This window comes from Oncorhynchus clarkii, chromosome 14 (genome assembly GCF_045791955.1).
Source record: "Oncorhynchus clarkii lewisi isolate Uvic-CL-2024 chromosome 14, UVic_Ocla_1.0, whole genome shotgun sequence".
Taxonomy (NCBI): Eukaryota; Metazoa; Chordata; class Actinopteri; order Salmoniformes; family Salmonidae; genus Oncorhynchus; species Oncorhynchus clarkii.
The window spans coordinates 34,056,258-34,128,346 of NC_092160.1; the positions used below are offsets into that span (position 1 = coordinate 34,056,258).

Consider the following 72,089-nt stretch of genomic DNA (forward strand, 5'->3'; position numbering starts at 1 on the left):
CCAGTCTATCCAAAAGGTATACCATATCTTCATTAAGACAGACGAATGACAGGCGTGGTCGAAAAAGCTGGGTTCAACAAAGTCTCAAGCCAACATCATTCTGGTAGGATATATTTAGTTGTATTGTGTTCATTAATACCTAGATTACATCCTGTTATCCTGTTCTGTTAAAAAGGTTTTGACACAATTATTTTCTTTGAGTTGGTTTCACTCCAGAAGATAGGTGTGTGTTAAGCAGTTTATTGTTGGTCTAGATAGATGATTGACACCTTGGCATACTACCATCTCTGCTAAAGGTTCAAAAAACACACTATTGACGCACAACGTGGCATCTTAGGGCAGAGTTAGACACACCAAGGTATTGCTGTTAGTATACACAAGGAAGTTTTTCAACCAGAGCCTGTCGAATGAAGTATGTACATCTGCTCACAATGTCAAAATCTGTTATCCTCCAGTGGTTCCCAAACTGTGGGTCACGACCCGCTAGTGGGTTGCAGCAGGGTCCAAGTGGGGAAAGGGACGACATTGTCTGGTCATTGCAAAATAAAAAACTGTATATATATATATATATATATATATATATATATATATATATATATTTTTTTTTTAAATACATTTACAGGATGGAAAAAAGTTTAAGTGTAAACCTAAACGACTAAAACCAAATAGAAAGTAGGTAGAAAACACAATATAGATAGATAACCTTAGAGATCAAAATAAAAGCTAGACAATCAGGCCCCCATTGATGTTTTTATAACGTTTGAGCATAAAGAACACAGCATTAGCCATGTCAAAATGTGTAGAATTGTATGAAATCGTCTGTAAAACTACCAACATTTTCTTTTGAGCTCCATGGCAGGATGTGTAGGTTAGCTTTCAAACTGCAACAAATTTCCATCCACTGCCAAGATAATATTCTCTATTCTTTGGTCTGAGTGTTTTTTTTCCACCGTTCAACTAAAAAGACACTTCAATTGGTAGGTCACGTAGCAAAACAGTCTGCGTTACGCATAACATTTGTATCTGGTTTGATTAGTGGCGAGTGGCAACCATCGTCTATATTTGTCTCAGTCAGATATGTGTATTCTGGAGGTACACGTGATCGCTATTACGTGCATTTAGGGATACTAGCTAGGTTTCCATCCAATTGGCGAATGAGTTTCATACGAATGTTCAAAATCTGCATAAAAAGAATATGTGCATTTTCCCACCAGAGATCTGTTTCCATCAAACTGACTTTTCAGATAGAAATCAGTGATGAGGTAATGCATACAAAAATATAAAAAAATAAAAATAAATTACGAACCTTTATTAAACTAGGCAAGTCAGTTAAGAACACTGATTTACAATGACGGCCTACCAGAAGATACCAATGACGGCCTACCAGAAGATACTAATGACGGCCTACCAGAAGATACCAATGACGGCCTACCAGAAGATACTAATGACGGCCTACCAGAAGATACTAATGACGGCCTACCAGAAGATACTAATGACGGCCTACCAGAAGATCCTAATGACGGCCTACCAGAAGATCCTAATGACGGCCTACCAGAAGATACTAATGACGGCCTACCAGAAGATACCAATGACGGCCTACCAGAAGATACCAATGACGGCCTACCAGAAGATACCAATGACGGCCTACCAGAAGATACCAATGACGGCCTACCAGAAGATACCAATGACGGCCTACCAGAAGATACCAATGACGGCCTACCAGAAGATACTAATGACGGCCTACCAGAAGATACCAATGACGGCCTACCAGAAGGCAAAAGGCTTCCGGCGGGGAAGGGAGCTGGGATTTAAAAATAAAATAAAAATATAGGACTAAACACACATCAAGACAAGAGAGACACCACAACACAACATAAAGAGAGACCTAAAGACAACAACATAGCATGACAGCAACACACGAAAACACAGCATGGTAGCAAAACCCAAACATGGCAGCAGTACAACATGGTAGCAACACACGAAAACACAGCATGGTAGCAAAACCCAACATGGTAGCAGCCACAAAACATTATTGGGCACAGACAACAGCACAAAGGGCAAGAAGGTAAGTATGACTTCACTCTGATAAAAACTGTGGATGGAAATGTGGTTATCGTCACTGAAATATGTTGATTGGGCACAACAACAGTAAAAAAAATATGTTTCTCAAATGACACCCTATTCCCTATTGAGTGCACTACATTTGACAAGGGACCATACTGTAGGGCTCCGGTCAAACGTAGTGCACTCAATAGGGAATAGGGTGCCATTTGGGATGCAGTCATTTGTCTAAAAGTAACAACCACAGGTAAATAGACTTCTTAGGAAACGATTTGCGGCCACATCGTGTCGCAACTGGCATATGTTACAGTAAATGTAATGCAGCCTGCCTTCCCCCTTCCAATACCTTTCACTACAATCATCAACTCACCACTGTAAAATACCTGTCATTAAAGCGTAAAGGTATGAAGAAAATACCTACCTACCGCCAACCTCGTTTCTGTTGCTGTCTCTGCACGTATTGGGTCATTTACACACATCTGTAGAAACACACCGCCTCTAATGGACTAGCTGGAGGTACCGTCTGTCTGTGTCTGAGTCCCAAATGGTACCCTATTGCCTTTATAGTGCACTACTTTTGACCCCTACCCTATGGGCCCTGATCAAAAGTAGTGCACTACACAGGGAAAAGGGTGCCGTTTCAGTAACAGCCATGTGTCTGTGGATTTATAGGAAGGTGTCTGACTGTTAAATATATAATTATTTTCACATTTCCTTCCTGCCTGGCACTACCTCTCTCTCCACACAGCTAGGCCTGGAGCAGGGGGCCGGGGGTGGAGAGCAGTCGAGCAGCCGCTGGTGGTGTGTGTGTTTGAGGGTGGAGAGCAGAGCGACTGGCTGGGAGAGAGGCCTTATCTGATCCAGACCACTTTGGGAAGGAAAGAGACACCTGTGGAATTCTGGAACGATATATTACCACCTAAGTAGCCATAAACCCAGAGTTAGTGTTATACCTGACTAGGCAATCTGTAACGGCTTCAGGCATCATCCCCTCATCATCCACTCATCATCCCCTCAGCTTCTCAGAGTGGAAAAGGTGGTTTTACGCGGCAGACGAGAAGGAGGCTGCTTATCTTAAATGGCATTTAGACAAACAGACAAAAGCATATTTGAAAAATAAATACTGGACAGAGAGACAGGAACATTATTATTAGAAAAATAATGGTAACACATTCTTCTGCATTATAACTAGAATGAATAACTCTTATTATAAACAGACTTGATCTAGAATCACTCAAACAGACTTGATCTAGAATCACTCAAACAGACTTGATCTAGAATCACTCAAACAGACTTGTTCTAGAATCACTCAAACAGACTTGTTCTAGAATCACTCAAACAGACTTGATCTAGAATCACTCAAACAGACTTGATCTAGAATCACTCAAACAGACTTGATCTAGAATCACTCAAACAGACTTGATCTAGAATCACTCAAACAGACTTGTTCTAGAATCACTCAAACAGACTTGTTCTAGAATCACTCAAACAGACTTGTTCTAGAATCACTCAAACAGACTTGATCTAGAATCACTCAAACAGACTTGGGCTAGAAGCACTCAAACAGACTTGGGCTAGAATCACTCAAACAGACTTGATCTAGAAGCACTCAAACAGACTTGTTCTAGAATCACTCAAACAGACTTGATCTAGAATTACTCAAACAGACTTGTTCTAGAATCACTCAAACAGACTTGATCTAGAATCACTCAAACAGACTTGATCTAGAATCACTCAAACAGACTTGATCTAGAATCACTCAAACATACTTGGTCTAGAAGCACTCACAGACTTGGGCTAGAAGCACTCAAACATACACTTTATCTAGAAAAACTCCAACAAACTTGATCTAGAAACAAATGAAATCAAATTTGTCACATACACATGGTTAACATATGTTAATGCGAGTGTAGCGAAATGCTTGTGCTTCTAGTTCTGACAGTGCAGTAATATCTACAAAGTAATCTAACAATTCCCCATCAACTACCTAATACACACAAATCTAAAGGGGTAAATGAGAATATGTACATATAAGTATATGGATGAGTGATGGCCGAGCAGCGTAGGCAAGGTGCAATATTAAATACAGTATATACATGTAATATGAGTAACATAAGATGTGCAAACATTATTTAAAGTGGCATTGTTTAAAGTGACTAGTGATCCATTTATTAAACTGTCCAGTGATTGGGTCTCAGTGTAGTCAGCAGCCTCTCTGAGTTAGTGATTGGGTCTCAGTGTAGTCAGCAGCCTCTCTGAGTTAGTGATTGTTGTTTAGCAGTCTGATGGCCTTGAGATGGAAGCTGTTTTTCAGTCTCTCAGTCCCAGCTTTGATGCACCTGTACTGTACTGACCTGGCCTTCTGGATGATAGCGGTGTGAACAGGCAGTGTCTCGGGTGGTTGTTGTCCCTGATGATCTTTTTAACCTTCCTGTGATATTGGGTACTGTAGGTGTCATGGAGGGCGGGTTGCTGGCCCCCGGTGATGCGTTGTGCAGATCACACCACCCTCTGGAGAGCCTTGTGGTTGATGGCAGTGCAGTTGCCGTACCAGACTGTGACACAGCCCGACACGATGCTCTTGATTGTGCATCTGTAAAAGTTTGTCAGGGTTTTGGGTGACAAGCCAAATGTCTTCAGTCTCCTGAGGTTGAAGAGGCACTGTTGCACCTTCTTCACCACACTGTCTGTGTGGGTGGACCATTTCAGTTTTCATTTCATTTCAGGCCCGTCAGAAAGTCCAGGACCCAATTGCAAAGGGCGGATCAAACAGACATGATCTAGAATCACTCAAACAGACTTGATCTAGAATCACTCAAACAAACTTGATCTAGAATCACTCAAACAAACTTGATCTAGAATCACTCAAACAGACTTGATCTAGAATCACTCAAACAGACTTGATCTAGAATCACTCAAACAGACTTGATCTAGAATCACTCAAACATACTTGGGCTAGAATCACTCAAACAGACTTGGGCTAGAATCACTCAAACAGACTTGATCTAGAATCACTCAAACAGACTTGGGCTAGAAGCACTCAAACAGACTTGGGCTAGAATCACTCAAACAGACTTGATCTAGAATCACTCAAACAGACTTGATCTAGAAGCACTCAAACAGACTTGATCTAGAATCACTCAAACAGACTTGATCTAGAATCACTCAAACAGACTTGATCTAGAATCACTCAAACAGACTTGATCTAGAATCACTCAAACAGACTTGATCTAGAAGCACTCAAACAGACTTGATCTAGAATCACTCAAACAGACTTGGGCTAGAAGCACTCAAACAGACTTGGGCTAGAATCACTCAAACAGACTTGATCTAGAATCACTCAAACCGACTTGATCTAGAAGCACTCAAACAGACTTGATCTAGAATCACTCAAACAGACTTGTTCTAGAATCACTCAAACAGACTTGATCTAGAATCACTCAAACATACTTGATCTAGAATCACTCAAACAGACTTGATCTAGAATCACTCAAACAGACTTGATCTAGAATCATTCAAACAGACTTGATCTAGCTGATATGGATACTATTGTAGCCTATATTTATTTTTTAAATACTTTTAGTTGTTCATTTTGCTTAACAAGCGTTTTGAGATTTTGTCTGTAATGAAAGCGTTATATAAGTTTAATAAATCATTTATTATATTTATTAAAACATTATCATAATGCATTATAACACTTGCCATGAGCGTTGTTTTATGATAATCTCATTACGATTCTGACTAAATACCAGATATTTGGAGTAAATCAAACCTGCTGTGTTCTACTATTCATTCTCTATGGGCCTGTCTCTTACTACCAGTCTCTTACTACCAGTCTCTATGAGTCTGTCTCTTACTACCAGTCTCTATGAGTCGGTCTCTTACTACCAGTCTCTATGGGCCTGTCTCCTACTACCAGTCTCTATGGGTCTGTCTCTTACTACCCGTCTCTTACTACCAGTCTCTATGGGCCTGTCTCTTACTACCAGTCTCTATGGGCCTGTCTCCTACTACCAGTCTCTATGAGTCTGTCTCTTACTACCAGTCTCTATGAGTCGGTCTCTTACTACCAGTCTCTATGGGCCTATCTCCTACTACCAGTCTCTATGGGTCTGTCTCTTACTACCAGTCTCTTACTACCAGTCTCTATGGGTCTGTCTCTTACTACCAGTCTCTATGGGCCTGTCTCCTACTACCAGTCTCTATGAGTCTGTCTCTTACTACCAGTCTCTATGAGTCGGTCTCTTACTACCAGTCTCTATGGGCCTGTCTCTTACTAACAGTCTCTAAGGGTCTGTCTCTTGCTACCAGTCTCTATGGGCCTGTCTCCTACTACCAGTCTCTATGAGTCTGTCTCTTACTACCAGTCTCTATGAGTCGGTCTCTTACTACCAGTCTCTATGGGCCTATCTCCTACTACCAGTCTCTATGGGTCTGTCTCTTACTACCAGTCTCTTACTACCAGTCTCTATGGGTCTGTCTCTTACTACCAGTCTCTATGGGCCTGTCTCCTACTACCAGTCTCTATGAGTCTGTCTCCTACTACCAGTCTCTATGAGTCTGTCTCTTACTACCAGTCTCTATGAGTCGGTCTCTTACTACCAGTCTCTATGGGTCTGTCTCTTACTACCAGTCTCTATGGGTCTGTCTCCTACTACCAGTCTCTATGAGTCTGTCTCTTACTACCAGTCTCTATGGGCCTGTCTCTTACTAACAGTCTCTAAGGGTCTGTCTCCTACTGCCAGTCTCTATGGGCCTGTCTCTTACTACCAGTCTCTTACTACCAGTCTCTATGGGTCTGTCTCTTACTACCAGTCTCATACTACCAGTCTCTATGGGTCTGTCTCTTACTACCAGTCTCTTACTACCAGTCTCTATGGGTCTGTCTCTTACTACCAGTCTCTATGGGTCTGTCTCTTACTACCAGTCTCTATGGGTCTGTCTCTTACTACCAGTCTCTTACTACCAGTCTCTATGAGTCTGTCTCTTACTACCAGTCTCTTACTACCAGTCTCTATGAGTCTGTCTCTTACTACCAGTCTCTATGAGTCGGTCTCTTACTACCAGTCTCTATGGGCCTGTCTCTTACTAACAGTCTCTAAGGGTCTGTCTCCTACTACCAGTCTCTATGGGTCTGTCTCTTACTACCAGTCTCTATGGGTCTGTCTCTTACTACCAGTCTCTATGGGCCTGTCTCCTACTACTAGTCTCTATGGGTCTGTCTCTTACTACCAGTCTCTTACTACCAGTCTCTATGGGTCTGTCTATTACTACCAGTCTCTTACTACCAGTCTCTATGGGTCTGTCTCTTACTACCAGTCTCTTACTACCAGTCTCTATGGGTCTATCTCTTACTACCAGTCTCCATGGGTCTGTCTCTTACTACCAGTCTCTTACTACCAGTCTCTATGGGTCTGTCTCCTACTACCAGTCTCTATGAGTCTGTCTCCTACTACCAGTCTCTATGGGTCTGTCTCCTACTACCAGTCTCTATGTGTCTGTCTCTTACTACCAGTCTCTATGGGCCTGTCTGCTACTACCAGTCTCTATGGGCCTGTCTGCTACTACCAGTCTCTATGGGCCTGTCTCCTACTACCAGTCTCTATGGGCCTGTCTGCTACTACCAGTCTATATGGGCCTGTCTCCTACTACCATTCTCTATGGGCCTGTCTGCTACTACCAGTCTCTATGGGCCTGTCTCCTACTTCCTGTCTCCTGGGCTCTCTCGTCAGAGACTGAATCTGATCAGAACACACCTTATCACAGCTCTTCTCTGTCTCTCTGGCATGCTCTCTAGGCCAGATCATCGTTCTTCAACCTGGTCTTTTAGAGTGATCTGCCAGACACACACCTAGCCCAGCGTGTCAAGAGCCGTGCCCTTTCATCTACTGGGTTTACCTGCTGGCCCAGGTTGAAAGGCTGTTTATTTGACACCTAATGTGTTGACAGGTGTCAGGGCCGTCAGGACCTAGAAAACCGCCTCTCCCTTTGTCTTCCCCCAGCCAGAGGGAAGGAGTGAAGGAGGGAAGGATGCATCTCCTCCTCCTCCTCCTCCTGACGGCCCTAGGGTGTTCCTGTGGTGGCGTATGTTTCCAGTTCTCTCTCAGGGGGTTATGAGGCTTTAACCAGCCCAAACGGGTCCCCCGGGGAACAACATTAAGCCTTAAACACCTCAGTGCTCCTGCTCTGTTTGTTTTGCAGCTGGTCTTTATGTTGATGACTTGTTTGTTTGTCTGTTCTGTCCTCTCGCTTGTTCAACACTGTTGTATTTGAAGGAAGGAAATGTCTTTTGTTCGATGAATTAGAAAAACCTAAACCCTTAAAAAACATGCCAGGCTTAGTTATCTTTTCATCTTTTGTCATTGCGTTTATTAAAAGTTGTATATCTTGTAATTGGCATTACAAAATGTAATTGCAATTTCTCATAATGTCAAATGTTTAGCATAACGTCATATTATATTGCATCACTAAATGCAATTGTCATGATCTAATAACCTGTAATGTAATGCTCTATGTCAATCCTGTACAGGTGTTCATATCAATTGTCACAGAAAACAAACACCCTACATTTCTCCTTGACGGAATGATGGTTTACTTCCAAACTGATTCTAATGCCTGGGAGATGAAACGCGTCTGACTGACAGAGTGAGTGAACTCAAATGAATGATGAGTCTCTCTGTGATGTTGTGCACATGGAATGATGAGGTAAAAGACGTGTCTCTGTGATGTTGTGCACGGACAGAATGTGGTCAAGCCTGGTCTGTCACTGTTCTGAGGAAAGTGCCACTTATATACACTGATTTACCCACAAGGCCGCAGGCAGGCTGGTCCCTTCAGATGACAGCTTTTCATTTTCAAAATTACTTTCAGTATCAGTACCTACATCTGTGAAAGTGGGGAGGAAACCTCCTGTCTACGTGTGAGTGAGTGATGGGACATATGTTGTGAGATGGTTTAGACACTGCTTGGGAATCAATGTGGAAGGTCACACCATGCACCACACCATTGTCCTCTCAACTATCTCCAATCATAGTGTCTCACTGGGAGCACTGTCCTCTCAACTATCTGACTGCAGTTACTATGGTGTTACTAAGAGGCAGAGGAGGGTTCTCTTCACTCACTATGGTGTAAGAGGCAGATGAGGGTTCTCTTCAGTCACTATGGTGTTAGAGGCAGAGGAGGGTTCTCTTCAGTCACTATGGTGTAAGAGGCAGAGGAGGGTTCTCTTCAGTCACTATGGTGTAAGAGGCAGAGAAGGGTTCTCTTCAGTCACTATGGTGTAAGAGGCAGAGGAGGATTCTCTTCAGTCACTATGGTGTAAGAGGCAGAGAAGGGTTCTCTTCAGTCACTATGGTGTAAGAGGCAGAGGGGGGCTCTCTTCAGTCACTATGGTTTAAGAGGCAGAGGAGGGTTCTCTTCAGTCACTATGGTGTAAGAGGCAGAGGGTTCTCTTCAGTCACTATGGTGTAAGAGGCAGAGGAGGGTTCTCTTCGGTCACTATGGTGTTCGAGGCAGAGGAGGGTTCTCTTCAGTCACTATGGTGTAAGAGGCAGAGGGGGGTTCTCTTCAGTCACTATGGTGTAAGAGGCAGAGGAGGGTTCTCTTCAGTCACTATGGTGTAAGAGGCAGAGGAGGGTTCTCTTCAGTCACTATGGTGTAAGAGGCAGAGGAGGGTTCTCTTCAGTCACTATGGTGTTCGAGGCAGAGGAGGGTTCTCTTCAGTCACTATGGTGTTAGAGACAGAGGAGGGTTCTCTTCAGTCACTATGGTGTAAGAGGCAGAGGAGGGTTCTCTTCAGTCACTATGGTGTAAGAGGCAGAGGAGGGTTCTCTTCAGTCACTATGGTGTAAGAGGCAGATGAGGGTTCTCTTCAGTCACTATGGTGTTAGAGGCAGAGGAGGGTTCTCTTCAGTCACTATGGTGTAAGAGGCAGAGGAGGGTTCTCTTCAGTCACTATGGTGTAAGAGGCAGAGAAGGGTTCTCTTCAGTCACTATGGTGTAAGAGGCAGAGGAGGATTCTCTTCAGTCACTATGGTGTAAGAGGCAGAGAAGGGTTCTCTTCAGTCACTATGGTGTAAGAGGCAGAGGGGGGCTCTCTTCAGTCACTATGGTTTAAGAGGCAGAGGAGGGTTCTCTTCAGTCACTATGGTGTAAGAGGCAGAGGGTTCTCTTCAGTCACTATGGTGTAAGAGGCAGAGGAGGGTTCTCTTCGGTCACTATGGTGTTCGAGGCAGAGGAGGGTTCTCTTCAGTCACTATGGTGTTCGAGGCAGAGGAGGGTTCTCTTCAGTCACTATGGTGTAAGAGGCAGAGGGGGGTTCTCTTCAGTCACTATGGTGTAAGAGGCAGAGGAGGGTTCTCTTCAGTCACTATGGTGTAAGAGGCAGAGGAGGGTTCTCTTCAGTCACTATGGTGTAAGAGGCAGAGGAGGGTTCTCTTCAGTCACTATGGTGTAAGAGGCAGAGGAGGGTTCTCTTCAGTCACTATGGTCATCTCAGACACTCCTGCTGAGTAGATTAGATTTGATTAGAATCACTTTATTATCCCTTTGGGGAGATTCTGCTTGTAGTGTTGTGAAACAAAATAGGACAATACAGGACATAAACAATCAAACAGGACAAGACCACACAGTGCATGGTTGTGTATGGTCTTCTTCATCCTATTTTAGAAGTATATGGTGCTCTATAAGAGCTCATAGTCCATAAAAACCATGAGGAGGAAGACCTCTGCTGGAATAGTCATGATGGGCTCACGGACTTCCAGTTTCCGTAATAATTAGCCCCTATCATTGGCCAAGTTGTGGCCTATCGTCGTTGGGGATGTCATGTAGAACGCTATAGAATCACCACATCCTTCACCATGAACCAGAAGGATTCTAGACAGAGAAATATGTTTCCAGAATAGATCTAGAAATGTCAGAAGTTGCCATTTAACTATAATATGTCATTATAGTGACATAAGTAATACGTCATGTTAGGTTACATATGATTTCTATGGTCAAGTAACGGATACTTCACCTCTTATTCAATGTTGTTTTTAGTTTAACGTCTACCTGTAGGAATAGGTACCGCACGGTTATCATTGACTATGCAGATCGTTTTGGTGGCAAAACGTCTATATTTTGAGTATGGGGTCCATTCATTGATCCCACAGACGGTATATCTTTGTTCCAGACCCCAACCAACTGAAATTAGCCAAATGGCTCTTAGTGAGGCCTACTCAACACTTGTTGTTGTCGAGGACAAATTTCTCCAGGAGGTGTAGTACCATTAGCTAAACTCTGTTTCTCCGACATGTTTTCACCTGTATGAGAGCTATGCCAAAAATGTCATAACTCACTGTTTCCCAGGGTTTAAACTAAAGACATGGCGTTATACCAGGGATGAGGCAGTCGGCAGATGAGGGAGACTGATAGGTTTACCTGTACAACAAACAGAAACAAATAGCTCACATTCAGGATCTAATCTACACTGTTAATCTGTGTGCGTAATGAATATGTCATTAATTGTGTCATGGCCTATCCAGTGACTGGCAGAACAGTAGAAGTGTTGGCAGGTTATTCTGGCAGACAAATGAGAGAGTAAATATAATTAATTCATCATTGTTGTCTCCAGTTTGAAGGATTTTACAGTAATAAATAATAGGAGGATTGAAGTATTTCTGTCTATGAGATTGATTTTAGCCATGTAATAAAATACATTATCTCGTCAAAAGCTGTTAACTAATGCCATATTAGTATGACCCTAATATTAAGGATAAAATCTGATTTGTATCCCTATAAATACCTATTTCTATGTGTATTTCTGTATAAAACCCGGATAAAACAAATATTACATTTTGAACGTTTATATCAGTTTTTCTATGCAAGTTTTCTTCTTGTGATCAATGAATATAACGTCTTAATAATGTGACATATGCATAAATCCAGACCCCAAATCATCTTCATCAGTGTTACATCATCTACTGGGGCCGGGTCAGTCATTGGACTGACGTACAGACACAGACTTGAGTGACATGCACCTGGGACAGAGCGGGATCGGGTTTCATTGGAGGGCAGGCAGGGCTGCCTCCAAGCCTGTTGATTTATACAGTGTAACGGACTTGTTTAAGCCATTAAATCTGCCTCATTTGATGGGACGGCTGAACAAACAACACCACGGTCTCTTACGCTGATGGAGGTTAACCATGACCACAAGACAAGACTCCCATTGTAATACGCTCTGGAACAACACCACGGTCTCTTACGCTGATGGAAGCTAACCATGACCACAAGACAAGACTCCCGTTGTAATACGCTCTGGAACAACACCGAGACCTCTGTTTTATCTCAGGAACTCTCTTGAACTCATGTTGCAAGGACAAACAGTACATACCGGTATATACAAATGCTGTATGTATATGAACAAATATTAACTGTACACATTGTATACAACACATACGAACATGAATATATTGAACAAAGTATACAAAACTAAAATAAAATAAAAATTGAGATGTCAAATCTAAAATGGCCCGTATGTTCAAAGCCTTGTGGACATTTACGGTATGAGTCATTTGTAAATGTAGAAAGCAGAAGATGGGGTTGGACAAGAGGGTGCGAGGCAGACCATCTGTACATGGAGCCCTGCCTACAAGACCATTTGGCTCTGGGTCAGGTGGTATAGTAGGACCTGCTAGTGCTGAATGGCTGGTTGTGTCTGGACAGGGTTGGTGCTGCTGAATGGCTGGTCGTGTCTGGACAGGGTTGGTGCTGGTGCATGGCTGGTCATGTCTGAACAGGGTTGGTGCTGCTGAATGGCTGGTCATGTCTGGACAGGGTTGGTGCTGGTGCATGGTTGGTCATGTCTGGACAGGGTTGGTGCTGCTGAATGGCTGGTCATGTCTGGACAGGGTTGGTGCTGCTGAATGGCTGGTCATGTCTGGACAGGGTTGGTACTGGTGAATGGCTGGTTGTGTCTGGACAGGGTTGGTACTGGTGAATGGCTGGTCATGTCTGAACAGGGTTGGTGCTGCTGAATGGCTGGTCATGTCTGGACAGGGTTGGTGCTGCTGAATGGCTGGTCATGTCTGGACAGGGTTGGTGCTGGTCATGCCTGGACAGGGTTGGTGCTGGTGCATGGCTGGTCATGTCTGGACAGGGTTGGTACTGGTGAATGGCTGGTTGTGTCTGGACAGGGTTGGTACTGGTGAATGGCTGGTCATGTCTGAACAGGGTTGGTGCTGCTGAATGGCTGGTCGTGTCTGGACAGGGTTGGTGCTGGTCATGCCTGGACAGGGTTGGTGCTGGTCATGTCTGGACAGGGTTGGTGCTGGTCATGCCTGGACAGGGTTGGTGCTGGTCATGTCTGGACAGGGTTGGTGCTGGTCATGCCTGGACAGGGTTGGTGCTGGTCATGCCTGGACAGGGTTGGTGCTGGTGAATGGCTGGTCATGTCTGAACAGGGTTTTCCTCGCCTCACTTCAGTGTTTTTCTCACAGAGGTATATCTGGGTATACAGCGTAACATAAACAACTCAAATGTATATCATTTGCTTTTAATGAATTTGTGCTGTTTTTTTTTTCACGGTCCGTTTTGGCCATTAATTCCTGAAATGAAACACACTGGAGAGAACGGAGAAAATTACTTGCCGAGTTGCATTTTTGTCTGAATTTAAAACAAATAAAGGTAAAATAATTGGTAGGATGTCCCCAAAATCGACTAAAACCCTAGGCGGGTAGAGAACAGGCAGAATACAGTGAGAGAGAGATACCCTAGGCGGGTAGAGAACAGGCAGAATACAGTGAGAGAGAGATACCCTAGGCGGGTAGAGAACAGGCAGAATACAGTGAGAGAGAGATACCCTAGGCGGGTAGAGAACAGGCAAAATACAGTGAGAGAGATGGTGGGGGTGACTACACCTTCTTTTCCCTCAAAGCTGTTTTCCCTAGGGTGCAATTTTCACCTTTTTTGTTCTAAGCAAATGCGATGAACAACACCTCAGTTGCCACAAATAGCAGTTGGCAATAACCTACAGAAATGTGCATGAGGTTTTTAATTCCCCACTTGGTAATTTAAGGGGTTATCGTTTCCTGTAATAAAATAATGGAAATTATAATAAATAAAGGCACCAGAAGCAGTGTATTTCACACGTTATTAAATCAGCCACGAAGACACAGAGCAGAGGTAATGGCAACATTATTTTCAGTCGTCTGTTAATGAATATGGGGATATGCTTTTATTTCTGAGCAATTAGCAAATGATGATGAGGCAGGGACAGGTATGGCACTAAATTCACACAGCTAATAACGCACAGAGGGACCAAGACAATGCAGGTGTGTTCAAACCACAGTCATGACACCAGACACAGCTCCTCGTCTCTCTTTGTACTCCACCTCCCAGGAAATATTAACGGTCTCTGTCGAGATGCCCGTTTCACCAGGAAGCATTGTGGGCGTTTGGCTTGGTGATAACTTTAAAATGTTGTTAACCTCTAAACAATAAACAAAGACAATTTATAGGAAAAATATAATAGTAAAAAATGAAAGTGAGGAGGAAGTAACAAAGAACAGGTCACAGGGTCAGCCTCCTCCACAGGGTCAGCAGCCTCCACAGGGTCAGCCTCCTCCACAGGGTCAGCAGCCTCCACAGGGTCAGCAGCCTCCACAGGGTCAGCAGCCTCCACAGGGTCAGCAGCCTCCACAGGGTCAGCAGCCTCCACAGGGTCAGCAGCCTCCACAGGTTCAGCAGCCTCCACAGGTTCAGCAGCCTCCACAGGTTCAGCAGCCTCCACAGGTTCAGCCTCCGGTCTAGGGTTAGTTGTCATGCTAATCAGGCTGCATGTGTGTGTCTGTGTGCAGGTGGGGTTGACATGCTCCTCGTTGTGACTGGAAGTTGTAACATGATGCTGCAGTCTGTGTCATTGGGGATGTAAACACGGAAAGGCGGTTCCTCCCCAGTTCCTCCAGTCCTGTGAAATGCCCTGGGAACTGGGTGACATCACAGCCAGGGGTTTGACCTGCAGTTAGCGTGGAGCCCCACCAGGTATTGTCCTGGCTTGTCAAACATCCATTGACATAGTGATTCTTTTTTTACATCCGCTGAGCAAACGGTTCCGCTGCCGGCCGCAACAAGACAGAGGTAGGGGTGAGAGGGGTCCCACTTTCACCTCCTCTGCTCCCCATCTGCCCCGAGCAAAGCACCAGGAAGGGATGGGGGAAATCAAGCCCCAGGGTGCAAAAGCCACCAATGAATGTGTCAATCAGCTTCACCTTAGTGGTTGTTGTTAGTCATGTCTAACACCTTTTCAAATCACCTCATTATAACACACAGTGGGAGTGGACTGCAGGGTAAATTAGTGTATAGGTTATGAACTAATTAATAGTTTATTAACAGTTTCTAAACTACTTACAAACATTTTTCTACATTATAAAGTATACCATAACACACAAAAAAAAAAAAAAAAAACATTGTCAGCATCTTTGCTGCACATTCACATCGATTAGACGAATACATAATGTTCATTATTTCATTATGAAGGCCTTTTTCTTTCAGTGAAAACATACCGGAGAAATCAAAAGACGACAGTAGAGAAGATAAAACAGAAAAGGACACAGCCAAAGCGATACTCATTAACTCCTTCCACCCAACTGTCCTGTTCTGCCCCCTAGCGTTTATCACAGTGAATTACACACAGTATGGAAAAACAACCACCTGCTTGCTACTTGTCACTAAAAGCATTTAATATATATATAGATATATATCTATCTGAGAAGAGCCTTTTGGTAGAAATAGGAAGAGAATACACACTAAATAATACAGCTAGAGAATATGACTTCCCTGTTTGTCAGATGGAATATAAAAGTTAAAACCATGAACACTAGCTCCTTACTCTCGTGTGGCGCAGCGGTCGAAGGCACTGCATCTCAGTGTTACAGGTGTCACTACAGACACCCTGGTTCGAAACCAGGCTGTATCACAACCGGCCGTGATTGGGAGTCCCATAGGATAATTGTCCCAGAGTAATCCGGGTTTGGCCGGTGTAGGCCGTCATTGTAAATTAGAACTTGTTCTTAACCGACTTGCCTAGTTAAACAAATTAATTAACACAATTTACATTTCACATAACCTGCCCCCTAGTGGAGACACTGACACAAACACTTGCAGTCCAGTGGTTCAGATGCAACTGTTTATTGTGACTTCCTCTCTCCTTCTAGATCTATCCGCTACCTTCGAAGAGAGGAGCGTTAGCTAAATGATTCAAATAAAAAATGTAAAACCAACTAAATGTAAACGCAAGAATAACAAAAAAAAAATGACATCCACTACCTCTCACATTTAGTACTAGTAAAATACTGATTAAAAGTGCTAGTGCATCAGAAGAAAAAAAAAAACATTTTAAACACAGAATTGCTTCTGTTTCTTTGTTACTTAAAAAAGTCACAAAAATATGCATTGTCCTCATCTGCAAAAAACAAAACAAATCCAACTGCCAACATAGTAATCTAATTTCCATATTCTATAAAACAAGAGTATAAACATCTCCCAATACAAAGGCAACCTAAAGTAACTGTTTAAATTGCATTATATTCTGTAACGTCTATTCCATACCGAGTGATGTAAAACCTTGACACTGCATTTTGATAGACGTCATAGTGTCTCGGCAGGTAGCTAGATATATATATATATACAAATAAAAATAAATGTAGCTACTAAGTTTGTACATCTCTGTCTACAACCGCAAGTCAAACCATCAAAGTGAACACGGTCACATTCACCTAGAATATTCTCAGTTGAACAGTAACACAACTAGGAGAATGTCAGTCGAAAAATAATCTCAGTTGTACAGCAGGAGTCAGTTAAGTCCAACAGCGCATGGCTATACCCACTACCCACTGCCCACCCCCCCACCCCAAAAAAACATTTTTGTATGAGCACCATACTGCTATAGAAAACATGATGTATTGTAAGGCACAGCAGGTACACAACTGGACTAAAACATTATTTGGCATCAGGTTCCATCAAACAGGTGACTATAGCCCTTTGTAAAGGTACCTGGACTTTGGTTGTCAAAGTAGGATTAGGGTTGCAAAAAAGTCCCGAAACATTCCCAACGGCCCCTGCTTTTTCAGAAATCCCACTTGGAAGAATTTCAGGTTGGAGGAATCATTCATTACGTATTCCTTCATGATTCTTAGAATCCTCCAAGCAGGGAATTCTGAAAGAAATACTTTCAGAATTTTGGGAAATTTTCCAGAGTCAGGCTCCATGTTTACAACCCTAGACAGGATTAAGATCGAGGTAACCCTGACTGTCCTGTTCGAATCAGCTGGGGGAGATCTCAGACACTATGGGGAAGGATGGGAAGGTAGGACAGGAGTCTCTGTGCTTCAGTTTAAACATGAGTTGCTCTTTCTCCTGGGTGAGCCTCTGACAGAGACCTGCCTGCCTGTCTAACGCCCCTTGGAGGTCCTGGTGCTCCTTGGAGAGCTGCCTACAGACAGGAGCACAGGGAAGGATATATATATTAGAAGATAACACATTTATCAACATTGATAGTTTAGGACAGAAAGACATTGATAAAACAAATCTGAAGCAAAGTACTTTATAATCAATCTTTTGCTGACCTCAAATGACTATTCTTCACCAAAATCCTACATGCATTGTCATAAGTAGAAGTAGCACCAAAAACTCATCTATATCAACTACACAAGTTTGGATGGTGAAATTTTACTTTTACACTCTCAAGTACTGTAAACTGCCAGAACTTGCTTCCACTATGAAATATCCTTTCCACTTTCTCCACCAGGTGGCGCCACATTCACATCTTATGTAAATGCCGTTTCCTACATTTGAGTTTGCTTGAACAGAACTTGTTAACTTTGTTAATCTATTTACAGCCTTGTTGCCATGTATTCTTCTACAATGTGACTTGCTGGTAACAACATTAACTCCAGGGTAACTGACTGTTCCAAACAGAGAGACAGAGACGGTGTGGATATCATATGGTCTTACTGTAGAAGGCTTTGATGGTTGTCGATACGAACCCTCAGGTCCTCATTGTTCTGTAGAACATTTATGACCTGGTCTTCTAGAGACAGATTCTTCTCCACCTGTCAGGGTAGAAAAAACAAAGAAAAAAGTAAGGACCCAATCAGGATGGTGAAGACAACATGTTGACATTCATAGACTTTGTGAAACTATAACCCAGAGTATTTTTTGGCAACGCAGAGCACAGATTTCTTGTTTCTGTTTGATTTCCTTTCGTAAAGTGTATTGAGACTGAGATTATGCAGTTTAAATAAAGAATGACTTGAATTAGACTATAGCAGAAATCTCAAAGAGTCAGTTGCCTGGACTAGTCTGTCGGCCAGTCCATGTCCCAGTTCCCTACCAGAACCTGCATCTGTAGCAGTTTGTTCCCCTGCGCCTGAATGCGTTCACTCTTCATCTCAATGACAAACAGCAGACTCTCCTGCTCCCGCTCCCAGAATGGCCCAGGACTGCCGTGGGCCTAGAGAAAGAAAGGGAGGGTAAAGAGGGAGCGAGAGAGGGAGGGTAAAGAGGGAGCGAGAGACGGAGGGTAAAGAGGGAGCGAGAGACGGAGGGTAAAGAGGGAGCGAGAGAGGGAGGGTAAAGAGGGAGCGAGAGAGGGAGGGTAAAGAGGGAGCGAGAGACGGAGGGTAAAGAGGGAGCGAGAGAGGGAGGGTAAAGAGGGAGCGAGAGAGGGAGGGTAAAGAGGGAGCGAGAGAGGGAGGGTAAAGAGGGAGCGAGAGAGGGAGGGGAGCGAGAGAGGGAGGGTAAAGAGGGAGCGAGAGACGGAGGGTAAAGAGGGAGCGAGAGAGGGAGGGTAAAGAGGGAGCGAGAGAGGGAGGGTAAAGAGGGAGCGAGAGAGGGAGGGTAAAGAGGGAGCGAGAGAGGGAGGGTAAAGAGGGAGCGAGAGAGGGAGGGTAAAGAGGGAGCGAGAGAGGGAGGGTAAAGAGGGAGCGAGAGAGGGAGGGTAAAGAGGGAGCGAGAGAGGGAGGGTAAAGAGGGAGCGAGAGAGGGAGGGTAAAGAGGGAGCGAGAGAGGGAGGGTAAAGAGGGAGCGAGAGAGGGAGGGTAAAGAGGGAGCGAGAGAGGGAGGGTAAAGAGGGAGCGAGAGAGGGAGGGTAAAGAGGGAGCGAGAGAGGGAGGGTAAAGAGGGAGCGAGAGAGGGAGGGTAAAGAGGGAGCGAGAGAGGGAGGGTAAAGAGGGAGCGAGAGAGGGAGGGTAAAGAGGGAGCGAGAGAGGGAGGGTAAAGAGGGAGCGAGAGAGGGAGGGTAAAGAGGGAGCGAGAGAGGGAGGGTAAAGAGGGAGCGAGAGAGGGAGGGTAAAGAGGGAGCGAGAGAGGGAGGGTAAAGAGGGAGCGAGAGAGGGAGGGTAAAGAGGGAGCGAGAGAGGGAGGGTAAAGAGGGAGCGAGAGAGGGAGGGGGTAAAGAGGGAGCGAGAGAGGGAGGGTAAAGAGGGAGCGAGAGAGGGAGGGTAAAGAGGGAGCGAGAGACGGGAGGGTAAAGAGGGAGCGAGAGACGGAGGGTAAAGAGGGAGCGAGAGAGGGAGGGTAAAGAGGGAGCGAGAGAGGGAGGGTAAAGAGGGAGCGAGAGACGGAGGGTAAAGAGGGAGCGAGAGAGGGAGGGTAAAGAGGGAGCGAGAGAGAGGGGGTAAAGAGGGAGCGAGAGAGGGAGGGTAAAGAGGGAGCGAGAGAGGGAGGGTAAAGAGGGAGCGAGAGAGGGAGGGTAAAGAGGGAGCGAGAGACGGAGGGTAAAGAGGGAGCGAGAGAGGGAGGGTAAAGAGGGAGCGAGAGACGGAGGGTAAAGAGGGAGCGAGAGAGGGAGGGTAAAGAGGGAGCGAGAGACGGAGGGTAAAGAGGGAGCGAGAGAGGGAGGGTAAAGAGGGAGCGAGAGAGGGAGGGTAAAGAGGGAGCGAGAGAGGGAGGGTAAAGAGGGAGCGAGAGAGGGAGGGTAAAGAGGGAGCGAGAGACGGAGGGTAAAGAGGGAGCGAGAGAGGGAGGGTAAAGAGGGAGCGAGAGACGGAGGGTAAAGAGGGAGCGAGAGAGGGAGGGTAAAGAGGGAGCGAGAGAGGGAGGGTAAAGAGGGAGCGAGAGAGGGAGGGTAAAGAGGGAGCGAGAGAGGGAGGGTAAAGAGGGAGCGAGAGAGGGAGGGTAAAGAGGGAGCGAGAGAGGGAGGGTAAAGAGGGAGCGAGAGAGGGAGGGTAAAGAGGGAGCGAGAGAGGGAGGGTAAAGAGGGAGCGAGAGAGGGAGGGTAAAGAGGGAGCGAGAGAGGGAGGGTAAAGAGGGAGCGAGAGAGGGAGGGTAAAGAGGGAGCGAGAGAGGGAGGGTAAAGAGGGAGCGAGAGAGGGAGGGTAAAGAGGGAGCGAGAAAGGGAGGGGAAAAGAGAGAGAAGGAGAGGAAGAGTATAACATTAACAGCATACTAATGAAACCTGGAGACCAGATGTCTAAAGCAACAGTCCAACTAAGTGAACTGGTTACAGGATCATGCACACGCCACGCAGAAACAAACACACTGTGTGCGCACACACACACACCTGAATGTTCCGCTGCAGGTCCTTCTTGAAGGTAGACTGGTCAACTCTCTTCTTTAACTGATTGTACACGTGTAGCTCTGTAGTCAGCTCCTCTACCTCCTCCTTTAAAAGAAAACCCACTGGTCAGTTCTGTACGTCCTAGTACACAGTTAGAAGGTAAGGGGTACTGTATAGACCACAGTACATCAAAACAGGTGATACAAACTGATCAAGTTAAAAAGAGACAACTAAACACACACCTTCAACGTTCTCTCAGCTGCCTGGTGGGTCTCTGTTAGTAGTTTTGTCTCATCACTCTGTATCATCTGCCATTCTGTAGGGGATAATAGGGATTTATTATGTAATTACACGGGCCGGAATAACATCAATGATCACTCATTCTAGAACCAACAGAATAGCATCAGTCAATGACTACTCATTCTAGAACCAACAGAATCGCATCAGTCAATGACTACTCATTCTAGAACCAACAGAATCGCATCAGTCAATGATTACTCATTCTAGAACCAACAGAATAGCATCAGTCAATGATTACTCATTCTAGAACCAACAGAACAGCATCAGTCAATGATTACTCATTCTAGAACCAACAGAATAGCATCAGTCAATGATTACTCATTCTAGAACCAACAGAATAGCATCAGTCAATGATTACTCATTCTAGAACCAACAGAATAACATCAATGACTACTCATTCTAGAACAAATAGAAAACAAAATGCAGTTCCAAAACAAAATAATCAATATGGTAATTAGATGTACAGAAGTTATTTCACATGCTGTAGTCTTGCCTTCCAGCTGTCTCTCGTGCTGCTCTGCGATCCTCTGGCTCTTCTCCACGTAGAGAACAGTCAGGTCAGCAGCTGTCTCTGTTTCCACCTGGAGATGATCAACACCACAAGGACAGGGTTGAAGCCATGTACAGCCACACTTGTCATAGGAGCTAGACAAAGTGAATATCAAATATAAACAGTGAGATCTTTGTTATATAAACAAGTGTATAATACCAGATGAGCCAGCCATAACTCAATGTTGTGCCAGGTGTATAATACCAGATGAGCCAGCCATAACTCAATGTTGTGCCAGGTGTATAATACCAGATGAGCCAACCATAACTCACTGTTGTGCCAGGTGTATAATACCAGATGAGCCAGCCATAACTCACTGTTGTGCCAGGTGTATAATACCAGATGAGCCAGCCATAACTCACTGTTGTGCCAGGTGTATAATACCAGATGAGCCAGCCATAACTCACTGTTGAGCCAGGTGTATAATACCAGATGAGCCAGCCATAACTCACTGTTGTGCCAGGTGTATAATACCAGATGAGCCAGCCATAACTCACTGTTGAGCCAGGTGTATAATACCAGATGAGCCAGCCATAACTCACTGCTCAACCAGACCATGCCAATATGAGGACAGACAACATTTAACAATCCAACTGGCTGCTATCAACCAATCACTCAATACACCATAAACCTTCCAAGACTTCTCATTCTTACTTTGTCAACTATGTTGGCACAAATCACTGCCCCCCCCCCTTCTGGAAAGGTATTGTGATCCCAAAGCAGCCAAACAGGTCTAGGCTGCATCCCAAACTGAACCCTATTCCCTTTCTTAGAGCGCTACTTTTGAGCAGAGCCCTATGAGATGTTGTGTCCGCAATGGCACCCTCTTGCTCTGTTGACAGGAGGTTTACAAATCCATAGCCAGAGAACTTTGCAGGCGATCGCACCCGCTGTAGGTAGTCACAATACACACACCAAATAGGCAAAGATTGTGTCATGGAAAAGCATGTGTTTATTATCTCCGACAGCTGTAAAATATATATGACTTGACATCATGTTACTGTGCTGCTCTGGTTATTCTGCCTTCAGCTTGCGCCGACTTGAAACTGCACATCCTGGAAACATAGGTAGTGTCCCAAATGGCACCCTATTCCTTATGTAGTGCACTGTTTTTACCAGGGCTCATAGAGACTATATAGGGAATAGGGTGCCATTTTGGACACAACCACTACGAGACCTCAATTCAAAAAGAAACTAATTAAAATGCAAAATCACAATGCAATCCTGCAGGAAGAGCAGAAATACTTTTTCTGATCTGCTTAGTAATAATAATAATAATGATGTCCACATATACCTTAGTAGTGGCTATGTGGTTCACACTAATTACTACTAATGGCCTTTTCATACTATTGTTCCAACTGTACTGTGTTGGAATGGATATTTTATTTTCACATTGTCCTCTCCAACCCGGTTCCGGCAACTAGAGAATATACTGTATAAACAGGCCAGCCCAGTACAGTTGGCTAGGCTCTGCTCAGCAAAGTAGCGTGGAAAGGGTACATGGTGAATGTACACTGAACAAAAATATCAAAAACGCAACATGTCAAGTGTTGGTCCCACGTTTCATGAGCTGAAATAAAAGATCCCAGACATTTTCCATATGCACAAAAAGCTTTTCTCTCAAATTTTGCACACATTTGTTTACATCCCAGTTAGTGAGCATTTATCCTTTGCCAAGATAATCCATCCACCTAACAGGTGTGGCATATCAAGAAGCTGATTAAAAACAGCATGATCATTACACAGGTGCACCTTGTGCCGGGGACAATAAAAAGGCCACTAAAATGTGCAGTTTTGTCACAACACAATGCCACAGATGTCTCATGTTTTGCGGGAGCACGCAATTGGCATGCTGATTACAGGAACGTCCACCAGAGCTGTTGCCAGAGAACTTAATGTTAATTTCTCTACCATAAGCCGCCTCCAACATTGTTTTAGAGAATTTTGTAGTACGTCTAGCCCGCCTCACAACTGCAGACCATGTGTTTGGCATCGTGTGGGCGAGTGGTTTGCTGATGTGAACATTGTGAACAGTGTCCCGCGGTGGCGGTGGGGTTATGGTATGGGCAGGCATAAACTACGGACAACGAACACAATTTTATTGTTGGCCATTTAAATGCACAGAGATACTGTGACGAGATTCTGAGGACCATTGTCATGCCATTCATCTGCTGCCTTCACCTCATGTTTCAGCATGATAATACAATTCCTGGAAGCTGAAAATGTCCCAGTTGTTCCATGGCCTGTATACTCAGACATGTCACCCACTGAGCATGTTTGGGATGCTTTGGATCGATGTGTACGACCGCGTCTTCCAGTTCCCTCCAAAATCCAGCAACTTCGTACAGCCATTGAAGAGGAGTGGGACAACATTCCACAGGCCACAATCAACAGCCTGATCAATTGTATGCGAAGGAGACGTCACGCTGCATGAGACAAATGGTGGTCACATCTGGTTCTGATCCACACCCCTTAATTTTTTTTAAAGGTATCTGTGACAACAGATGCATATCTGTATTCCAGTTATATGAAATCCATGTGTTAGGGCCTAATCAATTCATTTAAATGGACAGATTTCCTTATATAAACTGTAACTCAGTAAAATCTTAGAAATTGTTGCATGTTGCGTTTATATTTTTGTTCAGTCTAAAAATGGTACAAGTATATAAACTCAGCAAAAAAAGAAAACGTCCATTTCTCAGGACCCTGTCTTTCAAAGATAATTCGTAAAAATCCAAATAACTTCACAGATCTTCATTGTAAAGGGTTTAAACACTGTTTCCCATGCTTGTTCAATGAACCATAAACAAATAATGAACATGCACCTGTGGAACGGTCGTTAAGACACTAACAGCTTACAGACGGTAGGCAATTAAGGTCACAGTTATGAAAACTTAGGACACGAAAGAGGCCTTTCTACTGACTCTGAAAAACACCATAAGAAAGATGCTGTAGGCATGCTGTAAGGAGGCATGAGGACTGCAATAAATTGCAATGTCCATACTATTAGATGCCTAAGACAGCGCTAAAGGGAGACAAGACGGACAGCTGATCATCCTCGCCGTGGCAGACCACGTGTAACACCTGCACAGGATCGGTACATCCGAACATCACACCTGAGTTACACCAGGAATGCACAATCCCTCCATCAGTGCTCAGACTGTCCGCAATAGGCTGAGAGAGGCTGGACTGAGGGCTTGTAGGCCTGTTGTAAGGCAGGTCCTCACCAGACATCACCGGCAACAACGTCGCCTAAGGGCACAAACCCACCATCGCTGGACCAGAAAGGAATGGCAAAAAGTGCTCTTCACTGATAAGTTGTGATTTTGTCTCACCAGGGGTGATGGTCGGATTTGAGATTATCGTCGAAGGAATGAGCGTTACACCGAGGCTTGTACTCTGGAGCAGGATCGATTTAGAGGTGGAGGGTCCGTCATGCTCTGGGGCGGGGTGTCACAGCATCATCGGACTGAGCTTGTTGTCATTGCAGGCAATCTCAATGCTGTGCGTTACAGGGAAGACATCCTCCTCCCTCATTTGCAGTCCATGAGGAAGAGATGCACTGCAGTACTTAATGTAGCTGATGGCCGCACCAGATACAGACCGTTACTTTTGATTTTGACCCCCCCTTTGTTCAGGGACACATTATTCCATTTCTGTTAGTCACATGTCTGTGGAACTTGTTCAGTTTATGTCTCAGTTGTTGAATCTTGTTATGTTCATACAAATATTTACACATGTTAAGTTTGCTGAAAACAAACTTAGTTGACAGTGAGAGGACATTTATTTTTGCTGAGTATACGGTATATGGTGAATGTAAAATGGTACACGGTATAGGTATAAGGTAAAGGGTATATGAAGGGCTGGAGGTAAAAAGAAACACTAGTGAGCTAAGGGTTAGGGGTGCTAGCAGTTACTACCTACCTTCTCAGCAGGGCCGGTGGTCCTTGCCGTTCTGCCACAAAACTAGAATAGTCCCAGTAAGCAAAATGACGTTGAAAAGACAGGTAAAAAACATTTTCCAGACGTTGAAGTTAGGTTCAATTTAGGTTCTAAATGAAAGGTGAATTATTTTCCAGGATGTTTTCAACATTTTGTTTCCAGGATGTTGAAAATGTGTCTTTTCTGGATGTTGAAGCATTAGCTTCGGTCCGTGCTTACCAAGGTGTAGCCTACAGTGTTGCCCGAAACTACATTTTATAAACACCCACCCATGTGGTAGGCCCACCCATGTGGTAGGCCCACCGTTTGTAAAACAAGCCGTTGCATTGGCTTTATTAGTCCTGATTCCTGTGACTTATCGATTTGACTATTTAAGCTCTGAAAATCAGCTACCCAACTTCATCAGGACTTATCGTGATCCTATTGAAGCTCTGAATATCAGATACCCAACTTCATCAGGACTTATCGTGATCCTATTGAAGCTCTGAATATCAGCTACCCAACTTCATCAGGACTTATCGTGATCCTATTGAAGCTCTGAATATCAGCTACCCAACTTCATCAGGACTTATCGTGATCCTATTGAAGCTCTGAATATCAGCTACCCAACTTCATCAGGACTTATCGTGATCCTATTGAAGCTCTGAATATCAGATACCCAACTTCATCAGGACTTATCGTGATCCTATTGAAGCTCTGAATATCAGCTACCCAACTTCATCAGGACTTATCGTGATCCTATTGAAGCTCTGAATATCAGCTACCCAACTTCATCAGGACTTATCGTGATCCTATTGAAGCTCTGAATATCAGCTACCCAACTTCATCAGGACTTATCGTGATCCTATTGAAGCTCTGAATATCAGATACCCAACTTTATCAGGACTTATCGTGATCCTATTGAAGCTCTGAATATCAGCTACCCAACTTTATCAGGACTTATCGTGAGCCTATTGAAGCTCTGAATATCAGATACCCAACTTTATCAGGACTTATCGTGATCCTATTGAAGCTCTGAATATCAGCTACCCAACTTCATCAGGACTTATCGTGAGCCTATTGAAGCTCTGAATATCAGCTACCCAACTTCATCAGGACTTATCGTGATCCTATTGAAGCTCTGAATATCAGATACCCAACTTCATCAGGACTTATCGTGATCCTATTGAAGCTCTGAATATCAGCTACCCAACTTCATCAGGACTTATCGTGATCCTATTGAAGCTCTGAATATCAGCTACCCAACTTCATCAGGACTTATCGTGATCCTATTGAAGCTCTGAATATCAGCTACCCAACTTCATCAGGACTTATCGTGATCCTATTGAAGCTCTGAATATCAGATACCCAACTTCATCAGGACTTATCGTGATCCTATTGAAGCTCTGAATATCAGCTACCCAACTTCATCAGGACTTATCGTGATCCTATTGAAGCTCTGAATATCAGCTACCCAACTTCATCAGGACTTATCGTGATCCTATTGAAGCTCTGAATATCAGCTACCCAACTTCATCAGGACTTATCGTGATCCTATTGAAGCTCTGAATATCAGATACCCAACTTTATCAGGACTTATCGTGATCCTATTGAAGCTCTGAATATCAGCTACCCAACTTTATCAGGACTTATCGTGAGCCTATTGAAGCTCTGAATATCAGATACCCAACTTTATCAGGACTTATCGTGATCCTATTGAAGCTCTGAATATCAGCTACCCAACTTCATCAGGACTTATCGTGAGCCTATTGAAGCTCTGAATATCAGCTACCCAACTTCATCAGGACTTATCGTGATCCTATTGAAGCTCTGAATATCAGCTACCCAACTTCATCAGGACTTATCGTGATCCTATTGAAGCTCTGAATATCAGATACCCAACTTTATCAGGACTTATCGTGAGCCTATTGAAGCTCTGAATATCAGATACCCAACTTCATCAGGACTTATCGTGAGCCTATTGAAGCTCTGAATATCAGACACCCAACTTCATCAGGACTTATCGTGAGCCTATTGAAGCTCTGAATATCAGATACCCAACTTCATCAGGACTTATCGTGATCCTATTGAAGCTCTGAATATCAGATACCCAACTTCATCAGGACTTATCGTGATCCTATTGAAGCTCTGAATATCAGATACCCAACTTTATCAGGACTTATCGTGAGCCTATTGAAGCTCTGAATATCAGATACCCAACTTCATCAGGACTTATCGTGAGCCTATTGAAGCTCTGAATATCAGATACCCAACTTTATCAGGACTTATCGTGAGCCTATTGAAGCTCTGAATATCAGATACCCAACTTCATCAGGACTTATCGTGAGCCTATTGAAGCTCTGAATATCAGACACCCAACTTCATCAGGACTTATTGTGAGCCTATTGAAGCTCTGAATATCAGATACCCAACTTCATCAGGACTTATCGTGAGCCTATTGAAGCTCTGAATATCAGATACCCAACTTCATCAGGACTTCCTTCCTATTGGCAGGAAACACAGAAGTATTTTCTTTTTCACTATGATCATCTTGTCAAAAATGTATAGATACAAACGTGAAACCTCTGATCACGACATTGGGGTGAGCCTTAGACCACAGATGATGCATGTCTGTTCTAACCAAATAGATAGATAGGATGGGCAACCAGGATGGACAGGTAACTCTTTAAACCACTTTTCATAGACCATAAATCCACTACTACATTAAGTGTGCTCTGAACCACAGCATCACGGAGAAGCACGGCCGGTCCGCTCATTAGGCAGGATTAGGCAGCCGCTTGTGGCGGCAGATTGACGAGAGCAACATTTTCTGACCGTTGGGCCAGTAACAGAAAGGATGCTGATTCGAATCCCCAAGCTGACTAGGTGAAAAATCTGGCAATGCGCCCTTGAGCAAGGCACTTAACCCTAAATTCTCCTGTATGTCGCTCTGGATAAGAGCATCTGCTAAAATGACTAAACTGTCTAATGTTATGAGCTCAATTCCCTGGATCACCTACAGTGCCTTCAGAAAGGATTCAGATTTTGTTTGGTAACAGCCCTAAAATTGGTTAAATAGTTTTTTTCCCCGTCTCATCAATTGACACACAATACGCCATAATTGCAAAGAAAAAAAAAACAGGTTTTTAGAAATGTATATTACAAATAAAAACCGAAATACCACATTTCTGAAGTATTCAGACCCTTTACTCAGCACTTTGTTGAAGCATCTTTGGCAGTGACTACAGCCTTGAGTCTTTTTGGGTATGACGCTACAAGCTTGGGTTGGCACACCTGTATTTGGGTAGTTTCTCCCATTCTCCTCTGTAGATCCTCTCAAGCTCTGTCAGGTTGGATGGGGAGCGTTGCTTCACAGCTATTTTCAGGTCTCTCTAGAGTTGTTCAATCGGGTTCAAGTCCGGGCCACTGAAGGACATTGAGACTTGTCCCGAAGCTACTCGCCGCTGAAAAACAGCCCCACAGCAGAACAGAGAATCTTGTTTCTCATGGTCCGAGAGTCTTTAGGTGCCTTTTGGCAAACTCCAAGTGAGATATCACGTGCCTGTTACCGAAGAGTGACTTCCGTCTGGCCACTCTACCAGAAAGGCCTGATTGGTGGAGAGCTGCTGAGATGGGAGAACCTTCCAGAAGGACAACCATCTCCACAGAGGAACTGTAGAGCTCTGTCAGAATGACCATGGTCACCTCCCTGACCAAGGCACTCCCCGATTGCTCAGTTTTGCCGGGCGGCCAGCTCTAGGAAGAGTATTGGTGGTTCCAAACTTCTTCCATTTAAGAATGAGAGGCCACGGTGTTCAACGCTGTAGAAATGTTTTGGTACCCTTCCCCAGATCTGTGCCTCGACACAATCCTTTCTCGGAGCTCTACGGACCTTCGACCTCATGGCTTGGTTTTTTTCTCTGACATGCACTGTCATCTGTGGGACCTTTCCAAATCATGTCCAATCAATTGAATTTACCACAGGTGTTCTCCAATCAAGTTGTAGAAACAGCTCAAGGATGATCAATGGAAACAGGATGCACATTACCTCAAGTTCGTGTCTCATAGCAAGGGTCTGAATACTTTTGTAAATAAGGTATCAGATTTTTAATACAGCTGTTTTCGCTCTCATTATTGAGTAGTGTGTGTAGAATAATGCTGTAACAAAATTGTGAAAAGTCAAGGGGTCTGAATACTTTCCGAAGGCACGTTACCTTCTCAGTGATGTTGTGGACCAGGGCACAGAGCAGTCTATGGGGTTAGTTACCTTCTCAGTGATGTTGTGGACTAGGGCACAGAGCAGTCTATGGGGTTAGTTACCTTCTCAGTGATGTTGTGGACCAGGGCACAGAGCAGTCTATGGGGTTAGCTACCTTCTCAGTGATGTTGTGGACCAGGGCACAGAGCAGTCTATGGGGTTAGTTACCTTCTCAGTGATGTTGTGGACCAGGGCACAGAGCAGTCTATGGGGTTAGCTACCTTCTCAGTGATGTTGTGGACCAGGGCACAGAGCAGTCTATGGGGTTAGCTACCTTCTCAGTGATGTTGTGGACCAGGGCACAGAGCAGTCTATGGGGTTAGCTACCCTCAGTGATGTTGTGGACCAGGGCACAGAGCAGTCTATGGGGTTAGCTACCTTCTCAGTGATGTTGTGGACCAGGGCACAGAGCCGTCTATGGGGTTAGCTACCTTCTCAATGATGTTGTGGACCAGGGCACAGAGCCGTCTATGGGGTTAGCTACCTTCTCAGTGATGTTGTGGACCAGGGCACAGAGCTCTCCTTGGGTTGGGTCTTTTAGTAGCTCCTCCCTCTCCTGGGTCCCGGAGGCAGACAGCACCTCCCGTAGGATCTTCAGCTGCCACTCATACTGACCCAGCTGCTTCTCCGTTTCTAGACCAACGTTCAGCTCCTCCAGAGGGACTTTACCTGGAGGAGAGGAAAACAGGGTTGTAATTCAGTAGGTAACAGAAGAAAACAGAAACATGGAGGGACTACCTGGACATGTCCAATAAGAAATGCTTGTTTTTTTTCATGGCAAAATCCTACATCTGCTACATTACAATGTAGCTGAATATGACCAAGTGCTGTGGTTATCAAGGCAGAACTTCCTCCTGGAATGCTCAGATAGAAATGTTGTGAATAGAGCGGACATGATTTCTTATCCTACATGTCTACATAATAGATTTATCTTGTACAGTATGTTCCACACAGTGAGTGGACAGAGGGTTTGAACCAAACCAGACCTAGCTGTAACATTTACTGGTCTGACTAGACTCAGTACAACACCAGTAGAATATACAATCTGTCACCTATAAATACTCCTAGCTACTCTGATATGTGTAGGGAGGGTAGGGGTGGGGGGGGGGGGGCGGTCCAACTTCTGAGGAAGTCATGTAATGCTCTAGTTTGGTGAACCACGTTCCGAATGATGATTCACCTGGAGACTTGTGCTAGCGCCACTAGCTAATGCCTAGGTTTTAGCTCAGCAGGCTAGGCTAACACAGTCTTGTTCACGTAGGCAGTTGTTGAAGGCATGATCCCGAGACCCATAATTACATGGCAACAGAGAACACTTCCGAGTACAACAGAGTACACAAGACAGTACCTGTTGAGTATTCTAATGCAGACAGCACAGTGTTGACAGTGTTTACAAGGCCATCTCAGTATCCAAAACTGACTGGTTGAAATTAGGTCATTGTGATGTCAATTTAATGAGTAATTCCAACCAGTTTCTGGGTGTAGGGACATCATTTCAACCACCGGGATCATTGCAAAGTGTGTATCAGTTAACCTTTCAAATGCAAAGGCAAAATGTAGATTTCCGCCTAAATAGACAAAGCCACAAGTAACTGCTATTCATGTGTAATTACATGATTCTGACATGCCAAAACTTGGTATATTTGGAAAGACGACGACATCTGGGAGATTATTTCCTCAGAAGATGGGGGGGGGGGGGGTTACGTAGTTCGGAATACATAAGATCAAGCACACACAAAAAATAACCGGCGTTTTAATTTATTTTTATTTTGAAAGTCATCTTTCATTGACAAGCTATAAGTGAATTATTGATGCCCAGAGCAGGAAATACATCAGATGGCTTCCACAACATGTGAACAATATCATAAAAATAAAAATGGAATTTATAGACCTGACAACAAAATGGGCAGATGTTCTAGTAAGTGGTGTCAGTTGTGGTCACGGGACGTTTCCAAGTGTCCCTAAACCTCTCCAAAGTGGCATATGTCTGTAAATTAGATCATTCCAGTGCTATTAAATATTTGCAATTCCTAAATGCTATGTGTTCGGTATAAAACATTTCTACCATATGAACCTCACTCAAACATTGTGGTGGTGTTATGGGGTGTCCAGGGTACAATCAAGTGTCCTTTCAACCTCTCAAAAGTGTCCGAAAGTGTCCGAATTTGACAACTGCACTGTTTTTGCACACTGGATTAGTAACTAACTACTATTGTTCACTATAAAAACTACATTTCTACAATACCAACGTCTCACAAACATTGTGGTGGTTTCAGGGGCACTCTCCAAAAGTGCCTGAACATTTAGCCTAGGCATATCTAATGTATTGGTCCCACATACAAATGAACTGTTCACAAAAACAATATAAAAAGCAACAGATAAGACCTTTTTTAAATGTTGTTTATCAAACAAACTTGGTCACACACACACACACACACACACACACACGTCCTTCACTAAAAATGTTTTGCAAAAACATAAATAAGCTGAACTTACAAATGGCATTCGTGTTTGTTTTTACATCCCAGGTGTAGATGATTAGATTTCACTTTCACCGTAGCTTGTGCATGTTGTGATAGTCTTTGAAGCAGTCCCACTTTGCCAGGAAACAAAAAGTAAACTGGCATTTCTGACAGAAGATGGGGGGGGGGGGGGGGGGGGGGGGGGGGGTTTGCGGGGGTGCTTGCTGGAGAGGTGTGGCCCCCAAACAGCATCATCAAAATCCTCTGGATCCTCCTGTGATGAATTTAAAAAAAGGGATATATTATTGTAAGACAAACTGAATTACAGTTGACTACATTTACAAAAACAACATTATTGTAAAGTAAAAACTCAATTTGTACAGTGACTCACATTAGGTGTGAAGCACACATGCACACACTCACTGCAAACAGTAACACTTTGGAGACAAAGCAAGAGGCGAGAACCACAAATAAACAATGGCCATGAAAGTTTAGTGGCCTCCAAAGTTACAAGGATGAAACTTTGAACAGCAAACTAATATGAAACATCGACAATAACTACTTTGGAATTATAGAACATTGAAATTACTTGTTACATAGGCCTATGTAAACTAAATCCTAAGACCAAAAAGCAGACAACTTATAAAAAACAAATACATTGAGTATATAAGCTTTATCAAGTCATGAAAATAATTTACTTACGGATCTAAACGTGGATCCAATCCTTCTAGAAAGCAATCTTTTTGTCAGCCGAGTCGAAATCCTTGTTGTCCAGATCGCTCCCCTGATCCGAGTCCGTCCAGTATTTTATTCAAAGCGTCTATGTCGGTATACTTACATAGTGGTTTTCTTTTTAGCTTCCTTTTCAGTATTCTTAGTTCTTACCCCCCCCCCCCCCCTTGAGAAGCAATATTTTATGTTAAAGCGATGAAATGTTTACAATGTAGTGGAGCGTGATTGGTGCGTCCCGTGTCTGAGCCAGGTAACAATAGTTCGCATTACGCATAAAAAGGTTATAAGCTTGCTTTATTCGACCCAGGTCAACTGCATATCCCTGAAAAGCTTATCTCAGTGGCTACAAGATTGCCAAGGTGCCATAGTAGCCAATCCCGTGTGTAATGGATGCCTACGGGATGTAAAGCAGACAACGTCATATTTTTGATGCGCAAAGATAGACACTGGGTGGACGTTCGCCGTGGGTGGACGTTCGCCGTGGGTGGACGTTCGCCGTGGCCACTAAATCATACATCATCAAATAACATTAGCAATAGACTAGATTTGCTCCTACCAACCTAAGGATTAACTTCATACCCCTACATATGACTATAGCTCAAACACAGACCTAATCGAAGCGTACATTGTAAGATGTTTGGTGAAAACGTTGTGTGAAATAAACATTTTGACCCTCGGGGCTGGTGATCAATAACGGTAGGTCACAGGCAGATGAATAACACATCGTCATGATCTGCGGAGTCACCGCTTTCGGTGTGTATCGACGTGTTCCGTGTTTATTTAGTTTATGCTTCACAACGCTAACCGGAATGTAGGCGGCAGCCATCTTGAAATGAGGTCCTCGGCTCAGCCTGCCGTTATACATTTGTATGCTCATATATATTAGCAAATCACACCAATGATTAAGGCACAGCTCAATAGCCAAGATACTCAGCTTTCCGCAGACTGTGAATACCTTTCTCATACCAGACTGAATTTAACAAAAGAGTCCCCAAATATGAATCCAACCCACAATCCTGGAGTTGCAAGCACCATACCAATGCCAACGGAGCTATACAGGAGGACCGTTATTATATACTGGTTATTAGTGGGCCCAATAATAAAGAGAGGACACGTCAGTATGGGCGCCTAGATTTTATAATGCATCAAGAGGCAGATTGATGTGTAAAACCCTCAGATGTAATAAAGGAGAGGAGTCAGTGTCAGTTTACAACACTACAGGAAACCACACCACTCACCCACTCCATCTTGATGGCTGTTGACCTTCTACAACACTACAGGAAACCACACCACTCACCCACTCCATCTTGATGGTTGTTGACCTTCTACAACACTACAGGAAACCACACCACTCACCTCCATCTTGATGGTTGTTGACCTACAACACTACAGGAAACCACACCACTCACCTCCATCTTGATGGCTGTTGACCTTCTACAACACTACAGGAAACCACACCACTCACCTCCATCTTGATGGCTGTTGACCTTCTACAACACTACAGGAAACCACACCACTCACCCACTCCATCTTGATGGTTGTTGACCTTCTACAACACTACAGGAAACCACACCACTCACCTCCATCTTGATGGTTGTTGACCTTCTACAACACTACAGGAAACCACACCACTCACCCACTCCATCTTGATGGCTGTTGACCTACAACACTACAGGAAACCACACCACTCACCTCCATCTTGATGGTTGTTGACCTTCTACAACACTACAGGAAACCACACCACTCACCCACTCCATCTTGATGGTTGTTGACCTACAACACTACAGGAAACCACACCACTCACCTCCATCTTGATGGTTGTTGACCTTCTACAACACTACAGGAAACCACACCACTCACCCACTCCATCTTGATGGTTGTTGACCTACAACACTACAGGAAACCACACCACTCACCTCCATCTTGATGGTTGTTGACCTTCTACAACACTACAGGAAACCACACCACTCACCCACTCCATCTTGATGGTTGTTGACCTACAACACTACAGGAAACCACACCACTCACCTCCATCTTGATGGTTGTTGACCTTCTACAACACTACAGGAAACCACACCACTCACCCACTCCATCTTGATGGTTGTTGACCTACAACACTACAGGAAACCACACCACTCACCCACTCCATCTTGATGGTTGTTGACCTACAACACTACAGGAAACCACACCACTCACCTCCATCTTGATGGTTGTTGACTTCCTTCACCGTTTTCTCCTCCTTCGCTTTGTTTTTCCTCTAAAAATATACAGAAAAGACAATGTTGTCATTGATCAACACGGGTCTAGTTCCCACAATATTAAACATGGTCTTATTTAACCATATCTGGGTAAATTGGAGGGGATTATGGTACACAAAATACCTAAAGACAGTTCGCACCCCATTTCACTTTGTTTTTCTTCTACAAGGAGAAAAGCGTGGGGTCTGATGTAGGAATACATTATGACTATATCTCAACATATTACAGATACACCAAAGTACTGAGAATACCTCAACACTATGAGATGTTTTGAAGTTACCAGGGAAACCATAACTTTGTAAACTAAAGCAGGGTAGGTAGGAGCTTATGTAAAGCTTCTGATGGGTGCTTGACCCATATTGCTCTCTGACTGGGAGTGATTCGTACCCACATGACTGGAAATTAATCTAATTAAATTAATAATTTGTTTGTTCAAAAGTTATATAAACATGTCCATGCTACAGTGTTCATACTATTTGTACAATGTGTTACACTGCTTTACTTCAAACTGATCATACCAGTACTTATGGAGCCTTAATAAACATTTCTGCATTAGATGGGGCGGCAGGGTAGCCTAGTGGTTAGAGAGTTGGACTAGTAACCGGAAGGTTGCAAGTTCAAACCCCCAAGCTGACAAGGTACAAATCTGTCGTTCTGCCCCTGAACAAGGAAGTTAGCCCTAGTTGTTCCTAGGCCGTCATTGAAAATAATAATTTGTTCTTAACTGACTTGCCTAGTTAAATAAAGGTAAAACAAATAAAAAATAAATAAAAAGATACATTATGCTGTTGTAGAATAACCTATACTAGGTGAGCATAGATTATTACACTAAGGAGTCAGGTCAATCATAACTGGTTTTGTAAGTAGGGCAATTCTAGCATAGGTCACTACTCTATATACCAAACTATTCCTAAACTGTCAAACAATACCAAGGTTCCTGACAAGACTAAATCCGGTCCTAAACCAGATCCGGTCCTTGTGTCCGGTCCTCAAGTATGAAGTATTAAGTCTGTGTAGACTGTAAAACAAAAAAAAAGTTGTATTGTCACAAACAGCAGATAAGTGTTGTTGTACAGGGTCAGTCAGAGTAGTATGATGTGGTGTTGTACAGGGTCAGTCAGAGTAGTATGATGTGGTGTTGTACAGGGTCAGTCAGAGTAGTATGATGTGGTGTTGTACAGGGTCAGTCAGAGTAGTATGATATGGTGTTGTACAGGGTCAGTCAGAGTAGTATGATGTGGTGTTGTTTTACAGGGTCAGTCAGAGTAGTATGATGTGGTGTTGTTTTACAGGGTCAGTCATAGTAGTATGATAGGTGTTGTTTTACAGGGTCAGTCATAGTAGTATGATAGGTGTTGTTGTACAGGGTCAGTCATAGTAGTATGATAGGTGTTGTTTTACAGGGTCAGTCATAGCAGTATGATAGGTGTTGTTTTACAGGGTCAGTCATAGTAGTATGATAGGTGTTGTTTTACAGGGTCAGTCATAGTAGTATGATAGGTGTTGTTTTACAGGGTCAGTCATAGTAGTGTGATAGGTGTTGTTTTACAGGGTCAGTCATAGTAGTATGATAGGTGTTGTTTTACAGGGTCAGTCATAGTAGTATGATAGGTGTTGTTGTACAGGGTCAGTCATAGTAGTATGATAGGTGTTGTTTTACAGGGTCAGTCATAGTAGTGTGATAGGTGTTGTTTTACAGGGTCAGTCATAGTAGTATGATAGGTGTTGTTTTACAGGGTCAGTCATAGTAGTATGATAGGTGCGCTGGAGCGAATTAGAGTTAAAGGCACAGAAAGATTTTTCACTTTTACAGCTCAGGCATTCAAAACAGTGACTTTTCGGTTACTGGGCCAACGTACTAACCGCTAGGCTACCTGCCACAATACAGTATGGCGGTCCATGGAGACCGGCCACCTTCTGGTATAACACAACGTTATTCCACCACCACTAACGCTGTAGAAACACATACCAACACGCCAAACATGGCGTACCTGTTTTATTTGTGCCTGGAAAACAGTGTAAGTGTGTCCCAAATGGCACCCTATTCCCTACATAGTGCACTACTTTTGACCAGAGCCCTATGGCACCCTATTCCCTACATAGTGCACTACTTTTGACCAGAGCCCTATGGCACCCTATTCCCTACATAGTGCACTACTTTTGACCAGAGCCCTATGGCACCCTATTCCCTACATAGTGCACTACTTTTTACTAGAGCCCTATGGACCCTGGTCTCATAGGGAGTTCACAACAACAGGAAGTGTGTGTCATATGGGACACAAGCCCAATAAAATACTATAATATCTAATATTCCAATAAGACAAGTGACTCCTGGAAGACTATGTAGAGACCAGTACAGCCTGAGGTTTGTTTGATTACCTTCTTTAAGTCCCAGTAAAGGATCTTAAGTACACAAGTCCAGGAGCAAATGTTGAAGAGGGTCTGGAAAGGCTCTCTTTAACACGACCATAAATCACATCTTCACTTCCTTCTCAGTATGCACATCCCAAACGGCACCCCATTCCCTATATAGTGCACTACTTTTGACCAAGGCCCATAGACCAGTGCCCAAAGTAGTGCACTACAGAGGGAATAGGGTACCATTTGGGACAGAGAGCCAGTCTCCACAGTCTTTTTAAACATAGGAGAAACTGCAACGTGGAGGCATGTCTTCACTGACTAAACTCACAGGGAACATCCTAGCCCCATGGCAAACTGTAGCCTACACAGGACTCCTAATGTTTAACAAGTTCTTCCTGGCCCCGAGTACAAGGTTAAGATTGAATGTTTTGTGAGAAACATCTAGTTCAGGTATGTTCTCACAAGAGTTGAAATAAACTTTCCAAGGAGAGTGTAGAATAAAGATGTGTCCTGTCAAAGGACCACACATAGGAGACAGACATATACCCCAGGCTGATAGAACTAGAACAAAAAACAGCCCCTAAACTCAAAAGGAAATTCAGAAAACTAAAACCACATCTTCAATACAACACAGGACATTCAGACTTAGTTTTAAAGGATATTTAATTTAGACTGTGGTTGAGTCTAGCAGAGAAACAAATGTTCCTTGAGATTTCATTAACACTTGGCTGAGTCTCTTCATGTGGCATTTTCATCATGGTCCATATGGAGCCATATTGATGTGTGTGTGTGTGTGTGTCTCTCTCTCTCCAGGCCCTCTCTAGCAGAACTTCACACTTCTCCAGTTGCTTACGTCAACCAGCCAAACAGATGGTTTTGTGATCTGCCATACAGCTTGCCAGTGGCTTGCAGTACCTCTAAGGTCATGCTTACTTTGTGGAGGAGAAACAGATTTTCAATCTCAAGGAGAGTTAGGTGTTTATATCAAGCACCACCAGGGACCATTGATAAAATGAAGGAATCCACTCACATAGAATATTGGCTAAACAATCAAATAATTCCCTCTGCTTTTAAACTGTAAGTGGTCTCACTCATCTGGCAAACAGACACATTGAAATGATATCCCCTTCAACTCAACGATTTATCTAGGTCTACCTCCTCTATGCCTCCGGGAAGTGGTACAAATCTGGGGTATCATTTCTGGATGGAACAAATCTGGGGTATCATTTCTGGATGGAACAAATCTGGGGTATCATTTCTGGATGGAACAAATCTGGGGTATCATTTCTGGATGGAACAAATCTGGGGTATCATTTCTGGATGGAACAAATCTGGGGGATCATTTCTGGATGTAATATAAACCTGTGCCACTGGTTGTAAATGTCAGAGGCAGTACTAGCACATTAATTAACTGTAGCCTAAAAACGACATTTAGTCGCATATTAAATATCACAGTTGCCATATCCTCAAGTCACTTCCTTTCCATCACAAACAGTGCAGTTTGTAGTTATTGGTTGTTGTCATAGAAAACACGACCTGGTCGCAATTGTAAATGAGAACTTGTTCTCAACTTGCCTACCTGGTTAAATAAAGGTGAAATAAATAAATACAATCTGAACCATGTAGAAAAACCCAACAACTCATATGACCAGAAAGTAGACATGTTGACAGATGTAATCCAATGACTACGCAAGGCTACAGGGTGTCAATCAATGAATGAATACAATGTACAATATACTGGTAATGATGACACAATGACACTGAAGGATGAGATCATTGATACATTGTATCATCGGTGACTGTCAATGTCTGGCCAACCTGCAACTTCTTATAAGTAATTCGGGAAGAATCGCATCAGATGAGTTCCCTGCACCGCTACAATTGACAAGTAGGTTTCAAACTCGTGGGGTAGTCAGTATCAGAGGATCGACTCCATATCTTCAGTTATTTTCAGCGGTTTCAAAAACGTAGAACACTTTGCACAAATTGACTGATAGCCTAAATCACGCGTTTCAAAAACATTGATGTTAATGAATGTGTGATCTCGGTTGTAAAATCTACGAGATTAATGCACGTGGGAAATTAGGCTACACTAACAAACAGTTTCTTTATCTATTTAAAAAATAAGTTATCAACACGTACTGTGCCAGGAATCGGTGCGACAATGGCAGCTACAATAACAAAACATCACTTGGTTCGCTAATTGACTTCCTAGATGATTTCACAACAAATATGAATAAAAACATATATTTTTTGCAAATTCCGCCACACACCTTGCTGTGGCTGCAACCCATGCCTGCCCCGCGTCCACTCGTCACCCCTACCAGTCCTTTCCTAGAGTTACCAACTCTTCTGAACGCCGGGATGTGGTCGGGTCTCTCAAGAAGTCCGTGTAATTCACTCACAACAACTCACTCAAATCTACCAGATGGGCGGTTATTTTTCAAAACCACAATCACTGATTTTAAAACAATCTGGACAAACCTAAATACCCACGTTCGAGAAGGGGAAACAGTTTTAAAGGTCAGTGGATTGTGCATCCTGTTGCGCACAATTTAGGTTTGTGGGTGTTTCAAATCTACTGATTTGAAATTTTACCGTAATACACCGAAGACGCGACCCATCAGACAATACAATGATTTTCAACGAAAATAATAGGTTACCTAATCATGCGTTTTATCCATGGAAAATGTTTTCCTTTTGCCTGAGCTATTTAATCATAGCAGGCCTATAATGTGTCCCCTGAAATATTGAATTCTCACTGTAATAAGACAAAAATAAAGAATTGTATGGATTGATCTGAATCTATAATTTTGTTTATAATACATGTTGGGGAACAGGCCAATGGAAAACACAAACAAGTCGATGGAAATGTAATAGACACACAGTAGATCCATCCAGCCAGCCAGGGAGGGAGGGTTGTCAGAAGGGCACGGGCCTTCATGTTTTTACTTTACAGACTAATTCCTTCTCTGAGGAGCAGGTCATGTTGATCTTCCAGGGAGGGGTAGCCAGCTGTAAAGACTCCATATCAAAGCCTTGCCCCTGTAGGCTTCACACAGCCCTCTGGGATATCTTACCAACCTGCAACATTTCATCATGTCCCATAGCTAAAAATGATTGTTGCCCTCATGACTTACAAATCAAATCACAACAAATTGTATTTGTCACATGCTTCGGTGTAGACTAACAGTGAAATGCTTACTTAAATTACCGAGAACGCAGAGAGCAAGAACATAGAGAAATAATAGAAAAGTAAAATATGTAACAATAAAAGTAATAATAAATACACAAAGAGTAACGATAACTTGGCAGTGTACAGGGGGCACCAGGACCGAGGCTATGTGCAGGGGTACGAGGTCATGGAGGTAGATATGTGCAGGGGTACGAGGTCATGGAGGTAGATATGTGCAGGGGTACGAGGTCATGGAGGTAGATATGTGCAGGGGTACGAGGTCATGGAGGTAGATATGTGCAGGGGTACGAGGTCATGGAGGTAGATATGTGCAGGGGTACGAGGTCATGGAGGTAGATATGTGCAGGGGTACGAGGTCATGGAGGTAGATATGTGCAGGGGTACGAGGTCATGGAGGTAGATATGTGCAGGGGTACGAGGTCATGGAGGTAGATATGTGCAGGGGTACGAGGTCATGGAGGTAGATATGTGCAGGAGTACGAGGTCATGGAGGTAGATATGTGCAGGAGTACGAGGTCATGGAGGTAGATATGTGCAGGAGTACGAGGTCATGGAGGTAGATATGTACATATAACTAGGAATAAAGAGACAGATGATTAACAGTAGAAGCAGCGTACGTGATGAGTCAAAAACATTAGTGGCTGTTAGTTTACAATCACATTTCCCAAAGGTGACATCGGTTAAAGTGTAAAACTACGAGAGGTTAAAACAGACACGACTCTGAAAGTTGGCCCTCTTACAAAAATAACTTTCCCTGCAATTAATATTCAATCATTTCAACAGTGAACAAAGAGATTTTATCTCATTGATATGACTCAAGACACGACTCTGAAAGTTGCCCGCCTTACAAAATACCTATATCATCTCAATCAACAATTACATTATTTCAACTTTGAACAATAGAGACAGAACGTCTCTTGCAAAATAGAAGACAAAAAAAACCATCAAAACAAAAGTCTACAGAACAATGTATTTCAGTGACGTTCTTTACTCTGACACACCAGCTGTCTTCTTCACAACCAGGCAATGAGTTCACTGAAACACTGAGTCTATTTTTGGCCTTGGTCTCTGTCAAGTTTATACTAAGCATAGATGTGTCACCTCTACAGTACTAAAGGCCAGACCATAGATGTGGTACCTCTAAAGTACTAGGGCCAGACCATAGATGTGGTACCTCTACAGTACTAAAGGCCAGACCATAGATGTGGTACCTCTAAAGTACTAGGGCCAGACCATAGATGTGGTACCTCTACAGCACTAAAGACCAGACCATAGATGTGGTACCTCTACAGTACTAGGGCCAGACCATAGATGTGGTACCTCTACAGTACTAGGGCCAGACCATAGATGTGGTACCTCTACAGCACTAAAGACCAGACCATAGATGTGGTACCTCTACAGTACTAGGGCCAGACCATAGATGTGGTACCTCTACAGTACTAAAGACCAGACCATCCGTGGAATCCCAAACACTTTCATTTTTTGGGTCAAAACCCTGTCTATTTATATATAGGTTAGTGAGCTCTAATCCCACATGAAAATATAGAGCAGTTGTTCATTGAGAGCTGTGTGTGAACAGGGAAACTTTCCATAGCAGTAGCAGCTGCAGTGTCTCAGTTACCGCTGGACCTATAGGCCCAGTACACACTCTGGTTAAACAACTGATCTGCAACACATTTGTAACAATGGTTGTGACACAACTGATATTTTTTTTGTGATACAACAGAGAGTTTTGTCTACCTAAAAACGTTTACACAACCATTGTGTGGTGTCTCCACAGTGCTTGTGTGATTATTTTTGTGCAGAAAAAAAAACCCAAATGTGTTTCAGATCAGTTGCACAACGTAAGTGTGTACAGGGCCATGTAATTCCCTTGGTCGCAATCAGAGTGACAAGCTGTCGGATGCAATGTTGAGTTTGCAGTGCTTTCTACAGGATAAACAATATGTCATTGTAAACAATATGTCTTTGTGTAAGAGTTTGTATGATACACTTGAACTGCACTGTTGGTTAAGGGCTTGTAAGTAAAGCATTTCACGGTGAAGTCTACACTTGTTGTATTCGGCGCATGTGAATAATAAAGTGTGATTTGATATGTGAGACTCCATATACACCATGTATGAACAGTCATTAGGGTTTAAAATCCCCTATTCACAAATACAATGAATTCAATAGTTTTACACCAAATATTGAGATTTTTTTTGAAGTAGTCTTTTTGATGTAGTCTACTGTAGCCTAATAGACATTGTGTTCGAAGTGATCAGCAGTATAGTGTATGATTATAGGACTTGGTATTTGGAAAAGCATGCCTCAGCCCTAGAATAAACAGAGTGTGATTGTTGGGATATTAAGGGAAAGGCATGCCTCAGCCCTAGAATAAACAGAGTGTGATTGTTGGGATATTAAGGGAAAGGCATGCCTCAGCCCTAGAATAAACAGAGTGTGATTGTTGGGATATTAAGGGAAAGGCATGCCTCAGCCCTAGAATAAACAGAGTGTGATTGTTGGGATATTAAGGGAAAGGCATGCCTCAGCCCTAGAATAAACAGAGTGTGATTGTGGGGATATAAAGGGAAAAGCATGCCCCAGCCCTAGAATAAACAGTGTGATTGTGGGGATATAAAGGGAAAAGCATGCCCCAGCCCTAGAATAAACAGTGTGATTGTGGGGATATAAAGGGAAAGGCATGCCCCAGCCCTAGAATAAACAGAGTGTGATTGTCAAGGCATAAAGGTCTTGGATATAATAAACCCTCATAAAGCTGAGGCACGGGACCCAGGGAAGCAGGGTAGGAGGACCAGACATCAGCAGGGTAGGAGGACCAGACATCAGGAGGGTAGGAGGACGAGACATCAGGAGGGTAGGAGGACCAGACATCAGGAGGGTAGGAGGACCAGACATCAGCAGGGTAGGAGCACCAGACATCAGGAGGGTAGGAGCACCAGACATCAGGAGGGTAGGAGGACCAGACATCAGTAGGGTAGGAGGACCAGACATCAGGAGGGTAGGAGGACCAGACATCAGCAGGGTAGGACCAGACATCAGTAGGGTAGGAGGACCAGACATCAGCAGGGTAGGAGGACCAGACATCAGGAGGGTAGGAGGACCAGACATCAGCAGGGTAGGAGGACCAGACATCAGGAGGGTAGGAGGACCAGACATCAGCAGGGTAGGAGGACCAGACATCAGTAGGGTAGGAGGACCAGACATCAGGAGGGTAGGAGGACCAGACATCAGGAGGGTAGGAGGACCAGACATCAGTAGGGTAGGAGGACCAGACATCAGGAGGGTAGGAGGACCAGACATCAGCAGGGTAGGACCAGACATCAGTAGGGTAGGAGGACCAGACATCAGCAGGGTAGGAGGACCAGACATCAGGAGGGTAGGAGGACCAGACATCAGCAGGGTAGGAGGACCAGACATCAGGAGGGTAGGAGGACCAGACATCAGCAGGGTAGGACCAGACATCAGTAGGGTAGGAGGACCAGACATCAGGAGGGTAGGAGGACCAGACATCAGCAGGGTAGAAGGACCAGACCTCAGGAGGGTAGGAGGACCAGACATCAGCAGGGTAGAAGGACCAGACCTCAGGAGGGTAGGAGGACCAGACATCAGCAGGGTAGGAGACCCAGACATCAGGAGGGTAGCTGCCCACCCTGCTGGCCAACAGATAACAATCTTAACATCAATGCGTCCCAAATGGCACCCTATTCCCTATATAGTGCACTACTTTTGACCAGGGTCTATTGGGGAATAGGGTGCCATTTGGGATGCAAACATTGCCCTCTGAGACGCAAACTTTGCCCTCTGAGACTGAGTGAGAACTCTCTGGAAGGGTAACACAGTGCTTTATATTTCCTGTAGCCTCAACAGAGGTCAGTAATACACTGTGCTTTATATTTCCTGTAGCCTCAACAGAGGACAGTAACATACTGTACAAAGTGCTTTATATTTCCTGTAGCCTCAACAGAGGACAGTAGGATACTGTACACAGTGCTTTATATTTCCTGTAGCCTCAACAGAGGACAGTAGGATACTGTACACAGTGCTTTATATTTCCTGTAGCCTCAACAGAGGACAGTAGGATACTGTACACAGTGCTTTATATTTCCTGTAGCCTCAACAGAGGACAGTAACATACTGTACACAGTGCTTTATATTTCCTGTAGCCTCAACAGAGGACAGTAGGATACTGTACACAGTGCTTTATATTTCCTGTAGCCTCAACAGAGGACAGTAGGACACTGTGCTTTATATTTCCTGTAGCCTCAACAGAGGACAGTAACACACTGTGCACAATGCTTTATATTTCCTGTAGTCTCAACAGAGGACAGTAGGACACTGTGCTTTATATTTCCTGTAGCCTCAACAGAGGACAGTAACATACTGTTCACAGTGCTTTATATTTCCTGTAGCCTCAACAGAGGACAGTAACACACTGTGCATTGTGCTTTTTATTTCCTGTAGCCTCAGAGGGCAGTAGGATACTGTACACAGTGCTTTATATTTCCTGTAGTCTCAACAGAGGACAGTAGGACACTGTGCTTTATATTTCCTGTAGGCTCAACAGAGGACAGTAACATACTGTACACAGTGCTTTATATTTCCTGTAGCCTCAGAGGGCAGTAGGATACTGTACACAGTGCTTTATATTTCCTGTAGCCTCAACAGAGGACAGTAACATACTGTACACAGTGCTTTATATTTCCTGTAGCCTCAGAGGACAGTAACACACTGTGCACAATGCTTTATATTTCCTGTAGCCTCAACAGAGGTCAGTAATACACTGTGCTTTATATTTCCTGTAGCCTCAGAGGACAATAACATACTGTACACAGTGCTTTATATTTTCTGTAGCCTCAGAGGACAGTAGGATACTGTACACAGTGCTTTATAGTTCCTGTAGCCTCAGAGGACAGTAGGATACTGTACACAGTGCTTTACATTTCCTGTAGCCTCAGAGGACAGTAACATACTGTACACAGTGCTTTATTTTTCCGGTACACACAAGAAGTTTATAGACATGAGGGGAGGGTACATACAGTGTAGAGAATATACATGCAGGGTTTACTGGAAATTATAAACCTGTCTAAGAAATGTCTAAGAATACACAACACTAACAGTTTGCAGAAGCAAACAGAACATGTAAAACCTTCTTGCTTTCTATTTCATATCTGAGTTATAAAGGGGAAGCACAACTTCAACCCAAACAGGAATCATTACCATTATTACTGTGATCAGTTGCTAGCTATAGAAGACAGACTAGGCTTCTTAACTGAGACATCTACTCTGGGAAATGTTTTGAGAAAAAGAGAGTGAGAGACATTTAATTGAACCTTTATTTAACCAGGCAAGTCAGTTAAGAACAAATTCTTATTTACAATGACGGCCTACCCCGGCCAAACCCTAACGACGCTGGGCCAGTTGTGCACTGCCCTATGGGACTCCCAATCACATCCGGTTGTGATACAGACTGGAATCGAACTAGGGTCTGTAGTGACGCCTCTAGCATTGAGATGCAGTACCTTAGACCGCTGTGCCACTCGGGAGCCCAAACTAGCACCATAATGTTAAAGTAAGTAATCAAATTACAGTACTTCACACAACTCCACATAATTTGCATGGCATCTTTTCAAGAAACTACCAAAGTTGGTAGACTGAAGCCAGGAATAAGTCTCAATCTCCCATGACCCATGTCATGTTATCAACATTTAACCACTAGCGCCATCCTGTGTCCATCCTGTGAAACTGCAGAAGCTCAAATCACAATTGGAAAATACAGTCATGCATTTCAGAAAACAAAGACTTACCAACATACAGGGTATTATTTTATTTAAAAAAAAGGGTTTTACAGTGAAATATTAGCCAGGAATGCTGATTTGTTACAGTTGTAAGCAATGTCATTTCTAAATAATCAAGGTGCAATTTTTCATGTTGATTCCTAAAAACTTTGATACTTGACGACCATTTCATTTGAATTTTGATTTAAGAACACTTTAACTGGTTATAGAATGGGATTAGGCTTTTGGTATTATAAGGAGGGAATTGATTGTCTGTATTAATCCCATTTCCCTTTGAACCATCACACAGTCACACTTGATTCGTAGACCTCAATTCCAGCAGGTCTACTTAGGCACTTTGAATATGTCAACAATAAAAACACCTTCAGAAGAAAACTGATCAATACACAAATCAACAGGAAGAACAACATTCCCAGGGGTTCTAAAATCAAAAGTGTCACCACTAGCAACAGGAAGTAGCATTACAATCCATAGAACCAAAAACGAATGACACAGTAAGAGTCAGCCAGAAAGGACTATGGCACAATAAAAACTCCTAGTCATGTGACCAGCACCTTACCTAGGGTAGAAGCCAATGAGCAATAGAAGCATACCCACGGCCATTCACCCTTGACAAGGAAATCGAATAAAATTCATTCTGTATAAAAAAAGACAGTGTAAAACACTGTGAAAAAGAATCAAAACAGGTGACGACAAGTTCATAGCAGTACAGTAGAAAGCCAGTAGGAAGCCATGCAAATCACTCAACTGTTTGACCTGAAAGTGAGTCGACTGAATCATATCCTTAACTACAGTAGCAGCTCAGTTACTGCTTGTTTGGTACAGGGCCAGTATCCACAAAGTATCTCAGAGTGCTGATCTAGGATCAGGTCCACCCTCCTATTCATTACGATTGTAAAAGGTAAAACTGATCAGTAGTCCTACTCAGAGAGAGACTTTGTCTATACAGGCCCCGTTCTCAATTGGCAGTTTGAGATGAGATGAGAGCAGAAGTTCCCGTGAGAATAACGACGACAAAAAGGTTCAGTGTCGCAGCTCACTGAATGGCACATTTATGTTCCCTGTAGCCTCCATTTAACTAGAGTGGAAAGAGGAGGTCGTTCATCCATCGTTTAGTTATTAGAGTGGACAGCAAAGGTGATTTTGAGGCAGCCCAGTTCTTTTCCCATAGCTCCCAGCACTCCCTGTACCCTGTAGTGTCCGTTGGTCAGCCAATAGGGTAGGTCAATGTCAGGGAGGTAGAAGTCTGACTCTGGTAGCGTGTACATCCCCTTAGAACAGACAGGAAATAGAGGTTTTAACCAATACACTTTCATTATGTCCCGAATGGCATCCTATTCCCTAGATAGTGCACTACTTATGACCAAGGCCCATAGGGCTCTTTTCAAGGGTAGTGCACCTTGGTCAAAGTACTGTATATTTAGGAATAGGGTGTCATTTGGGACACGGTCTTAGAGTGAAGCATGTTTTACTGTATAGAAAAGGTATGCACCCTCAGGAGACAGAAAATAGGTCATTTGAGCCCAATAGACATGAATTGAGTAAACAGAAAAAAATGATCTTTGAGAAAAACAGAATGAGTACTGAGCAACAGAACGTTAAGTGCACATGTTTTTACTGTGTTGTTTGGCTAGCTGCTGTTCAACAAACAAAACACTCTTAACAATCATTCACAGTGCTATCAACAGACATTCACCACATCGCACTGAACAGAATACGAAAGAGGGAAGTAGCCTAAGCATTGACCACTGGAGGAACAGGTTCCTTCTTGGGGGTGGGTTCAAAAGGCAACAAACGGAAGAAAAAGGACAGACAGGCTTATAGAGGAACTAACAGGACCTGTCCAATAAGAAACGGCCGTGATCATTTGTCATTGCAAAACAGTTTCAAATGATTGTTCTCTAATGAACACAACCATAAACGATAAGACTCACAGCTTTAAAGGGACAGTGGCAGGGGATGAACTACAGTATGGACTCACAGCTTTAAAGGGACAGTGGCAGGGGATGAACTACAGTATAGACTCACAGCTTTAAAGGGACAGTGGCAGGGGATGAACTACAGTATAGACTCACAGCTTTAAAGGGACAGTGGATGAACTACAGTATAGACTCACAGCTTTAAAGGGACAGTGGATGAACTACAGTATGGACTCACAGCTTTAAAGGGACAGTGGCAGGGGATGAACTACAGTATGGACTCACAGCTTTAAAGGGACAGTGGGCAGGGGATGAACTACAGTATAGACTCACAGCTTTAAAGGGACAGTGGCAGGGGATGGACTACAGTATAGACTCACAGCTTTAAAGGGACAGGGGATGAACTACAGTATGGACTCACAGCTTTAAAGGGACAGTGGCAGGGGATGAACTACAGTATGGACTCACAGCTTTAAAGGGACAGTGGGCAGGGGATGAACTACAGTATAGACTCACAGCTTTAAAGGGACAGTGGCAGGGGATGAACTACAGTATAGACTCACAGCTTTAAAGGGACAGTGGCAGGGGATGGACTACAGTATAGACTCACAGCTTTAAAGGGACAGTGGATGAACTACAGTATAGACTCACAGCTTTAAAGGGACAGCGGGCAGGGGATGAACTACAGTATAGACTCACAGCTTTAAAGGGACAGTGGCAGGGGATGCCGTAGGTGTGTAGAGGTTCAGGACAGTCCTGTCCTGGCGGTATCAGCTGGTTGAGCAGGTCACAGCCGTCTGCGTAGTGGCAGCTCCCAATCTCTTCCACACACGGCACCTTGACCCAGAACCCTGCCACCTCCTTCTCCAGTGTCACGTTCACCTAAGAGGAGAGAAATACAGCACCAGTCAAAGGTTTGGACACACCTACTTATTCAAGGGAATAGAATAATAGTGAAGACATCAAAACTATGAAATAACACATATGGAATCATGTAGTAACCAAAAAAGTGTTAAATCAAAATATATTTTATATTTGAGATTCTACAAAGTAACCACCCTTTGCCTTGATGACAGCTTTGCATACTCTTGGCATTCTCTCAACCAGCTTCATGAGGTAGTCACCTGGAATGCATTTCAATTAACAGGTGTGCCTTGTTAAAAAGTCAATTTGTGGAATTTCTTTCCTTCTTAATGCATTTGAGCCAATCAGTTGGGTTGTGACAAGGTATGGGGAGTATACAGAATAAAGCCCTATTTGGTAAGAGATTGCTTAAGACATGAAGATCAGTCAATACGGAACATTTCAAGAACTTTGAACGTTTCAACAAGTGCAGTCTTAGAAACCATCAAGCGCTATGATGAAACTGGCTCTCACGAGGACCGCCACAGGAAAGGAAGACCCAGAGTCATCTCTGCTGTAGAGGATAAAGTCATTAGTTTCCAGCCTCAGAAATCGGCAATTAACTGCACCTCAGATTCCAGCCAGAGGAGACTGCGTGAATCGGGCCTTCATGGTTGAATTGCTGCAAAGAAACCACTACTAAAGGACACCAATAAGAAGAGACTTGATTGGGTGAAGAAACACGATCAAGTGACATTAGACCAGTGGAAATCTGTCTTTTGGTCTGATGTCCAAATGTGACATTTTTTGTTCCAACCGCCGTGGCTTTGTGAGACGCAGAGTAGGTGAACATATGATCTCTGCATGTGTGGTTCCCACTGTAAAGCATGGAGGAGGTGTGATGGTGTAGGGGTGCTTTGCTGGTGACACAGTCAGTGATTTATTTAGAATTCAAGACACACTTAACCAGCATTCTGCAGCGATACGCCATCCCATCTGATTTGTGCTTAGTGGGACTATAATTTGTTTTTCAACAAGGCAATGATCCAAAACACACCTCCAGGCTGTGTAAGGGCTATTTGACCAAGAAGGAGAGCGATGAAGTGCTGCATCAGATGACTTGACCTCCACAATCACCCGACTACAACCCAATTGAGATGGTTTGGGATGAGCTGGACCACAGAGTGAAGGAAAAGCAGCTAACAAGTACTCAGCATATGTGGGAACTCCTTCAAGACTGTTGGAAAAGCTTTCCAGGTGACTACCTCATGAAGCTGGTTGAGAGAATTCCAAGAGTATGCAAACCTCTCATCCAGGTAAAGGGTGGTTACTTTGAAGAATCTCAAATATATTTTGATTTGTTTAACACTTGTTTTGGTTACTACATGATTCCATGTGTGTTATTTCATAGTTTTGATGTCTTCACTATTATTCTACAATGTAGAAATAGTAAAAATAAAGAAAAACCCTTGAATGAGTCAGCATGTCCAAACTTCTGACTGTTACTGTATATTTTTATTTATTTTATTTCACCTTTATTTAACCAGGTAGGCTAGTTGAGAACACCTTTATTTAACCAGGTCGGCAAGTTGAGAACAAGTTCTCATTTACAATTGCGACCTGGCCAAGATAAAGCAAAGCAGTTTGACACCTACAACAACACAGAGTTACACATGGAGTAAAACAAACATACAATCAATAACACAGTAGAAAAACAAGTCTATATACAAAGTGTGCAAATGAGGTGAGATAAGGGAGGTAAAGGCAATAAAAAGGCCATGGTGGCAAAGTAAATACAATAAAAGCAAGTAAAACACTGGAATGGTTGATGTGCAGTAGATGAATGTGCAAAGTAGAGAGAACTAATGGGGTTTAAAGGTGCAAAATAAATAAATAAATAAATACAGTAGGGGGAGAGGACCAGTTAACTGGGATGTCTGGCTCAACACAGTAGGCTACAGTAACAGTACGCCTATCCACAAAATAGGCCATCACAAGGTTACGTATACCTATGGACAAAATGCTGTTATAACCTGGGTGGTTCGAGCCCCAAATGCTGATTGGCTGACAGCCGTGGTATATCAGACCATATACCACATGTTAACTGGGATGTTATGAAAAACGAAGTATATGTCAATAAAACTATTTTACAGACATACCGCCAGGCTTGGTCAAGTTACCTAAAGAGGAGAAAATAGGACCAGTACCGGGGTGTTTTGAAAAACGGGTCTAATGTCAGGCTATTCTTGACTTGGACGTTGCACCATAGCTGTTTACAGCAAAGCAGAAACTGTTCGATCCTCCCTTGCAATGATGTCACCGATGTTAAAGAGAAATATGGGTAGGAAAGAAAATATCTGACACTGATCTATGTGATTGATTTCGGGGGGAAGAACAGTCAAGTCAGCCTTCTCTGCATTGCATCAACTAAACCAATACAAGTTGGGAACAACAGAATGTCCAGTATGGGAAAGCTGTCTGTTGCAACAACAAAACTTTCAAAACGCAACAATATTACATTAACGCATTCTTAAATCAGAACATTGCCATCACCACTCTCAATGCCGTCCCTTCTCTTGTGAACTCTGCATTTTAAGGGTGAGCATTGAATCAGGAAGTCTACTGATATATATATATATATATATATATATATATAGGCCATCAGTGCAGCAGAGCAGGCATTTATGTGGTGAGCTGCTCACATGAAGCTCAGCCTTGAGTCAGACATACCTCCCCAGCCAAGTTTCTACCTGTTTAACAACACTCTACCCAGAGCCACCCAGAAGAACCCAGAGCCACCCAGAAGAACCCAGAGCCACCCAGAAGAACCCAGAGCCAACAATTGACACACACACAGACAAAGTGGAATAGGCTATCACATGGCTGAATAGGCCTACAGACTGATATGGCAAAGTAATAGCTTTCAATTCACTGTTGGTAAGTTTTTCAGGAGGAAGTAGGACTAGTGTTTCAAACTTGCTTTGATTGTGACCATTTTAATCCAAGAAGAGCCTATTCATTCTATATATTTGCCCATTGGTTAAGAGCGTTGGGCCAGTAACTGAAAGGTTGCTGGTTCGAATCCCCAAAACCAACTAGGTGAAAAATCTCTCGATGTGCCCTTGAACAAGGCACTTAACCCTAATTGCTCCTGTAAGTCGCTCTGGATAAAAGCGTCTGCTAAATTACTTTTATTTGTATAAATATGTACTGTATAGCCGCAGGAAGTAGTTTGGGGGCGGGGGTGTTCTTAACTATATAACTACCTTTTTTTTGCCCAGTGCTACAGATGTCCCGTATATGCAGAGATATAGACCAGTAAAGGCCCAGTGCACTACATTTGTAAAAAAAATATATATCATATACATTTAAAAATATATTTTTGTTATTATTCTGATTATTCAGGGGGTGCTGCAGCACCCTCACTTCCTGTGGCTATGCATATACTGTATGTATATATTGAAGACAGGCAATACCATATGCCTGCCTCGAAAACTAATGGTTGGTTAATTACAAAAACTAACAAACAAGTATACTTTATAAGTAATCAAATAGCATTCAATATCTAATTTTAGTATTTGAAGAGGAGGCCCTTGGTGCATGCTTAGTACTCACAGCGAGGGGAGCGGCCAGCTCGACGGTTGTGTTCCCGGACGCACTGGCCTTTAGGTCCCCTGGAACTGTGATGGGGTCCGGGGACAGGGTTAGGGTCTTCAGAACCGCTGGGTCGTCTGGCTTACCACAGTTCTCCCATGAGAACCCAAAGACCTGTGCAAGAATATTGAATAGTCTATGTTACTGTAATAAACATGATAAATTGATAGAGTAGGTTAATGAACAACATTTGAATAAAAGTAAAGATATTTCACTCACCTTCACAGTATATGCTGTGCGCGTTTTCTCGAAATTCAAAGTGCAATTCACCTGCATTACAATGCATAGCATTATCACATTAATAACAATACAATTTTTCATCGTGCTCAACTAATCTACAACTGAACTAGAAATAATTAGGGTTAATTCAAGATAACAACAGAAAGCGCGTAAACTAAGACCGTGCACAGCTAAAACGAATCGAGAATGACTGCGTCACAACACGTTGAGACGGTGCGGTAAATATTTGTTTCCATGAAGTCCAGTCTCACTTCCGTGTTTATCAAATCAATCCCGAGGCTCGTGACAGACTTCGCGAGGAGCAGATACTGAGATTTTCCTATTTGTATTTGCGCCTCCTTCATAGAAATAAAGGAGATTGAAGACCAATTTCATATAGAAATAAAGGAGGCGCAAATACAAATTATAAAATCTCAATATCTATCTCCTCGCATCCTCTCTCCTCGCCTCCTTCTCAAACCCCATTGGAGGAGAAGGTCAAATTGGGCGGAACCTCTGGCTCGCTCATCCAATGGAGTTTGAGAAGGAGGCGAGGAGAGAGAAGAGAGGACGCGAGGAGTATGCAAGTGAGATCTTCCCACAGTCAGAAGCATACTTACCAGATGTATTAGTTCTGGTAATCAATTTAATTACTCACTTGATACCTACAATCAGGAAATTGATCTTTAATTTTTAGATGAACAAATTTTGGTACAGGCTTTTGTGAACAAATATAGACCATAGCCTGTCCCCAATATAGAGAAAATGCAGATTTTGTGATTTTTTAAATTTTTTATTTCACCTTTATTTAACCAGGTAGGCTAGTTGAGAACAAGTTCTCATTTGCAACTGCGACCTGGCCAAGATAAAGCATAGCAGTGTGAACAGACAACACTAAGTTACACATGGAGTAAGTAAACAATTAACAAGTCAAGTAGCCACACATAACTGCTATCCATTAGTATCCCACCCAAGTTCCAAAACAAGTATTTAGCATTGCAGCTAAACCCATGGGATAGGCTTCATTTGTTGCTAGCCTGAGGCACTGTATTTTGAAGACAACACTCTGAATACCTACACTGGCTTTTTAGCCTATAGTAGTGGACTTGCCTATGGGCCAGTTTATTCTACAGTACTGTTGATCTGCTTCTCTCCACAAGATGGAAATGTTGTCCTAATTTCCTCACCTCTCTGTGAACACCACGGCATGGCCTCACCTCTCTGTGAACACCACGGTATGGCCTCACCTCTCTGTGAACACCACGGCATGGCCTCACCTCTCTGTGAACACCACGGTATGGCCTCACCTCTCTGTGAACACCACGGCATGGCCTCACCTCTCTGTGAACAACACGGCATGGCCTCACCTCTCTGTGAACACCACGGCATGGCCTCACCTCTCTGTGAACACCACGGCATGGCCTCACCTCTTTGTGAACAACACGGCATGGCCTCACCTCTCTGTGAACACCACAGCATGGCCTCACCTCTCTGTGAACACCACAGCATGGCCTCACCTCTCTGTGAACACCACAGCATGGCCTCACCTCTCTGTGAACACCACGGCATGGCCTCACCTCTCTGTGAACAACACGGCATGGCCTCTCCTCTCTGTGAACACCACCGCCTATACCTAGTCAGTCATATAGCCTATACCTAGTCAGTTTTATAGCCTATACCTAGTCAGTTATATAGCCTATACCGAGTCAGTCAGCCTGTGTCTAGTCAGTCATATTGGCTATGCCTTGTCAGTCAAATAAGCTATGTCTAGTCAGTCATATAGGCTATATCTAGTCAGTCATATGGCCTATACCTAGTCAGTCATTTAGCCTATGTCTAGTCAGTCACATAGCCTATGCCTTGTCAGTCACATATCCTATACCGAGTCAGTCAGCCTGTGTCTAGTCAGTCAAATAGGCTATGTCTAGTCAGTCACATATCCTATGTCTTGTCAGTCACATATCCTATGTCTTGTCAGTCACATATCCTATGTCTTGTCAGTCACATATCCTATGTCTTGTCAGTCACATATCCTATGTCTTGTCAGTCACATATCCTATGTCTTGTCAGTCACATATCCTATTCCTAGACAGTCACATAGCCTATACCTAGTCGTTTGAATAGCCTTTGCCTTGTCAGTCAGTCTATCCTTATTAGTCAGTTATATAGCCTGAATTTCATGTGATCTACATCCATTGACAAAGTTATATGATTGTAAAGTTCTACCTTGTGTCCAGGTTAATATGTTGTGGATGTATTACGCTCTTTCTTGCAATGCAGCTCATGCAATCAGCCATTGGATGTATGCAACACGCAGCAAGCTCTACACACTTGCTGATTTAAATGTATTTTGGTGGGACAACTAATAACCACGAGACAGCAAAGTGACAGGGCTAGCGGGACAGCTAATAACCCTGAGACAGCATAGTGACAGGGCTGGTGGGACAGCTAATAACCCTGAGACAGCATAGTGACAGGGCTAGCGGGACAGCTAATAACCCTGAGACAGCATAGTGACAGGGCTGGTGGGACAGCTAATAACCATGAGACAGCATAGTGACAGGGCTAGCGGGACAGCTAATAACCATGAGACAGCATAGTGACAGGGCTAGTGGGACAGCTAATAACCATGAGACAGCATAGTGACAGGGCTAGCGGGACAGCTAATAACCATGAGACAGCATAGTGACAGGGCTAGCGGGACAGCTAATAACCATGAGACAGCATAGTGACAGGGCTAGCAGGACAGCTAATAACCCTGAGACAGCATAGTGACAGGGCTAGGGGACAGCTAATAACCCTGAGACACCTTTGTGACAGGGCTAGCGGGACAGCTAATGACCCTGAGACAGCATAGTGACAGGGCTAGCGGGACAGCTAATAACCCTGAGACAGCATAGTGACAGGGCTAGCGGGACAGCTAATAACCCTGAGACAGCATAGTGACAGGGCTAGCGGGACAGCTAATAACCCTGAGACAGCATAGTGACAGTGCTAGCGGGACAGCTAATAACCCTAAAACAACATAGAGACAGAGCCTGTGGACAGATAATAACCATGAGACAGCATAGTGACAGGGCTAGCGGGACAGCTAATAACCATGAGACAGCATAGTGACAGGACTGGTCGGACAGCTAACAACCCCGAGACAGCATTGTGACAGGGCTAGAGGGACAGCTAATAACCCTGAGACAGCATTGTGACAGGACTGGTGGGACAGATAATAACCCTGAGACAGCATAGTGACAGGGCTAGCGGGACAGCTAATAACCCTGAGACAGCATAGTGACAGGACTGGTGGGACAGCTAATAACCCTGAGACAGCATAGTGACAGGGCTAGCGGGACAGCTAATAACCCTGAGACAGCATCGTGACAGGGCTAGCGGGACAGCTAATAACCCTGAGACAGCAGTGTGACAGGGCTAGCGGGACAGCTAATAACCCTGAGACAGCATTGTGACAGGACTGGTGGGACAGATAATAACCCTGAGACAGCATAGTGACAGGGCTAGCGGGACAGCTAATAACCTTGAGACAGCATCGTGACAGGGCTAGCGGGACAGCTAATAACCCTGAGACAGCATAGTGACAGGGCTAGCGGGACAGCTAATAACCATGAGACAGCATAGTGACAGGGCTGGTGGGACAGCTAATTACAGCCCTTCAAAAAGAGGATTGTAGGGCTGGAACACCATGTACTAGGGCATGGTAGGGGATGGTAGAGCTGGTAAGGCTGGAACACCATGTACTAGGGGCTGGTAGGGCTGATAGGGCTGGAATACCATGTACTAGGGGATGGTAGAGCTGGTAGGGCTGGAACACCATGTACTAGGGGATGGTAGGGCTGGTAGGGCTGGAACACCATGTACTAGGGGCTGGTAGGGCTGGTAGGGATGGTAGGGCTGGATCACCATGTACTAGGGGCTGGTAGGGCTGGTAGAGCTGGAACACCATGTACTAGGGGCTGGTAGGGCTGGAACACCATGTACTAGGGCTGGTAGGGCTGGAACACCATGTACTAGATCTGGTAGGGCTGGTAGAGCTGGAACACCATGTACTAGGGCTGGTAGGGCTGGTGGGGCTGGTGGGGCTGGTGGGGCTGGTAGGGCTGGTGGGGCTGGTAGGGCTGGTGGGGCTGGTAGGGCTGGTAGTGCTGGCGGGGCTGGTAGGACTGGTGGGGTTGGTAGGGCTGGTAGGGCTGGTGGGGCTGGTAGGGCTTGTAGAGCTGGTGGGGTTGGTAGGGTTGGTAGGGCTGGTGGGGCTGGTAGGGCTGGTAGTGCTTGTCGGGCTGGTAGGGCTGGTAGGGCTGGTGGGGCTGGTAGGGCTGGTAGGGCTGGTGGGGCTGGTATGGCTGGTAGGGCTGGTAGGGCTTGTAGGGCTGGTGGGGCTGGTAGGGCTGGTAGGGCTGGTAGGGCTGGTAGGGCTGTATGATGGTAGGAATGTATGCTGATGCTCACTGTTGAGTATCTTTTTTAATACAGGTATGTAAATATTTTATTGAACCTTTATTGAACTAGGCAAGTCAGTTAAGAACAAATTCTAATTTACAATGACGGCCTACCCCCCAGCCAAACCCAGACGACGCTGGGCCAATTATGCGCCTCCCTATGGGACTCCCAATCACGGCCGGCTGTGATGCAGCCTGGTTTCGAACCAGGGACTACAGTGACACCTCTTGCATTGAGATGCGCCACAAAAGGGCGTATGTGCTCTACAAACACCAACAAACCCCAACAAGACCATGCCTGTGTCTGAAATGGCGCTCCATTCCTTATATAATGCAATACTTTTGACCGTCCCCCATAGGGCTCTAGTCAACAGTAGTGCACTATATTGGAAGTTCGGTGCCATTTTGGACACAGATTAAGGCTGTCTGGCACACATCCAACTGCCTGGTGTTGCTGTCGTCAGTTCTCATTCTCAATATGAGCTGAAGCTGTAGCCGGACTAGCTATAGTGTAAGAGCAGTTCGTTCTGTGTTTTCTATTTTATGCAGGACTAAGCCTCTACAATAAACACAAACCAATGAGCTAATCGAGATTCCCGGACCGCTATATGCCTGTATGAGTTCTGTTGGAGCGTAAGCACATCTGTGATGTTATCAAACAGTCAACCTCTTTTCTCAGTCACTCAGACAGACGGTAGGACAGGGTGTAACAGACAGGCTCCTCTCTCTGGCGTCCCAAATCGCGTCCCAAATGGTACCCTGTTCCCTAATATTGTGTAGTACTATAAGTAAAGCAGTGCACTAAATAGGGAATGGGGTGCCATTTGGGATGCATGACCAAGTCTCATCTTGCACCTTCCTTGATCGTCTGAGCTGATCTTTCATCACTCGTGTCTCTCCTCTTCCAACCTCTCTCTGCCATTAGGAAATCACTCACACCAAACTCATACTAAACTGTACAAAAGAGGATTTAACAAAACATCTCTCTAGCCCCTATCCTGTCTCTACCACCTGGCTCCAGCTGTGAAGCCATGCGTCCTTACAGCGTGGCCTTGACGGTCTTGAATCCCACTGTATCTGTACTGTGGTGAAAACTTTGCTTGTGTGTTTCAGAGACCTCATGTCAAACACACGTTTTATCACGTATCTAAAGAACCCTCCTGTTAATTATTTTGTACGTGAAGGAGGTTTTGGTGTCGTTCCATATCAAAATGTCACATGACGAAGTTGGAAACTTCTTGTTATATTATTGGCTGGTAAATCACAGTATACCTATCAACCTGTTGAGAAAATGTGACATGAGTCAGACAGACAGTTTATTAACTGTAATGTGACATGATGAGTCAGACAGACAGTTGACTAACTGTAATGTCACATCTCCCCCCCCCTCTCTCTCTCTCTCTCTCTCTCTCTCTCTCTCTCTCTCTCTCTCTCTCTCTCTCCCCCTCTCTCTCTCTCCCCCCTCTCTCTCTCCCCCTCTCTCTCCCTCCCTCTGTCTCTCTCTCCCTCTGTCTCTCTCCCTCTGTCTCGCTCTCCCTCTCTCTCTCTCCCTCTCTCCCCCCTCTATCGCTCTCCCCACTCTCTCCCTCCCTCCCTCTGTCTCTCTCTCTCTCTGTCTCTCTCTCCCCCTCCCCTCTCTCTCTCCCTCTCTCTGTCTCTCTCTCCCTCTCTCTCTCTCCCCCTCTCTCTGTCTCTCTTTCCCTCTCTCCACCCTCTATCGCTCTCCCCCCTCTCTCTCTCCCTCCCTCTGTCTCTCTCTCCCTCTCTCCCCCCTCTGTCTCTCTCCCTCTGTCTCGCTCTCCCTCTCTCTCTCTCCCTCTCTCCCCCCTCTATCGCTCTCCCCACTCTCTCCCTCCCTCCCTCTGTCTCTCTCTCTCTCTCTGTCTCTCTCTCCCCCTCCCCTCTCTCTCTCCCTCTCTCTCCCTCTCTCCCGCTCTCTCTCTCCCCCTCTCTCTGTCTCTCTTTCCCTCCCTCCCTCCCTCCCTCCCTCCCTCCCTCCCTCCCTCCCTCCCTCCCTCCCTCCCTCCCTCCCTCCCTCCCTCCCCCCTCTATCGCCCTCCCTCCCTCCCTCCCTCCCTCCCTCCCTCCCTCTCTCTCTGTCTCTCCCTCGCTCTCTCTCCCTCTCTCCCCCGTCTATTGCTCTCTACCTCCCTCTCTGTTTCCACATTCCATGAGATATGTCAGGAGGAGTAACATACTTTATAACTCTTATGACATGTTTTATGGCCCTATGTTATTATCTCATGACAAGTGAAAGTGTATAAATACTGACCTGATGATATCTCTACAGTGCAAATATATTACTTGACCCAACCTTGAATAAGTTAAAAAAAATAAGTAAATAAATCTCATCTTCATTATATTTGACTTCATGAGTCAAAAGAGTGTCGGGTGCATGTGTGTGTGTGTGTGTGTGTGTGTGTGTGTGTGTGTGTGTGTGTGTGTGTGTGTGCGTACATGCATATGTGTGTAGTTCATGGCCACCGGGGGCCTCGGGAGGATGTCTGTCTATCTACACTACAGTCCCTCTCTACATTCTTTCTTATCTGTTGTGTGCTGACCCTCTATATTACCAGTGTTACAGCACCACCTCTCAGCCAGACAGACTCTTCTCTATATTACCAGTGTTACAGCACCACCTCTCAGCCAGACAGACTCTTCTCTATATTACCAGTGTTACAGCACCACCTCTCAGCCAGACAGACTCTTCTCTATATTACCAGTGTTACAGTACCACCTCTCAGCCAGACAGACTCTTCTCTATATTACCAGTGTTACAGCACCACCTCTCAGCCAGACAGAATAATGTCAATCGTTGTAACTGATCCAAGACAGCAATTAACCAATAGGACAGCTGGAGTTGAAGGGACTAACAGACCTGCTGAACATAAAATTGACATCCCAATTAGGATCTGGCTAGAAATACATAAATCAACCATTGCCCTCTATGGTGGTGAGGTCTGGGGTCCGCTCACCAACCAAGAATTCACAAAATGGGACAAACACCAAATTGAGACTCTGCAAAAACATCCTCCGAAGTTCAATGTAAAACATGCAGAGTAGTATTAGGACGATACCCGCTAATGATCAAAATCCAGAAAAGAGACGTTCAATTCTACAACCACCTAGAAGGAAGCGATTCCCAAACCTTCCATAACAAAGCCATCACCTACAGAGAGATGAACCTGGAGAAGAGTCCCCTAAGCAAGCTTGTCCTGGGGCTCTGTGGAGTCTGTTTGTATTTGTGAACAGAGCCCCAGGACAGAAACACAATTAGACCTAACCAAATCATGAGAAAACAGAAATATAATTAATTGACACTTTGGAAAGAATTCACTGGAAACTGGAACAATATTTGGCCTTAAACGGAGAGTACACAGGGAATACCTGACCACTGTGACTGACCCAAACTTTGACTATGTACAGACTCAGTGAGCATAGCCTTGCTATTGAGAAAGGCCGCCGTAGGCAGACATGGCTCTCGAGAAAACAGGCTATGTGCTCACTGCCCACAAAATGAGGTGGAAACTGAGCTGCACTTCCTAACCTCCTGCCAAATGTATGACCATATTAGAGACACATATTATAAGGGCACAGGGTGAGACCTAGATGCAAACACGGGAGGCAGATGGTTCGAGTCTTTGATATTTATTATCATCCAAGGGGCAGGCAAGAGAATGTCATGGACAGGCAAAATATCATAAATAAGGTCAGAGTCCAGGAGGTACAGAGTGGCAGACAGGCTCGAGGTCAGGCAGGCTCGAGGTCAGGCAGGCACGAGGTCAGGCAGGCTCGAGGTCAGGCAGGCTCGAGGTCAGGCAGGCACGAGGTCAGGCAGGCTCGAGGTCAGGCAGGCACGAGGTCAGGCAGGCTCGAGGTCAGGCAGGCACGAGGTCAGGCAGGCTCGAGGTCAGGCAGGCTCGAGGTCAGGCAGGCTCGAGGTCAGGCACAGACCCTAATTTTGAGAAACTCTCATATCTATTGGGTGAAATACCAAAGTGTGCAATCACAGCAGCAAGATTTGTAAATACATTGTAAATACAAGGAGGGGAGAGAGAGAGAGAGAGAGAGAGACAGAGAGACAGAGAGACAGAGACAGAGAGACAGGGAGAGAGGGAAAGTGATAGAGAGAGAAAGAAAGGGAGAGAGAGAGAGAGCTGGGGAGAGAGAGAGAGAGAGAGAGAGAGAGAGAGAGAGAGAGAGAGAGAGAGAGATGGAGAGACAGAGAGAGAGGGAGGGAGAGAGAGAGAGAGAGAGAGAGAGCAAGAGAGAGAGAGAGAGAGGGGGAGGGAGAGAGAGAGAGACAGAGAGAGAGGGGGAGAGAGAGAGAGAGAGATAGAGATAGAGAGACAGAGAGAGAGAGAGAGAGACAGAGAGAGAGAGAGAGAGACAGAGAGACAGAGAGACAGAGACAGAGAGACAGGGAGACAGGGAGAGAGGGAAAGTGATAGAGAGAGAAAGAAAGGGAGAGAGAGAGAGAGAGAGCTGGGGAGAGAGAGAGAGAGAGAGAGAGAGAGAGAGAGAGAGAGAGAGAGATGGAGAGACAGAGAGAGAGGGAGGGAGAGAGAGAGAGAGAGAGAGAGAGAGCGAGAGAGAGAGAGAGAGAGGGGGAGGGAGAGAGAGAGAGACAGAGAGAGAGGGGGAGAGAGAGAGAGAGAGAGAGATAGAGAGACAGAGAGAGAGAGAGAGAGAGAGAGAGAGAGAGCGAGAGCGAGAGAGATACCATGGTGTCTAATGCCCTCTCTGAGAGAGGATACATTTCAAGGCCCAGTGGGTCTGCTGGGATTTTGATTGTGTTTCTTGGGCGTGCTGAGGACACGGTCCAACCCTGTCCCATTCCCTCTTACACTGCTCCATCTTACCCCTCATCCAGCCGCCTTATCCCTCTACCCAGCCTCCACCAGCCCCCTTCAGCGTCCATCCAGCCGCCTTATCCCTCTACCCAGCCTCCTCCAGCCCCCTTCAGCGTCCATCCAGCTGCCTTATCCCTCTACCCAGCCTCCACCAGCCCCCTTCAGCGTCCATCCAGCTGCCTTATCCCTCTACCCAGCCTCCACCAGCCCCCTTCAGCATCCATCCAGCCGCCTTATCCCTCTACCCAGCCTCCTCCAGCCCCCTTCAGCGTCCATCCAGCTGCCTTATCCCTCTACCCAGCCTCCACCAGCCCCCTTCAGCGTCCATCCAGCTGCCTTATCCCTCTACCCAGCCTCCTCCAGCCCCCTTCAGCGTCCATCCAGCCGCCTTATCCCTCTACCCAGCCTCCTCCAGCCCCCTTCAGCGTCCATCCAGCTGCCTTATCCCTCTACCCAGCCTCCACCAGCCCCCTTCAGCGTCCATCCAGCTGCCTTATCCCTCTACCCAGCCTCCTCCAGCCCCCTTCAGCGTCCATCCAGCTGCCTTATCCCTCTACCCAGCCTCCTCCAGCCCCCTTCAGCGTCCATCCAGCTGCCTTATCCCTCTACCCAGCCTCCACCAGCCCCCTTCAGCGTCCATCCAGCTTCCACCCCCTTCCCTTCCCCACGCCACACTGTGGCTACGGCCAAGGAACAGGTGGGAATAGGGTAAGGGAAAGGGGGATACCTAGTCAGTTGTCCAACTGAATGTATTCAACTGAAATATGTCTTCCACCTTTAACCCAACCCCTCTAATAATAGGTGACTTAGATTATGATGTTATGGTGGTGGTAGAAATAACCATAGAAATATAATTACTAGAAAGGAACAGTCGCTGGATAGACTCAATATGGCCGCTAGGAACATTGACTTGAATGAGATTTTATGACTACATTCCCAGCCCCAGTCTATGTTGGTGTGCTGTGTGATATTGAGTGCTGCTGACAGCGTTCCCCACGTCCCCAGGATCTATCCCACCGCAGGGGAACGGAAGCCTGCCCGCCTGCCTGACTGCCGGACTAACTGCAAGCCTGTCTGCCTGTCTGCCTGACTGCCTGCCTGCCTGACTGCCGGACTGACTGCCTGCCTGTCTGTCTAAATGCTGCTTGCTTGTGACATACGATGAGGTTTCTCTGGGTTTGTAGAGAGAGAGTCACAAATGAAGCACCCTGTCTCTATGATGGTTTTCTCTAAAGATCATAATTCCCTTTCAGAAAGCACAGTGGTTGAGATTGAGTATGGCTCTGTTAAGACCTAACGTGTTTCTGTCTTTCGTGGTTTTTCTATGGGCAGAATCACTCAAAATCAAATCAAAGTTTTGTTGGTCACGTAAACAGATTTGCAGATGTTTTTGCAGGTGCAGCGAAATGCTTATGTGTTTTTTAACTCCAACAGCGCAGTAATGTCTATCAATACAATAACAATACACACACTGTGTAACCAACTATATTCCTCTCTGGTGTAACTCTGACGAGCATTAATGGATGTGTGTCAGCATTTAAGCTTATAATCTGAGGGTGTCCTGGGTTTGCTATGCTTACCAAATACAAAATACCAGGAGCCAAAAGCATGTTTGGGAAGACAAGTAAACAAGTTTGGACTGGTTGAATGAGAGGAGGATCAGGTGTAGCTTAAACACTTACAGTTCCAGGGTTTATACTTAAAGAGAACCCTGCGACTCTGGATCACAGCGAAGCGTCACTAATTATATCTTATCAAAGTACATTCATCCCAGGATGAAAATGAACTCCATTGTTCTTTGTTAAAGCCTCTAATGCAAACGGTGTTTAGATTTAAAACGAGCTGATTCTACCGTGTTAAATTGATCTGCGTCCTATATTTGTGCACTCCATTAGACCAGGGCCCATTGTACACTATACAGGGAAGAGGGTTCCATTGGGGACTCATTCTTAAATACTATACAGTCTTCAGTTATTTTGACTGCGCAGTGCAGCAGGGCATGATGGGTTTTGTTCAAACTTGTACAGTACATTTTTGCACACTTTCTTTCTGTCTTCAAAAAAAAAACCAAACCCCATTTATCTCAACAGGCCACAGATGCAGACGGGCAGAGACAGGAGGCTTGACATGAACACTGTAGGAGAACTGGATATTGAAATCAGACTGAAAAGGACGTCTGATTAGCATCTACAGATGATTAATTTGATGACGAAAGCATGGAATATCCTGTCCACAATATTTCAGACATTTTCCAGAAATATTTTTTGAAATAAAAGAGCTGTAAGAGGTTTGTTTTACAAGTATTTGTTCCTCCCGGGTGGCTCAGTGGTCTGGCTGTGCCACCAGAGATTCTGGGTTCGAGCCCAGGCTCTGTCGCAGCCGGCCGCGACCGGGAGGTCCACAATTGGCCTAGTGTCGTTGGGAAGGGTTTGGCTGGTAGGGATATCCTTGTCTCATCGTGCACTAGTGACTCCTGTGGTGAGCCGGGTGCAGTGCGTGCTGACCAGGTCGCTAGGTGCACGACACATTGGTGCGGCTGGCTTCCGGGTTGGATGCGCGCTGTGTTAAAGAAGCAGTGGGGCTTGGTTGGGTTGTGTTTCTCCCGAGCCCGTACGGGAGTTGTAGCGATGAGACAAGATAGTAACTACTAACAATTGGATTCCACAAAATTGGGGAGAAAAAGGGGGGGAAATTAAAAAACAAAACAAAAAATAAAGTATTTGTTAGAGTACAATCATAACTACAACAGAAGCAGTATGATTCATCCCTTAACTGGTCTGTAGTTGGATATCCCTGTCATTAGGGCATCAGACTGGTTGGATATCCCTGTCATTAGGACATCAGACTGGTTAGATATCCCTGTCATTAGGACACAGTGTGTGATTCTCATTAGGACAGCAGACTGGTTAGATATCCCTGTCATTAGGACAGCAGACTGGTTAGATATCCCTGTCATTAGGACATCAGACTGATTGGATATCCCTGTCATTAGGACATCAGACTGGTTAGATATCCCTGTCATTAGGACATCAGACTGGTTAGATATCCCTGTCATTAGGACACAGTGTGTGATTCTCATTAGGACATCAGCCTGGTTAGATATCCCTGTCATTAGGACACAGTGTGTGATTCTCATTAGGACATCAGACTGGTTAGATATCCCTGTCATTAGGACATCAGACTGGTTAGATATCCCTGTCATTAGGACAGCAGACTGGTTAGATATCCCTGTCATTAGAACACAGTGTGTGATTCTCATTAGGACATCAGACTGGTTAGATATCCCTGTCATTAGGACACAGTGTGTGATTCTCATTAGGACATCAGACTGGTTAGATATCCCTGTCATTAGGACACAGTGTGTGATTCTCATTGGGACAGCACACTGGTTAGATATCCCTGTCATTAGGACAGCAGACTGGTTGGATATCCCTGTCATTAGGACATCAGACTGGTTGGATATCCCTGTCATTAGGACAGCAGACTGGTTGGATATCCCTGTCGTTAGGACACAGTGTGTGATTCTCATTAGGACAGCAGACTGGTTAGATATCCCTGTCATTAGGACAGCAGACTGGTTAGATATCCCTGTCATTAGGACATCAGACTGGTTGGATATACCTGTCATTAGGACAGCAGACTGGTTGGATATCCCTGTCATCAGGACAGTGTGTGATTCTCATTAGGACAGCAGACTGGTTGGATATCCCTGTCATTAGGACACAGTGTGTGATTCTCATTAGGACAGCAGACTGGTTAGATATCCCTGTCATTAGGACAGTAGACTGGTTGGATATCCCTGTCATTAGGACACAGGGTGTGATTCTCATTAGGACAGCAGACTGGTTAGATATCCCTGTCATTAGGACAGCAGACTGGTTAGATATCCCTGTCATTAGGACAGCAGTCTGGTTGGATATCCCTGTCATTAGGACAGCAGACTGGTTAGATATCCCTGTCATTAGGACATCAGACTGGTTGGATATCCCTGTCATTAGGACAGTAGACTGGTTGGATATCCCTGTCATTAGGACAGCAGACTGGTTGGATATCAATGTCACTAAGACAGCAGACTAGTTAGATATCCCTGTCATCAGGACAGTGTGTGATTCTCAGTAGGACAGCAGACTGGTTGGATATCCCTGTCATTAGGACAGCAGACTGGTTGGATATCCCTGTCATTAGGACATCAGACTGGTTGGATATCAATGTCACTAAGACAGCAGACTAGTTAGATATCCCTGTCATCAGGACAGTGTGTGATTCTCATTAGGACAGCAGACTGGTTGGATATCCCTGTCATTAGGACAGCAGACTGGTTGGATATCCCTGTCATCAGGACAGTGTGTGATTCTCATTAGGACAGCAGACTGATTGGATATCCCTGTCATTAGGACACAGTGTGTGATTCTCATTAGGACAGCAGACTGGTTAGATATCCCTGTCATTAGGACAGTAGACTGGTTGGATATCCCTGTCATTAGGACACAGGGTGTGATTCTCATTAGGACAGCAGACTGGTTAGATATCCCTGTCATTAGGACAGCAGACTGGTTAGATATCCCTGTCATTAGGACAGCAGACTGGTTAGATATCTCTGTCATTAGGACAGCAGACTGGTTGGATATCCCTGTCATTAGGACACAGTGTGTGATTCTCATTGGGACAGCAGACTGGTTAGATATCCCTGTCATTAGGACAGCAGACTGGTTGGATATCCCTGTCATTAGGACAGCAGACTGGTTGGATATCCCTGTCATTAGGACATCAGAATGGTTAGATATCCCTGTCATTAGGACAGCAGACTGGTTAGATATCCCTGTCATTAGGACAGCAGACTGGTTAGATATCCCTGTCATTAGGACAGCAGAATAGTTAGATATCCCTGTAATTAAGACAGCAGACTGGTTGGATATCCCTGTCATTAGGACACAGTGTGTGATTCTCATTAGGACAGCAGACTGGTTAGATATCCCTGTCATTAGGACAGCAGACTGGTTGGATATCCCTGTCATTAGGACAGCAGACTGGTTGGATATTCCTGTCATTTGGACAGCAGACTGGTTGGATATCCCTGTCATTTGGACACAGTGTGTGATTCTCATTAAGACAGCAGACTGGTTGGATATCCCTGTCATTAGGACACAGTGTGTGATTCTCATTAGGACAGCAGGCTGGTTAGATATCCCTGTCATTAGGACAGCAGTCTGGCTGGATATCCCTGTCATTAGGACATCAGAATGGTTAGATATCCCTGTCATTAGGACAGCAGACTGGTTGGATATCCCTGTCATTAGGACACAGTGTGTGATTCTCATTAAGACAGCAGACTGGTTGGATATCCCTGTCATTAGGACACAGTGTGTGATTCTCATTAGGACAGCAGACTGGTTAGATATCCCTGTCATTAGGACAGCAGACTGGTTAGATATCCCTGTCATTAGGACATCAGACTGGTTTGATATCCCTGTCATTAGGACACCAGACTGGTTTGATATCCCTGTCATTAGGACATCAGACTGGTTAGATATCCCTGTCATTAGGACACAGTGTGTGATTCTCATCAGACAGGTTTCTTTCAGGTGAAGTCTAATAGTAAACAGCTGTAACAACAGCAGTCGGACAGTAACATTGCCTACAGGTCTGCCACAGTCTAATTCACACTCATCAAGATGCATTAAAGCAAGAAATAAATATGGTTATTGAAAACTTTACCCAATTCTTTCAACCATTCTAGAGACATTTAGGATAATGTATGTACAGTGCATTCTTTCAACCATTCTAGAGACATTTAGGATAATGTATGTACAGTGCATTCTTTCAACCATTCTAGAGACATTTAGGATAATGTATACACAGTGAATTCTTTCAACCATTCTAGAGACATTTAGGATAATGTATGTACAGTGCATTCTTTCAACCATTCTAGAGACATTTAGGACAATGTATGTACAGTGCATTCTTTCAACCATTCTAGAGACATTTAGAATAATGTATGTACAGTGCATTCTTTCAACCATTCTAGAGACATTTAGAATAATGTATACACAGTGCATTCTTTCAACCATTCTAGAGACATTTAGGATAATGTATGTACAGTGCATTCTTTCAACCATTCTAGAGACATTTAGGATAATGTATGTACAGTGCATTATTTCAACCATTCTAGAGACATTTAGGATAAGGTATACACGGTGCATTCTTTCAACCAATCTAGAGACATTTAGGATAATGTATGCACAGTGCCTTCTTTCAACCATTCTAGAGACATTTAGGATAATGTATACACAGTGCATTCTTTCAACCATTCTAGAGACATTTAGGATAATGTATACACAGTGCATTCTTTCAACCATTCTAGAGACATTTAGGATAATGTATGCAGTGCCTTCTTTCAACCATTCTAGAGACATTTAGGATAATGTATACACAGTGCATTCTTTCAACCATTCTAGAGACATTTAGGATAATGTATGCACAGTGCATTCTTTCAACCATTCTAGAGACATTTAGGATAATGTATACACAGTGCATTCTTTCAACCATTCTAGAGACATTTAGGATAATGTATACACAGTGCATTCTTTCAACCATTCTAGAGACATTTAGGACAATGTATACACAGTGCATTCTTTCAATCATTCTAGAGACATTTAGGATAATGTATACACAGTGCATTCTTTCAACCATTCTAGAGACATTTAGGACAATGTATACACAGTGCATTTTGCAAACGTATATATAAAAATAAAATAAAACTAATTTACCTAAGTATTCAGTTCCTTTGCTACGAGACTCTAAATTGAGCTCAGGTGCATCTTGTTTCTGTTGATCATCCTTGAGATGTTTCTCCAACTTGATTGGAGTCCACCTGTGGTAAATTCAATTGATTGGACATGATTTGGAAAGGCACACACCTGTCTACATAAGGTCCAGCACTTGACAGTGCTTGTCAGAGCAAAAAAACAAGCCATGAGGTCGAAGGAATTGTGTGTAAAGCTCCAAAAAAGGATTGTGTCGAGGCACAGATCTGGGGAAGGGTACCACAACATTTCTGCATCATTGAAGGTCCGCCAGTACACAGTGGCCTCCATCATTCTTAAATAGAAGCTGTTTGGAAACACCAAGAGTTTTCCTAGAGATGGCCACCCATCGCTGACTGGGGCAAAGGTTCACCTTCCAACAGGACAATGACCCTAAGCACACAGCCAAGACAATGCAGGAGTGGCTTCGGGACAAGTTTCTGAATGTCGCTGAGTGGCCCAGCCAGAGCTCGGACTTGAGCCCGATCTAACATCTCTGGAGAGACCTGAAAATAGCTGTGCAGCGACGCTCCCCATCCAACCTGACAGAGCTTGAGAGGATCTGCAGAGAAGAATGGGAGAAACTCCCCTAAATACAGGTGTGCCAAGCTTGTAGTATCATGCCCAAGAAGACTCAAAGGCTGCAATCGCTGCCAAAGGTGCTTCAACAAAGTACTGAGTAAAGGGTTTGAATACTTACAGTGCCTTGCGAAAGTATTCGGCCCCCTTGAACTTTGCGACCTTTTACCACATTTCAGGCTTCAAACATAAAGATATAAAACTGTATTTTTTTGTGAAGAATCAACAACAAGTGGGACACAATCATGAAGTGGAACGAAATTTATTGGATATTTCAAACTTTTTTAACAAATCAAAAACTGAAAAATTGGGCGTGCAAAATTATTCAGCCCCCTTAAGTTAATACTTTGTAGCGCCACCTTTTGCTGCGATTACAGCTGTAAGTCGCTTGGGGTATGTCTCTATCAGTTTTGCACATCAAGAGACTGAATTTTTTTCCCATTCCTCCTTGCAAAACAGCTCGAGCTCAGTGAGGTTGGATGGAGAGCATTTGTGAACAGCAGTTTTCAGTTCTTTCCACAGATTCTCGATTGGATTCAGGTCTGGACTTTGACTTGGCCATTCTAACACCTGGATATGTTTATTTTTGAACCATTCCATTGTAGATTTTGCTTTATGTTTTGGATCATTGTCTTGTTGGAAGACAAATCTCCGTCCCAGTCTCAGGTCTTTTGCAGACTCCATCATGGTCCTGTATTTGGCTCCATCCATCTTCCCATCAATTTTAACCATATTCCCTGTCCCTGCTGAAGAAAAGCAGGCCCAAACCATGATGCTGCCACCACCATGTTTGACAGTGGGGATGGTGTGTTCAGGGTGATGAGCTGTGTTGCTTTTACGCCAAACATAACGTCTTGCATTGTTGCCAAAAAGTTAAATTTTGGTTTCATCTGACCAGAGCACCTTCTTCCACATGTTTGGTGTGTCTCCCAGGTGGCTTGTGGCAAACTTTAAACGACACTTTTTATGGATATCTTTAAGAAATGGCTTTCTTCTTGCCACTCTTCCATAAAGGCCAGATTTGTGCAATATACGACTGATTGTTGTCCTATGGACAGAGTCTCCCACCTCAGCTGTAGATCTCTGCAGTTCATCCAGAGTGATCATGGGCCTCTTGGCTGCATCTCTGATCAGTCTTCTCCTTGTATGAGCTGAAAGTTTAGAGGGACGGCCAGGTCTTGGTAGATTTGCAGTGGTCTGATACTCCTTCCATTTCAATATTATCGCTTGCACAGTGCTCCTTGGGATGTTTAAAGCTTGGGAAATCTTTTTGTATCCAAATCCGGCTTTAAACTTCTTCACAACAGTATCTCGGACCTGCCTGGTGTGTTCCTTGTTCTTCATGATGCTCTCTGCGCTTTTAACGGACCTCTGAGACTATCACAGTGCAGGTGCATTTATACGGAGACTTGATTACACACAGGTGGATTGTATTTATCATCATTAGTCATTTAGGTCAACATTGGATCATTCAGAGATCCTCACTGAACTTCTGGAGAGAGTTTGCTGCACTGAAAGTAAAGGGGCTGAATAATTTTGCACGCCCAATTTTTCAGTTTTTGATTTGTTAAAAAAGTTTGAAATATCCAATAAATGTCATTCCACTTCATGATTGTGTCCCACTTGTTGTTGATTCTTCACAAAAAAATACAGTTTTATATCTTTATGTTTGAAGCCTGAAATGTGGCAAAAGGTCGCAAAGTTCAAGGGGGCCGAATACTTTCGCAAGGCACTGTATGTAAATGTGATATTTCAGTTCATTTTTATTTATACATTTGCACATAAACAAAACATGTTTTTGATTTGTTATAATGGGGTATTGTGTGCAGGTTGATAAGGGACATTTAAAAAAAAAAATTTTTTTTAGAATAAGGCTGTAATGTAACAAAATGTGGAATCGGGTCTGAATACTTTCTGAATGCACTGTATATCCACAGCCTTGCGAGCCAGTTTGATCTTTTCAGATTACATAAATTATTCAAATGCATGTATGTAAGGAAATGTAAAATGTAAGTTATTCAAGGTTTAAAATGCTTTTCCACTTTATAATATCAGACTTGATTTGCCCTAATTAAACACCCATCAACCCTATTAATGAAAATCTACATAATAATTCACACGTTGCTGCAGGATTATTTTCCTGTTAGAAATGGGTCAAATTAAGATGGTTCATTTGAGTACATTCTTTTTGTGGGTGACACATTATTGTTGAATATTTTAACATCTCCAAACAACGCATGGTTCCTAGTGAGACAGCACCACCCCCCTAGAGATCTCTAAACAATGCATGGTTCCTAGTGAGACAGGACCACCCCTCTAGAGATCTCTAAACAATG

At 44.2% G+C, this 72,089-nt stretch overlaps 3 protein-coding genes across 3 annotated transcripts; all 3 read right to left on the bottom strand.

Annotated features, from left to right (window-relative positions):
* Window positions 1-15,380: 15,380 nt before the first annotated feature.
* LOC139366551 (coiled-coil domain-containing protein 69-like) lies at window positions 15,381-39,895 on the bottom strand. Its single transcript, XM_071104170.1, has 9 exons — window positions 39,712-39,895; window positions 35,016-35,076; window positions 30,110-30,294; window positions 21,390-21,477; window positions 20,839-20,912; window positions 20,600-20,701; window positions 18,431-18,550; window positions 18,052-18,149; window positions 15,381-17,530 (listed from the first exon to the last, which is right to left on the bottom strand). Exons 1-9 carry the CDS (start codon window positions 39,730-39,732, stop codon window positions 17,362-17,364), a joined length of 918 nt encoding a protein of 305 aa, XP_070960271.1. The 5' UTR covers window positions 39,733-39,895; the 3' UTR covers window positions 15,381-17,361.
* A 6,576-nt stretch (window positions 39,896-46,471) lies between these two features.
* LOC139366552 (ganglioside GM2 activator) lies at window positions 46,472-53,570 on the bottom strand. Its single transcript, XM_071104171.1, has 4 exons — window positions 53,071-53,570; window positions 52,813-52,965; window positions 49,054-49,236; window positions 46,472-47,706 (listed from the first exon to the last, which is right to left on the bottom strand). Exons 1-4 carry the CDS (start codon window positions 53,170-53,172, stop codon window positions 47,548-47,550), a joined length of 597 nt encoding a protein of 198 aa, XP_070960272.1. The 5' UTR covers window positions 53,173-53,570; the 3' UTR covers window positions 46,472-47,547.
* A 3,558-nt stretch (window positions 53,571-57,128) lies between these two features.
* Window positions 57,129-57,989, bottom strand: LOC139365881 (amelogenin-like). The gene is made up of 2 exons (XM_071102938.1): window positions 57,954-57,989; window positions 57,129-57,494 (listed from the first exon to the last, which is right to left on the bottom strand). Exons 1-2 carry the CDS (start codon window positions 57,987-57,989, stop codon window positions 57,129-57,131), a joined length of 402 nt encoding a protein of 133 aa, XP_070959039.1.
* Between the last annotated feature and the right edge of the window lie 14,100 nt (window positions 57,990-72,089).

Bases quoted from the DNA above. Each gene is read 5' to 3' on its own strand.
- LOC139365881 (XM_071102938.1), bottom strand. From the start codon at position 57,989: ATGAGAACTGACGACAGCAACACCAGGCAGTTGGAT. The intron at 57,495-57,953 runs GTGTGCCAGACA...ACCATCATACAG, and splicing joins GCAACACCAGGCAGTTGGAT to CCCTACCAGCCCTACCAGCC.
- LOC139366551 (XM_071104170.1), bottom strand. From the start codon at position 39,732: ATGGGTTGCAGCCACAGCAAG. The intron at 20,913-21,389 runs GCAAGACTACAG...TATCCCCTACAG, and splicing joins GCACGAGAGACAGCTGGAAG to AATGGCAGATGATACAGAGT. The intron at 20,702-20,838 runs GTGTGTGTTTAG...TTTCTTTTAAAG, and splicing joins CAGCTGAGAGAACGTTGAAG to GAGGAGGTAGAGGAGCTGAC.
- LOC139366552 (XM_071104171.1), bottom strand. From the start codon at position 53,172: ATGAAAAATTGTATTGTTATTAATGTGATAATGCTATGCATTGTAATG. The intron at 52,966-53,070 runs GTGAGTGAAATA...ATTCTTGCACAG, and splicing joins GCACAGCATATACTGTGAAG to GTCTTTGGGTTCTCATGGGA. The intron at 47,707-49,053 runs GTGAGTCTATAC...GTCTGTTCTAAG, and splicing joins GCCACTGTCCCTTTAAAGCT to GGGATGTACACGCTACCAGA.